Source organism: Pecten maximus, chromosome 10 (genome assembly GCF_902652985.1).
Source record: "Pecten maximus chromosome 10, xPecMax1.1, whole genome shotgun sequence".
In the NCBI taxonomy this organism is placed as follows: Eukaryota; Metazoa; Mollusca; class Bivalvia; order Pectinida; family Pectinidae; genus Pecten; species Pecten maximus.
The window spans coordinates 28674058-28728336 of NC_047024.1; the positions used below are offsets into that span (position 1 = coordinate 28674058).

At 36.5% G+C, this 54279-nt stretch overlaps 2 protein-coding genes across 7 annotated transcripts; one reads left to right on the top strand and one right to left on the bottom strand.

Annotated features, from left to right (window-relative positions):
• Window positions 1-3498: 3498 nt before the first annotated feature.
• On the top strand, window positions 3499-13376 carry LOC117335861 (major egg antigen-like). Of its 5 annotated transcripts, none has more exons than XM_033896111.1 (2): window positions 3499-3730; window positions 11533-13376. In XM_033896111.1, the coding sequence occupies exon 2, from the start codon at window positions 11562-11564 to the stop codon at window positions 12681-12683; it is 1122 nt and encodes a 373-aa protein (XP_033752002.1). In that variant the 5' UTR covers window positions 3499-3730; window positions 11533-11561; the 3' UTR covers window positions 12684-13376. The 5 variants fall into 5 exon arrangements, with proteins under 5 accessions (XP_033752002.1, XP_033751999.1, XP_033752003.1 ...); XM_033896108.1 differs by lacking the exon at window positions 3499-3730 and adding an exon at window positions 4691-4984; XM_033896112.1 differs by lacking the exon at window positions 3499-3730 and adding an exon at window positions 5005-5124.
• Window positions 13377-25280: 11904 nt separating this feature from the next.
• Window positions 25281-51794, bottom strand: LOC117336411 (phosphatidylserine synthase 2-like). Of its 2 annotated transcripts, none has more exons than XM_033896921.1 (13): window positions 51661-51794; window positions 43716-43932; window positions 41515-41616; window positions 39813-39895; window positions 33593-33660; window positions 32061-32192; window positions 31569-31619; window positions 31087-31200; window positions 29965-30083; window positions 29212-29326; window positions 27651-27796; window positions 26734-27092; window positions 25281-26698 (listed from the first exon to the last, which is right to left on the bottom strand). In XM_033896921.1, exons 2-12 carry the CDS (start codon window positions 43841-43843, stop codon window positions 26771-26773), a joined length of 1380 nt encoding a protein of 459 aa, XP_033752812.1. In that variant the 5' UTR covers window positions 43844-43932; window positions 51661-51794; the 3' UTR covers window positions 25281-26698; window positions 26734-26770. The 2 variants fall into 2 exon arrangements, with proteins under 2 accessions (XP_033752812.1, XP_033752811.1); XM_033896920.1 differs by lacking the exon at window positions 51661-51794 and adding an exon at window positions 50816-50953.
• Window positions 51795-54279: the final 2485 nt, after the last annotated feature.

The window sequence follows — 54279 nt, forward strand, 5'->3', positions numbered from 1 at the left end:
GGGCCAACAAGGGTGATTAATTTACAGTCTGTATTGATACATTCAGTCTGTGTTTACAACTACGTGTTTTTGCAATAATACGTCTTTTTATACCCCTCCCCCCCCCCCCGTTTTTTCGCTTAAATATGCGAAAAATGACGTTATTTCATGTTTATTTGCGTAAAAACGTTATTTTTCTTTAATTACGAGAATACATGTTTTTTTCCTTCTCATAGTGACACTAATCACTTTTCGTATCGTGCCAGTGGAGACGGCTGATTTGTTTGTATTCATATTCTCTGTACTGTACTGTTTACGAGAATAAACAATTGTCATTGACATTGATCGTTCGCCGAGTAGAGGATCCCGATCCCAGCATAAAATCAGTCACCTCCTACTGCACAGTGGAAGGTTATTGGTCTATATTGACATGCAGTAGGATGCAGTTCCAATGGAGACGAAACAATTAAGTATACATGTGCTGGAGGAATCTAATATTTAAAACTATGCTGTGTGCAACGTTGAGTTAGTAGATCTGCAGATGGGAATTCACAATTCATCAAATATTAAGATACACCTTAATGCAGTAGATTTGAGCAATGGATCTATATTACACTGTTCTAGAATTTTAATGTAAGTGGATGGATGTGGGATATCCCACGCGACTACAATAATCAACAGTGATCAGGACGTGTCCATTTGTAATATTTTAGTACAGAAATGCTTGTACTTTTTAATATTTCAATTTCTACTCAAGTTGGACTCAATGAAACTACCAAACTTAATCTGTTTCATTTGCTCATGAATTTGATCAGATTAACACTGATCAGTGCGTATGAATACATGGTTAAAATCCTTCCGCGGAACGATTTCACTTTTTCTACATTGTTGTTATAAACATGGAATAATTATTAAAATTATCAAATTTATAATGTATTCTTGTATTTTATGAAAGACCAGATATGCTAAATACTTCTATTTTGACAAAATAATGCTGTTTTTAATCCTAAAATTGCGGACTATTTTACTCGACTGACTAGACATGCACAATCCGGAACTCCTCGGGCTTTTCCGCATTTGGACTTGCACAAGCTTCGAGACATTAATATCTAGACCGACTTTTTTATTCGAAAAAAAAAAAAAAAACAATTGAAATATAAGGATTGAATCTTGATTTGGTCGATTTCATGGGTTCATGAATTGAGTTGCTCTTGAGACAAATTCAACATGAACTGTTTCGCAGTTCATTAAATTTGTCTCAAGAGCAACTCAATTCATGACCCCATGAAATCGACCAAATCAAGATTCAATCCTTAAATGAATTGACTATTTAATCCTAAAGTACTATTTCATACCAGTATACTGGAATCGTGTTGCTTTTCGTGATAAAGTAGAATATATATATATATAAATATATATATACTTAAGTCTTAAATTTCTGACATTACGAATATAGCTTCTTTATCGCCAGACCCACCTTTCGGAATGTCTTTACTTTATCATTATGCCTTCCGTCGACATACCTTGAGAACGAATGATATTCTTTGACACGTCGACGATAAGAAGGAAGAAGGGATTCATGGAGTCTTTCTCATTTTCTATCGAATTGGCACTTTCTACGCTGTAGGTTTTAAGCATTTTAGACTCGCCTCACACGTCAAACACAAAATATTAGAGGATGTTCTAGAAAAAGATAGAAACGTACCTATATACAGTTTGTCAATTCCCGATAGTATTATGGTAAAACGTCTCTTAATATTTCAATTTTGAACCGTACATGTAACACTAATGCAGCATTCTGCATTTCGCCCCAGCTATGGGATATATGCCGTACACATTGTAGAACATCTGCTGTGTATATTGTACAGTGTGTATGATATCTATTGTGTACATTGTACAGTGTATATGATATCTAGTGTGTACATTGTACAGTGTATATGATATCGAGTGTGTACATTGTACAGTGTATATGATATCTAGTGTGTACATTGTACAGTGTATATGATATCTAGTGTGTACATTGTACAGTGTATATGATATCTAGTGTGTACATTGTACAGTGTATATGATATCTAGTGTGTACATTGTACAGTGTATATGATATCTAGTGCGTACATTGTACAGTGTATATTATATCTAGTGTGTACATTGTACAGTGTATATGATATCTAGTGTGTACATTGTATAGTGTATATGATATCTAGTGTGTACATTATACATTGTATAATATATATAGTGTGTACATTGTACAGTGTATATGATATCTAGTGTGTACATTGTACAGTGTATATGATATCTAGTGTGTATATTGTACAGTGTTTATGATTTCTAGTATGTACATTGTACAGTGTATAGGATATCTAGTGTGTACATTGTACAGTGTATATGATATCTAGTGTGTACATTGTACAGTGTATATGATATCTAGTGTGTACATTATACATTGTATAATATATCTAGTGTGTACATTGTACAGTGTATATGATATCTAGTGTGTACATTGTACAGTGTATATGATATCTAGTGTGTATATTGTACAGTGTTTATGATATCTAGTATGTACATTGTACAGTGTATATGATATCTAGTGTGTATATTGTACAGTGTCTATGATATCTAGTGTGTACATTGTACAGTGTATATGATATCTAGTGTGTACATTGTACAGTGTATATGATATCTAGTGTGTATATTGTACAGTGTTTATGATATCTAGTGCGTACATTGTACAGTGTATATGATATCTAGTGTGTACATTGTACAGTGTATATGATATCTAGTGTGTTTATTGTACAGTGTATATGATATATATTGTGTACATTGCACGGTGTTTATGATATCTAGTATGTACATTGTACAGTATATATGATATCTAGTGTGTACACTGTACAGTGTATATGATATCAAGTGTGTACACTGTACAGTGTATATGATATCTAGTGTGTACATTGTACAGTGTATATGATATCTAGTGTGTACATTGTACAGTGTATATGATATCTAGTGCGTACATTGTACAGTGTATATGATATCTAGTGTGTACATTGTACAGTGTATATGATATCTAGTGTGTACATTGTACAGTGTATATATCTAGTGCGTATATTGTACAGTGTATATGATATCTAGTGTGTACATTGTACATTGTCTATGATATCTAGTGTGTATATTGTACAGTGTATATGATATCATTCCGGTGTGCATACTCTATGAATGATATTTCATTTCAGAATTGATAAAATAATTAAATTGGATGAACTTTTAATGTTTTTTTTTTCAGTGAAGAGGAGACCTTAACTATACTGCCCATTCAACTATACACGTTTGTCCACTGAGGTGCTTTATATATATCTACAATGACAGGCCTAGGACCATTTACCCCCTAGGCTGACCGGATTACCACTGACAACCAGGGATGAGGCCAGAGCACGCGCGGTATGCCACTATCCCCTACACGTCTGAAATATGATCGTTACTTTATCTTCCTGCTCAACAAATTTATCAGAAACGTTTCACAACATTTGCCGCTGGCTAGATCGGCACCAACAGTGGGCCGGAGTCTGTGTACAAGTGAGCGCGTGCGCTACGGCTCCTATGTACATGAATACCTATCTGATGATATAACGCTCTTGGGGTTTCCAGAATATTCTGCATTTCGAGCAAGGTGCACATATATAATTTGTGAAATTAGTCTGAGAGTATAGGACGGACTCGCCTCCGGACGATCCTACTCGGAGAAACCTACTACAACGTAAGTATAGCCTGATCGATCGGTTGGATATATATGTGTTATATGCCTGAGACTGACAGACGTGGAAGTAGGCCGAGACGGACCTGTCACAAGGTTGTGCAGTAGCAGCTGTAGCGGGGTCGGAATTTTGGTAAACAAAGTTATGGTTTTGTCGGACCGTGATAGACGTGTTTAATAATCACGGGGTGACCGGTCGGCAACTTCACCGGATACAAGACCATTAAATGTCCAGGTGTGGTGATGAGAGAGGGTCGGGATTTTATAGGTACACCGGTGTCTGATTTAGGGGTTGTATATATTGATATTATCGCAGTATTGGAAGCCCAGAATGTATTAAACTTTTGGTCTCTAGGATCACATGGATATATGTTTAGTCGTATAAGATAAAATGGCCAGAAATACCAATATAAAAAGATATGCTTTATAGTATAAGTCTTGACATGGTCTAGCCCGAGTTTCCTCTGGCCCTGAAACTCGGGCTAGACATGGCCCTCTGCTAGGATAGCCCGGTTCCAGTTGGAGATAATATAAGCTTTAGTGTAAGAATTTAGCTGGACTATTCCGTAAACCATACAGTCGTTACGTTGGTGTACGTGTTGGGTTTTGGTGAAATTTGAAGAATGGGTATAGTACGGAATTCATGCTGTAGTGGAAGTTTTGTTTGACCCCGTGCGTGGGAGGTGGAGGAGGGAATGAAGGGGTTGCGGAGGCTGAACGTTGATGTGAACATGTTATGATAAGGTACATGTACCTGGTAGAGAAAGTTCTCTTTACCGAGTAAGAAAACAAGAAACAAACATTTATGCGTACACACACTTCTGCCCTTGATATTGCCCGCGTTTCCCCTGACCCCGGCACCAGGCGTTAGACCGTACAAACATGTAGTAGTTGCTGTAACAACAGGCGGGTGCACATGTGTGTTGTTATAATATATTGATCAGCTGTACATTAGCATGATATCGATCTCCGTGCTGGACGATTGTTCAGGCTACAGACGGATGTTTTACAACACAGGGCCTTGTGTGTGAGAAACTGTGCAGATACAGACTTGATTTTTAAAAAACACACAATAGACTGTGACTATTATTTATATACGGGATTGGTGTTGGAACAAGAGGTTATTGTAAAACAAACATATACATGGTGGTATCATAGTGCTGATTCATATCGGCACTTATTTCTCAATGTCGGCACGCAATTCGCCTGGGGAGAAGGAGTTCAGAATGAAAAGTCACATCAAACCAAGATATACAGGTAAGCTGCTGATTCGTGTGTACGTATGGATGTAGGTAGTTGGTTGTACGGGTCACGTCCGTGTATATTTGATACAGTACATATAACGGGATGAGTCTTACTTGAGTGGACATACAGGTGATGATTGGCCCACCTTTCAGGTAGGATTAGAAGATACATTTATTTACATGTCTAGATTCAACTGAACAACGTCTTTCGTGAGTAGCTTGGGGCATTTTATACGGGCGCACACTGCATGGCTATACGTAAGTTACATGTAGATTCAATTTCCTAACAGTTAATATACATGCATAATGTACACTATGTATCAATTGTTATGTGTATAATAATATTATATTGAATACAATCCCCACACGTAATTATGCATTCATACGTACCGCGGAGAATGAGTTGTAAAGGCCACGGCCAGGACGGGATGTACACAGTCACCGTAATTATGAAAATTGGGTCTCAGATGAGAAATTGGTTCTGTATGTCGTGGGGAAGAGATGCGGAGTATGACGAGCAGATATTTGTTGGGGGAGGGTGTGTATGACGAGTAGATATTTGTTGAGTGAGGGTATGTATGACGAGTAGATATTTGTTGAGTGAGGGTATGTATGACGAGTAGATATTTGTTGGATGTCTTCCCACTCAGCCAACATATCCTATTTTAACATTGGGGGTAGGAACAATAGAGAACAATAGGCACTAATTACAGGTAAGTTATAGCCTGTTTTGGAGAAGTAATTGATTATCAGGTTACCTGTGTTACCTGTATTACCTGTGCTACATGCTGTCAACAGTTTGTAGATAATGTATACTAAATATATATATCACAAATACTTTTATATAATTAAAAAATATTAAAATAGAATAACTCAAATTTTCATAAATTAGTGAAAATAATTCATTTTTCTATATTTTTCACTGTTATAAATTTCACACTTTATCATAATTATTATGTTTTATAAATAAAACAGAAAATACATTTGTTCAATTTTAACCTTTACACTGAAAGGGCACATTATCAATAAGTTTAAGTCAACGTTACCTGTTTCATTGTGATATATAACAGGTATATATACATGTAATCAGAGACTTGTATATATCTGATATACAAGTCTCTGCAATAATGTACTTAAGAGAAAACGATTAAAAACAAAACACTTTAACCGACATTATAATAGTTCAAGTAAAAAAAATCATGTATGATCATGAAGCACAAATCAGTATAATCCTAGAAATCACGGATAACGTTCACAATATCACCAAAGTCAATGTTTAATCATATCGGCGGTTCTCATATATGCAGTCTTCACATACGAAATCATTCACGTAATAAATAGTTCAATCTTATTTAATTGTCACTTCCTTTAACACGAGTATATGGTAATCATAACCCTTGAAAGTTCAAGCTACTTTATGAAATTGAATGTTAAATTACACTTGTACATGTATATAATGTTTAGTATACACAAGTTCAATTTCTCAAAGTATATCATAATCACTTAGGTCCCTTTATGAAACTGAATGTTAATGTTCAGGAAACACAAGTTTACGATACACGGGTATATAATTGTCATTATCCTGGATTTAATACTCCAAGTGGACAAGATGTGAAGCTGCATCAGTATATGCAGTCACATCCATTGTGTTGTTTCATAGTCTCATCTTGAGAGTCTGGAGTCTCCATTCCAGTTGGGGATATTTCCTCTTCTTTGCGCATGGTTTACCTCCAGCTTAATACTCTACCATTCTCCAAGAAGTCAACCCTAATCTGGGCATTTGCCATTGCAATCTATAATCTATTTTCAGTAACGTCAAGTACAGCAAGTGTTCAGAGAAAAATAACTAATGGAATTAGTAAAATGATTGGACCAAGGTGTATACTGTTTATTCTAATTTTGAGGGAATGATAATTGATTGCTTTTTATTGTTTATATACACATACTCTGATAAACAGTTTTGACTACATATCATGGAAGTTTGTGCCGTTAACTCTTTATGTGATTACAGTATAACAAAATGCACCTTTATTTTTTTTTTGAAACAATAACTCAATTAGTAAGACATTAGTTGCTTATTATAACATAGTAATCATATCTTATAGAAAGGGGGAAAACAAGAAAAAATAATTGAAGGTACACTTTATATCATTGGTACCTGTATATGGTGCATTTTTAATTATGAAAGATTTTTTCCATTATTTCATTTTTAAAGTGTTGTGTAATATCATTATCAATATAAATAATAAATTATCACTATAATGTATTCTGTTATTAATACGTATATATGAATGTATATTTTACTTTTAAATGTATTCTTAAACATTTTCTTCACTTTTATTGTTAGTCACCCTTGAGTCCCATGTATACGTATACTGAAACAGACTATACCTACATTTTCCACAGGTAAACTCAGGTAATGTTTATATAGCAAAAACAACATGTTGGCTGAGTGGGAATGAACCATTTGTTGGGGGAGGGTGTGTATGACGAGTAGATATTTGTTGGGGGAGGGTGTGTATGCGTGTGTGTTTGGTGGCAGTGAGGTTGAGACGGGGAGGGGGGCATTGGTGATGGATTACGTGAATGAAAGCAAGCTATATATAGGAGCCTGGCAATGGTCGAGAATTCTGGAACGTGGAAGCAGCTGTTGAAAGTATCCATTGATGAATTAGATTGAAACGGCGAGGTCTGAACAGGGACTCGTCACAATGGGTATTAAGATATCAGTATATTTATATACAATTAAGCCAAGTCCCTGTAATTTTACCACTCTGTATCAGAGTCTCTGTCTGTTTATAATGTAGCCCGAGTTTCCTCTGGCTCTGACACCATGTCCAGAGGAAACTCGGGCTATATATATGTGTAATGTAGAGTATGGGTTTAGGGTGTTCAGTGTTCCTTATACAGACAGCTCTATAAGTATTTATTTAATACTTTAATTTTTTTTGTAACTATATAATGATTCAATGGTAAAGAATGCTAACCAGTTAACATACAAGTACACAATGCCCGGAGTATATTTAGTAATTGTAATGTATACTTCATGTAAACATTTTCTTGCCTGTTCTACGGCTGTTTTTTATTAACCATAAAGGATAGTGTAGATTTTTGTTGATGCAATCTTCTCCTTGAGATAGTTTGGTATTTAAATGTATACAGACGGAACTCGTAGAGTAAGATTAGTACGCGAGCTCTAAGTAAATAGGGTTTTATCATTATGTCTATATTCAAAACATACCTTGAACACTAGCATATCGTGTTGAATTATTTGTTTAAGGCTAGTCAACTTATTATGATAACGAATTCATATGTTGTTTCCATCACAGGCGTGTGTATCTGTTAAATTTTTATAGAAAAACATGTTTCTGGTAAGTATTTAAAATATATATATAAGCCTCTACTCTAGCCCGAGTTTCCTCTGGCCCTGACACCCAAGAGGAAACCCGGACTACCTCTACTACTACTTTATCAACAATATCGTAGAGGTAGGGGCTAATATCTGTTTCTATAAATACTAACTAGATGCAGACGCCTATGCTCCAACACATAAAACAAAAATCGTCACCAAAACAATGATTTGTGTATTTCGGCGGGAATATTTAGGGTATGTGTTAGAGAAGGTTGTTGAGTTTATCCTTTCACGTCGTTTAACGTGAAGTTGACAATGCGTGCTCAGATGTCGCGTTATGTTGGGTTGGTGTTTGCACGAGAGCTTATATTACCGCCCACCCCCTAGGTAGTTTCACTCTTTAAATTCGCTCGAGTGACGACGGGCATGGCCGGTGGCAGGGGGCCCTTGATCACCATGAGATTTATATATAATGAAATTTATGCGTAAAAACATTGCACTTGCCCGAGTTTCCTCTGGCCTTGGCACCAGACTTGAACACTATATATATATATATATATATTATATGTAAATGTACCTGTCAGAATGTCCAAATCTAGTATCAGGGCCAGAGGAAAATCGGGTTAGCATTTCACATGAATTCACTTACTGTATTATATTACAGTCTAGGTATTTTCCATTTTGATTTACCAGAGTTATTCCCCTTCGTTTCCTCCTGTCGGTTGATCGATTAGCTTGACAGCCGATGGGGCCCGAGAATGACTGTATTTGGACCTAACTTTTTAATGGGTGTAGATTATAAACTGCTTGTCACCGAAATAAAGAAATGGCACTTACAAAATGTATGATATAGAAATAGGCATTTTGTATATTTTTGATATTTGCAACAGCTAATGAAGCAAGAGGCCCGGGGCCTTAACGGTCACGCTAGTTCTAAGTGTACACCGATAAATGATGTTTTGCTATTTAACCAGCATTAAACACGTCTCAGCCCTGTGACCTTGAAAGTAGGTCATTCATTTGAACAAACTTGATAGTTCTTCATGCATCCAAGCATGCTACTGGCCCTACTCCATGACCTGGGGTGTGCTGCTGGGTGTCTTCGGCAGTATGCTTCAGTGAGGTAGCACTCTAAATCGGCAAAAGATCCGGCCTATCATAAGGAGACTTAACACAAACATACCGCAGCTTCCCAAAACACACATACGCACTCACCACACGCATGCATGTCGCACGCACGGGAGGCCGTCCTTAAATGACCTTAGCTGTTAATAGGACGTTAAACAAAATAAACCAAACCAAACCATGACCCTGTGCCTCTTGGTTATTGAGAAAAAGTCGTTTAAAGATCTGAGGACATTTGATACATTTGGCTTTGAAAGTAGCCTAGGTCAATGTCATTCATTTGAAAAAACAACAAAAACAAAAACAAAAACAAAAAAACAAAAAAAAAACTTGCAAGGCCTTCATCTCAGCATGCTACTGTCCAAATACCATGGTCCTATGCCTCTTGGTCATTGAGAAGAAGTCATTTAAAGGGTTTAAGACATTTGACCCCTGTGACCTTGAACGAAGGTCAAGATAATTGATTCCAGAATGATTCTGGTCCAATATCATAACCCTGTGCCTCTAGGTTTTTGAGAATAAGTCGAAAATGTAAATTGTTTTCGACGGACGACGGACGACACACGACGCCGGACAACAAGACGATTGCAATAGCACGGTGGGGAAACTACGTCACAGGTGACCTAAACAATAACAAAGTCATAAAATTTAGATTTCTTACGAGGCCGAAACGTAACTTTTGGTATATTATAAAAAATATACAACAGCATATTCTTGTTTTCGACTTATCATAATTAAAATCTTATAACTTCTATGTATGATATGATACATGTATCTTGATACGGAGTTCTATCTTATAACTTTATTTTGGATATGTCCAAATATACATAGACAGTAGCGATTTTGGGGTCCCTGTAAGATTGAGTACGTGGGTGACCACAGTCTGTGTTCACATGTACAACAGGTTAATTTGAAGAATGAGACGACAAATGGTTTTGAAATGTCAAGTGTATCTGGACCCTGTACGTGCATTCGTGACGCCACATAACACGATATAAGTGACACACACTGAAATGCTGTCCTCAAACACCACAGTACTACCCCAGCCAGTAATTGAATTCCAATTACACTTTTACATGAATTTTCGTATTTGGTCACATCGAACGAGATTGTGAGTTACGATATATCTAGTTTCAATAGATGTGCATTCTCTGTATTCTCCATCGACGTTTGTTATGAATTGTGGTTGTATTCCATGGACAATCTTATTTCCTTTTGTATTTTTAATCGCTTTACTCACTTTTGCAATACAAATTTGCTCAACTAAGAGTCTCGCTTGATATTCAATTCGGTGTGCGATCACGTGATACCGTTTGATAAAGAACGATAGTCTTAAATTGGGTAACGCCGATGAGCAAAACTAAATACCAGTCTTGAATCTTGATCAACCATGTAAATCACATATATATGTATAGTTCATGTTTATTGTGACCTTAACGTACTACAGTTATGCACAATAACCAGACGTCTATGACATTCAATCAAACACCTTAATTACTTCACAGACAATTTCATTCGGACATATGAGGGTAGTTTTAGTCAGAGACCTATATACTAAATTAATATAGGTCTCTGTTTTAGTATATCGAACGTGTTTTGCGAAGTAATCGGAGATAATATGCTGACTTTCGACTCGTCTACGGCAGGTTATACTGTCAGTAGTGTTCTCTAGACAGAATAACAAAATTTTCACCATGACTAGTCTTGTTTACAAAATCTCATTTGGAGCCTCCTTTTGGATCTCTTTATATCACGTGATTTCGCGCCTTGATGACGTATTAGGTAACTAGTTGAATGACGGAGTTGACTTGTTATGTTGAATCTACCAGTATGTCATGATGTAACCATAACTCATTAAAGAAATAACGAAGAAGTGTCATTAATTAGCTAATTCTGTGATTCTAATCCGTGTACTGTGTTATGGTCACTCGCCGACTCCTATGCCCAGGTAATTTGATAGGGTAACTCCTGTTCTTGTCGTTATATTGACTCACTGACACATCAGGGTGACTCCTAGTCGTGTAAATGTAGTGAGCTTATATAATCACAATGCACTCATGTTGAATTGTGTTGTATATTTCCAGATCTACTGGCTGACTTCAGACGTAAGGGAATGGCTCACAGGATTCCGATACATCAGGACGACCTGAGTTTCGAGGAGAGACAGAGTAAGATTTGGGAAGATATGGAGAAAGACATGGAGCGTCGCCGGAAGGAATGGGAGACCGAGATCGACAGCATGCGGACAGACTTCTTCCACATGAAGCCGGACGATAATAAACTGGAATCGATGACTGACCGGCTCGGGATAGCGGACAGTCGGGGTTCGTCGGACGCACGGACAACCATAGACAAAGATCAGAACGGCCAGCCAGTGTATCGAGCCATGTTTAACGTAAAGGATTACAAACCTGATGAAGTGAATGTAAAAATGGACGCTGATAAATTAATCGTGACCGCCAAACACGAGGAAAAGAATGAGGGGAAATCAGTGTGTCGAGAGTTCAGTCGGGAAGTTAATATTCCCCGGGAAGTGGATCCAATGTCCCTTGGGTGTACCATTTCGTCCGATGGTATCCTCACGGTGGAGGCGCCCCTCCCTACCCCACAATACCCACCCATCACAGACAACCGAGGTGCTGCTCAAAGGATCATTCCAACAGCATCACCTTCTGTAGCCGCAGCTGCACCGCCTCCTCCACCTGCAGCGCCCTCTGGCGGTCCCAATCCAACAACACATACGTCCACCTTCAAGACATTCATGTCACCCAAGGGAAATGTACAGTCGTTTAACCCCAGCACGCCTCCCATGGGGTCAGTAAATCCAGCTCACTCCATGCCGTTCTCTCCACAAACATTCTCAACAAGTAACGTGACCTCGTCCTCATCCAAGATTGATACGCGAAGCGGTTCCGGTTCACCCGCCAATACTGAAGGAGAACGCAAATACAGAGTGGAAATTGACATTGAAGATTTTAGTCCAGAAGAACTAACAATTAAAACAGTTGATCAGAAATTGATGATAAGCGCTCGCAGAGAAGAAAGGATCGGAACGAGGACGTCGACGAAGGAACTAAACCGGGAAATTAGTCTACCAGACACTGTCGAACCGACAGCCGTGAAGGCATTCTTCTCAGATAGTGGAAAACTACTCATAGAAGCGCCTTACCTAAAAGCGTTGGCGGTGGGACATTACACACAGGGACGTGAGGGGTCGCCAATGACGGGACGATAGGGCGCACTGTGCTTGAGCGCACCTATGGGACCGTGCGGAGTTTCGCGGGTGATGAGACGATAACGTTAGCTACGATGCAACTAAACGCTGCTCTTAACATGCAACGGTCAAGGTCACAGATAATGAGAAAGTATGGCGCTCTGCGGTACTATTTTCATCCTGCGCTCCGTCATTGTTCTCTAAGTTATTAGTTCCGTTTCGTGTTTTACATGTACACTGTATATGCATTTATTAGGTTAAATATGTGCAGCAGCTTTATTTATGTCCATTATGAATTGAGGCAATTGTAATATTCCGCTGGTGACGTAATCGTACTAGCAGTCAATATGACGTAACACTATTCATGAAGGATGAAAACAGATGATTATCTTTGAAAATTTTACCATACATGGACATTTTATGGAAAATACTCCGATATGAAGGTCACAGCGGAGGATGTGACGACATTTACGAGAAACGTCACTGCTCGCTAGAACGCCAAATCTCTCTTTTTTGGGCCATGCATAATGTTCTGACTGCGTAGATGCCATATGCATGTGGTAACCTTCAAACTTGAGATTATTTCAATTTTTACTTTTAAATGTGCAAAAAATTAAAAACCTGTATTTAAATGTTAATTATACAATATTTGTACAATGTTTGAATTTCTTGCCTTGAGAAAATATATGTATTAAATTATACACCGCTATTAAAGATCTGCTTGTGTATCATTAGCCAACCATGTTCTGATGGTCGTCTCCACAAATCGCCCTTCCTCTGTGGTTCGTCCTTAAGCGATCTCTGTTTTCTCTAATTTCTTGAGAAGTATGTGAAAGATATGTCATAAACTTCATATGTAGATTCCCCTAAGATCCCAGTTGAGCACGTTTACTTTTAAAACAAATCGAAAGCTAAGGATTTTCACAGTCACCATCGGAACAGCTCGCCTCCGTCTGTGAAGTTTCGAAGAAAATGTAGAGGGGTTCCGATTGTCACAGTTTGTTATAGCTATCCTTGAGACTTTCCGAGTGGATATCTTTTCTTGTTTCTGTTCAGTTTTAAAATCGATCAAGACAATACAATGAACAACAAGTGGCCATCTTGGATTTTGGCATTAAAATATTATTCTCGCTAACTAGCACTCAACAATTGTTATGCGTGATCTTCTCTCTAACCCTAACTATGCTTGTTAGCTTTGAAATGGGCCAGCCATCTTGGATTTTGACAGCTAACTATATTTCTTAGAAGGATCATTCACAAACTTTATATATATAGGTTTTCCTCGAACCTGAAACTGTTCGGAAAAAATGGCCGACGGGAGGTCATCTTTGAATTTTGACTGTTGAAGTTAGTTTTCGCTATTTGTCTGGTTTGTTGAGTCTTTACCTCTAGAGTATAGTATTGTGAGTGCCACATTTCAGTAAAAGAGGAGAAAGAAACCAAGAACATCATACAATGGCGACCGCCAAAATCCCTCTCTTATCAATACACTGCCTATTTAAAGGGCCATTTCAAAATGAAGATGCATAGAAAAAGTGTAAAGGCTGTCGGCGACGTAGCATTTTATGTCTTGCACAACAAGATCTCGAAATGCCGCATAGTAACAAATCGAGATTGCCCTACATGTTTAGATTCTCGGGTAACCTCGTTTTCGCAAAGATTGGAGCAATGTACCATTTACCGAGACTTTTGCATTTTGAAAGTGGAAGAGATATGTCACATTATTGACCACAGGGACCTGGAATCTGTTCCAGTCTATGTGAATGGTGTATAAAGCACATTTCTAGATGCCCCCCCAACCCCCCATTATTTTTATTTCTGCGGGGGGATGTGGTAGACTAGATTAAAATTGCGTAAAATGCCATCCTTCGATGCTCATTATCACATAGAGGGGTAATATTTTTTCCGAATTAGCTCCCAAAACGTCTGGAAGTGTGCTAATACACCAGAGTATAGAAACATATGTCCCTGTGTTGTTGACAACGTGCTGTATTTACAGGAAAAAAACAATGAAATGGGGCAATATTGTCAACAACAAAGTGGTTGACTCATTTAGGAGCAATACTGGATTGAAAACAAAAACCTTAACGATATCTCTAACTATGATGAACAGACAAGTGTCCTCTGGCCACAGCATCATACTTTATACAGGCTGACAGATAGTTGTCTGGTGTGACGTTTACCTGTCAACATGTCTAAAGTATGTCTAACCAGAGGCAACAGACGTATGCCTGTGACACTGAATATTGTTTTCAGAGAAAAAAAAACGCCTTTTTGTTGGTCAGATGTGGTTTTGATATCAGCCTGCAAGCATTTGGCTTTCATGATGTTATTGTCATCAGAAACCAATTGAAGGTCACGTGGATGATTATTTTTTTAACTTCACTCTTAATCCAACACTTTTCTCAAAACTACTTGCCATGCGCGTGTCTAATGTCTTCTTTTAAATTTCAAATTGGTCGAAACCAAATAACCAAATACTGACAGATTTTCATCAAATGGTTTATACCCAACCGTAGACTGGGTAAACTGGAGGTAGTTGTGGACACAGGGCCTCGGTTTCGGGGATTCTGGGTAACGGTGACTGGACATCACTAACAACCACAACATATATACAATCTGAAATGTTATAGAATTGGGGTAATCGACGCATAAAACATTTTTTATAACGATTTTATGAGGTTTCAGAATATATAGTGTTGTGGTTGTTAACTGATGTCATATGTTACTTTGTTTTACTCAAAATCCCGAAACCGAGCCCCTGTGGTTGCGGGATGGGGGAGAGGAATATGGATGCAATCAAAACATTTCCAAACCACAGGCGCTTGCATAGAAAATGTGATTTTCATTTGTTTTATATGACAGTGCTATGTGTAATCTGTTAAGTATTACACAGTACACATACCACTGATATCATTTTTTTTAATTCTCATTTTCTATGCAAGCGCCTGTGGTCCAAAGCGAACATACAACGTTCCTATTCTTGTTCTGTAGTGTCATTCTTAATGAATGAACACTTATATACATGTATATCATTGAACATTTGATTGGAACATTTTAGGCCAATTTATTAGCGAGATGTGGATACACATACAAACATTGTTATCGTGTACTTTAATTATATTTGCTTTTGAGTCTGATGTAGAGGGTCAGAAAATGAACCTGTACCAGAAATGAACTTAATCCAAAAATATGTTTCAAGGTGCACAGATAGCGTCGTTTATACTCAATATTGCACATCTAGGGTGTCCCGACACTTTATCACTTGGCCTCCATTTCTGGGTCGCTAGTTCGAAACCCACATGGGGCAGTTGCCTGGTACTGACCGTTGGCTTGTGGTTTTTCTTGGAGCACTCCGGCTTCCCTCCACCTCCAAAACCTGGCATGCTCTGGCTGTTAGTAGGACGTTGAACACAATAAACCAAATTAAAGCATGTTAGTGGCCTGGTACATATATGTTATATTTTATACACTTAAACCCCATGGTGGTTTTATAAAAAAAATAAAATAAAAAAAAAAATAAAATAAAAAAACAGTTATGCCCAGCGTTGCCTAATCGATATTGGATTTTATTCGGGTCTAGCAATCTAATATCAAAACTGGCTGTCCGCCGAGATTAATATGTCATAAATCCTCGCGTGGTTCTCGTCAGCGTACCATAAATGAATAATATCGAACAAACCACTTCACATCCATGACATCCAGTTTTAACGATAACTATATATATACACGCCTATATATCAGTATTAAGAGAACCGCAGTTAATGAAGTAATTTATCAACATCTACATTTCTATCTTTAAAACAAATACAACGTACGACTGACAAACTAACGCGGTTGGGGCAATTCATTATCTTGGCTCTGAGGGCACGTGGTGATTTGTCTACACGAGGAACTTATTTATTTTGTCAATATTATCTTTTAAATCGCAACAATATTAGCTGTATTGATTTGATCCACATTTACACCAATCTAAAATCTAGATGGCCATTCTCAGTGTAACGTAGTGTGTAACGTAGTGAGAATGACCATCTATATTTCCATTAGATTGCATTTAAGCATGACACTGAAACATCACACATAACGTTAACCCAACTGATTACCATTAGCCCGAGTTTCCTCTGGTCCCGACACCCATGTCTGGTGTCAGGGCCACCAGAGGAAACTCGGGCTAATAACCATTTGACTAATTGTGAACATATCATACATTGTATTTAAACATTGGCTACTACTTGATATTATAACGGTTGAAATTCGGAGGTCAGATATGTTTTGTATGGGTAGACAGAGGAAGTGAAGTGTGTTTGGAAGACATGTAAATGTATATTTGAAGACATGTATTGTAGGTCTCAGGACAAGCAGACAGTTTTTGGGGTCTGTCTTCTCCATTTTAACTAAATCATTCATTTAGTAATCAATCATTTCCCCAAAATTTTAACACATAACAAAATACATTTTTATTAAATATGTAAAAGCTTTATTGAACATGAATCAAAGACCTGTGAGGACAATTAACAAGTCAATGAAACTGAAAAAAGATCCAACATGCTTATATTTAACCCTTAACAATTAACAGTTCTCTGGAAATACACAGACTACCTCATACAAATATTACAATAAAAGAAAAACGCCAAAACTGACGGGAACTTAATTCTTCACAAACATTTCCTCATAGAGGGTATACTATGCATAACGCTAACCGATTGTCTCCTCAACAAACCAACACAATGCATTGGATATCAGGACACAATGGTAAAGTCCATAGACATAATCTGGTATAAAAATCTGATATACAGGTTATACTACATCGAACAATATCTAAAGACAGTTGTTAACGTTAGAAAATTCGAGTTCTTTAGACCAGATTTGAAACATAAAAATGCAAGAGTTATCTCCCTTAGCAATGTTGCAATGCGTTCTAGAATTGGTGGTATTTAAATCACAGGGTTAGTTGCACTTTTAATAGTGTCTTATCAAGTTAATATCTGGAGCATTTATTTATCGGGATTGGCTTGGTATATTTCATACAAAACCTTAATTCCGGGTGTTAACTCCTATTAATTTATCCGGGTGTTAACTCCTATTAATTTATTCTAACGTAAAATATAATCAAGCAATGGGTTTTACAGGTAGGGAAAATAAAAAAAAAGATAATAAAAAAAATTGTTCCACTGTTAACAATACATTTTAACTTGATAGTAATTTTGTATTCTTATACTGTAAGTAAAATACTTCAGAAACCTGGCTACATGGACCAGGGACATAACATTATACAGTATATGTTATGTCTCTGCATGTATGTAAATTCAAGTACAAATGTATATCACAATGGTAAATTCAATACAATATGTTTAGAAATCATATGTTGATATTCATGGGTTCTATACAAACAAATTAAAATTACAATTATTTGTATAGGTCTAATGAATACACCATACTCTCAAATTATCTGAAAAATAAGTCTGTGAATTTTGATGTGACAATCATAGATTTAATTTTAATACAGAGTACTACTTCTGTATTACAGTCATCAAACATGTACACCTAACAACTGTTCTGATAGACTTGGTGGGGTACTCTGTACATCATATTCGTCATGTTGATGTATTTTAGCGTTATTATGTTATCTTATTTTAACGCTGAAAGTATTTTGCTAAATTACAATTGTGCTAATTGCAGTTTTTTATATTTATTTCCATGCCAGGTATTGTGGGTGCTCCAATTCATTATAATGTGCTACCGGTAATTAAGATTTGTTTAAAATCAGCTATGCACTAAATATTTTAATGTAAGACTAACTCAATTGTGATAAACCATTAATCAGTATCACTGTACTATACATGTAAATAAAGGTTACACAATGAGTGGTTGTTGGATATGGAATTTATTTCACACTCACTTATTTTTTAAAAGTTACAAAAGACACGAGCTTTAGGGAGTGTCTTTTGCAACTTTTGAAAAATAACTTACGAGTGTGAAATAAATTCCATATCCAACAATCACGAGTCATGTCACTAAATGTTTCTACCTCAATAATATCAGCTTGAATCAAAGGGAAACGTGGCCAAGTAGAATTTCGCGTATGCAAATAAAGCGTAATGGTGACGTCCGGGACCCGGTGATGTGACGTCATTCGATTATTCATGACGTCAATAACAATTGCAGCTTGGGTCAAAGTTCGAATTCTTGACCAATCAAAAGACCGGAAAGTCATATACCACTAGTGGTATATAACATATATTTATCCAACAGTTGGCACATTTATACAATGGCTTGAGAGTGGAATAACACAGGTATTGTGGTAGAAATGTCATTACACATATTCAAAAATTTTAACCACCTGTACAGTTTAAAAGATTATCAGAAATAATAATTTGATTATTATTCAACTAATAAACATTATAAATAACACATTTATTAAAAAATGTAAAGTTAAATTAAAACTGAATGAATTTCTCCACATTAGAAACACATTTGGATTAAATATTTGTGCCTTGTATAATGTGTACATGCAAAGGACACTTTGTTGTATACATGTGAAGCACTTAAAATAATCTAATAAGTCCATAAACAAATCACATTAAAAGTTTCTTTGGTTAAAATAACAACACAATATACATGTAAATTTAAGTAAATAACAGGGGAACATGTTGTAATTACTCTTTGATTGTGTAGGCGCAACATTTACCATAATTAAGCTTAAAGTGTTTCACAAATAAGCTCTCATTATCTGAGAAAAAATGTGATTAATTTTTACACTGGTGTAGGGGGCTTACTTGGTGATAATACAGTATTTAACTTTTACACTAGTGTAGGGGGCTTACTTGGTGATAATACAGTAGTTAACTTTTACACTGGTGTAGGGGGCTTACTTGGTGATAATACAGTAGTTTACTTTACACTGGTGTAGGGGGCTTATTTGGTGATAATACAGTAGTTAACTTTTACACTGATGTAGGGGGCTTTAACTTTTTGATAATACAGTAGTTAACTTTTACACTGGTGTAGGGGGCTTACTTTTTGATAATACAGTATTTAACTTTTACACTGGTGTAGGGGGCTTACTTTGTGATAATACAGTATTTAACTTTTACACTGGTGTAGGGGGCTTACTTTGTGATAATACAGTAGTTTACTTTTACACTAGAGGAGGGGCTTACTAAATAGTGATAATACAGTAGTTTACTTTTACACTGGTGTAGGGGGCTTACTTTGTGATAATACAGTATTTAACTTTTACACTGGTGTAGGGGGCTTACTTTGTGATAATACAGTATTTAACTTTTACACTGGTGTAGGGGGCTTACTTGGTGATAATACAGTAGTTAACTTTTACACTGGTGTAGGGGGCTTACTTTGTGATAATACAGTATTTAACTTTTACACTGGTGTAGGGGGCTTACTTGGTGATAATACAGTAGTTAACTTTTACACTGGTGTAGGGGGCTTACTTTGTGATAATACAGTATTTAACTTTTACACTGGTGTAGGGGGCTTACTTTGTTATAATACAGTAGTTTACTTTTACACTAGAGGAGGGGCTTACTAAATAGTGATAATACAGTAGTTTACTTTTACACTGGTGTAGGGGGCTTACTTTGTGATAATACAGTATTTAACTTTTACACTGGTGTAGGGGGCTTACTTTGTGATAATACAGTAGTTTACTTTTACACTGGTGTAGGGGGCTTACTTGGTGATAATACAGTATTTAACTTTTACACTGGTGTAGGGGGCTTACTTTGTGATAATACAGTAGTTAACTTTTACACTGGTGTAGGGGGCTTACTTTGTGATAATACAGTATTTAACTTTTACACTGGTGTAGGGGGCTTACTTGGTGATAATACAGTAGTTAACTTTTACACTGGTGTAGGGGGCTTACTTTGTGATAATACAGTATTTAACTTTTACACTGGTGTAGGGGGCTTACTTTGTTATAATACAGTAGTTTACTTTTACACTAGAGGAGGGGCTTACTAAATAGTGATAAAACAGTAGTTTACTTTTACACTGGTGTAGGGGGCTTACTTTGTGATAATACAGTATTTAACTTTTACACTGGTGTAGGGGGCTTACTTTGTGATAATACAGTAGTTTACTTTTACACTGGTGTAGGGGGCTTACTTGGTGATAATACAGTAGTTTACTTTACACTGGTGTAGGGGGCTTACTTTGTGATAATACAGTAGTTTACTTTAACACTAGGGGAGGGGGCTTATTTAATGATAAATATGGTACTAAACTTTACACTAGGGGAGGGGGCTTATTTAATGATAAATATGGTACTAAACTTTACACTAGGGGAGGGGGCTTATTTCAGCATATTGTTTAAGATAAAAAGTTGTCCCGTCACTAAAAAGAAGGAAAAAAGTTTGACTTGAAAAATAATGTATTTTGACATATTAATGTATAGATACTGTCCTGTTTTCTGTTAACAAAATAAATGACATTATTTTGGACATACTAGATGTTTACTGTTTTCTGTTGACACAATAAAGTAATATTTTCTGTTGAGAAATTAAATAGCCTCCAATGTTTGCCGACATAATAGTATCCTAACATCTGTTGACATACAGTATAAAAAATAATGTTTTTGTTCACATAATAAATAACATTTTCTGTGTAAAATGCTTTCCTGTTTTCTGTTGACATATACAGATTTTTTTCTGTTGGTATATTATTAATTGACATATTTTTGTTGACAAATTAGATACCTCCTGTTTTCATATTACATGCCAACTTTTCTCTTGACATGCACATTGTATTAGGTATCTCCAATTTTCTGTTGATATATTAAAAAGACATATTTTCTGTTGACATATTTTTGCTGACATTATATTAAAAGACAATTTTTTTCTGACACATTAAAAGATATATTTTCTGTTGATAAATTAAAAGATATATTTTCTGTTGATAAATTAAAAAATATGTTTTTCTGTTGATAAATTAAAAGATATATTTTCTGTTGATAAATTAAAATACATATTTTCCAATGCCATATTAGATATATCCTGCTCTAATGACATAATAAATCTATGTTTTCTATTGACATCCAGTATATTACTGACATTTAAAATGTAATGATCACTGCTGAATTCATTGGTATTCAAATTGGTGTAGTAAACTGGTCTTTATGGCACATATTTAAACAATTCAAATGCTAATATTTTCAAACAATAAAGTTTTATATCTGATACACGGAATGTAAAATAAATAATGGAATTCTACCTCTAATTCAGCAATCAATCTCTACTGGTCACATAATATGCTAAATATCATAAATGATGTGCAGGTACATGTTTGTAAACACAATGACTGCTGAACAATACAGAGGCACTGAAGCAACTTCCTGGTTAGAAAGCATTTTAATCATGCTAGAAAACAATGCATGCGACATGTGCACATTAAACGCATTTTTATAACTATAAAACTAAAATATTTATGATTCAAAAAAGAAAATCAATAAAATTCACTAGCAGACTTATTTTTAATTCAAAACATTACTGAAGGGATTGATGGTAATGGGTTGATGGTGGGTTGATCGTAATATAAAACATACAATATGGTTAGGAAGTGAATTAAAAGCTTTGTACCAGCATTAAGTGGACATCTAGATTTTCGTATTATTTATTTTTTTGGTTTTGTATTGTTTAATGTCCTATCAACAGCTGTGATCATTTATGGATAACCTCCCATGTGAGCGAGATATATGTGTGAGGTTTATGTTTGTGTTTTGTTGGCGGTGGTATGTTTGAATTTGTGTTTGTCACCTTGTGATAGAGTGGAATTGAAGCTGACTTATAGTGCTACCTCACTGAACCATACTGACGAAGACATCCAGCAGGACACTGACGAAGACATCCAGCAGGACACTGACGAAGACATCCAGCAGGACACTGACGAAGACATCCAGCAGGACACTTTCCTTGTCATGTGTACTTCTGAATGAAAAATAGTGTGTATGATTTTATGTACTAATTCAACTTTCTTGGGGGCTCTCATTCGGTTACTTTTTCATATGTAACCTCTTTCGATTTGAACTTGTAATTCAGGGAATTTCTTGCCCCCAATTCATTATATTATGTTTTGTGTATCTATTTTTTATGTAGATGATAAGCTTGGGATCGCTCAAGCTCGGTGGTCGCCCCATCTGAAACAGTCTTAGCAGAGTCGCCTGCTATTATAGCTACCAGCTGCCTACTCGGTGGCTCGAGATCACTTAAGCTAGGGATCTCTCCTTTCTTTATTCAGTCATAGCTATCTAAGCTTGTGATCGCTCAAGCTTGGGGGTTGCATGCCCCTCTAGTATCATTAGTATTTTAATTGTTTAAGTGTATCTGTTTTAGCTTAGTAGCGGGTCAATTTAATTATGTAATATTGTTAGTTGTGTTGATGTAATTTAGTTATAAGAATGAGCAGCCCCTAAGAATGCCAAAAATTTAATAATTAATGTGAACCTGAACAAGTTATTGGATCCAATCAATACATTTTTGAACTTCATACTGTTTGTTGTGTTGTGTATAAAGAAGAATTTAAACTGACCTTCACCACAACTGTAATGATGTTTATATTTGTTTTAAAGCCATTGATAGATAGGGTCCAACTCCATCCCAGGACATGCTCTGATCACGTAATATATACAGAGATTTTAACTTCATGGCAGTCTTAGATGAGCATTAGACTAAGAACATGATGCATGTATACAATATCATTGTTTTGAATTTCTGGTGGATTTTAAATAATAAACAAAATATATAAAACCTACATTAAAAATAAACAGATAATGATTTAATTACATTTGTACAAACAACATGCACATTCTCTGCTGAAGTTATACAAATACATGTACAAAATGTACATACATTATTTATCTGCAAATAAGCCCATGTTCACAAATAAGCCCCCTTTTTATTTTTGCAGAATCATCAGCTAAAAGTTATTCACAAATAAGTTTTCCCCCCATTTTTAACAGGAGAGAGAGCATATTTCATGATAAATACAGTATCATAATTTATATAACTTGTCAGATTTTAGTTTCTTTAGCAGGTTTTTAATCCTCTTTTATTTATACCAATGAAACACTTCAGTTATCCCGTAGAAAATTCACTTAAAGGACAAAAAAATGTCACATAAAGATTTTTTTTTGTATGTGTACTTACAGCAGATAATATATATGTGTGATACATGTACATGTATATCTTTATATATATTATAGCTACAAGTATATTGCAATATGTACTAGATATGTAAATATATATACATAGGTATAGGTCATGGAGGGTTTCATTCCATCACAATAGAACATATGCCTGAATAAACTAGATGTGTGACATCTATGTCATGTTGTAGAAAACATAGCAAAAAAAGGCACATTTTGGTTACAGAACATTCCAATAACAGAACAGTTCAATAAATATAATGATAATTTGGTCCCTTAATATACTAAGTAAATATAAAATATAGCAAAAGGCATGTGGTGTTAACATTTTAATAGATACAATTATTAATAGAATCTTTCACCCCTTAGGAAATCTAGCTCTCATCCTTTGGGAGTGAGACGGTTAATCTTAACCAAAGGCAGAAGATTCTAAAGTTGTCAAACGAGAGGCTTAATATTGTCAAGTATTTAGCAGCTTAAGAATCTTAATTACCACTCTGGTTTAGATCCCCCAACTCACTTCCAAAGGGATGTATGATTATTTTTCTCTCACCTTGTTTAGCATATTTTGTATCTGATACTGAAGCTACATCAATGCAAGAAAGTCTTGATATGACGTCATTGTATTTGGTGCCATAATGTCATACAATTGTTGAGAATGTTGTAGCTTGTCTCAACCCTAAGGTAAGGATATCCTTATCCACAGTAAGAGAAAAATGGTCCCTTCGGTTCTTACTGTGATATTACTAGTAAAAATGCTGAACATATGAAATAACAAATACTGCCTCAACATCTTATTTCATAAGCTAAACAATTTCTGACCTGGATACATTTTTAGTAAAAAGACAGATCAGGTTGTTTTACTGGTATTTTCAACAAGGGCCCAATGAGCCTGAATCGCTCACCTGCAATGCAGTGATCTTTTCATATATGGATCCTGCAGTTATTTGAAAGCATGCTATAGGGCCAATATAATGTCTCGGCACTTTGGCTATTCAGAAGTCATTTAAAGATTTAAGCATACTTGGCTGACGTGACCTTGAATGTGAGTCAGGGTCATTCATTTGAACAAACTTGGTAGCCCTTTAATCCCAGCATGCTACAGACCCAATATCAACTCCCTGGGACTCTTGGTTATTGAGAAAAGTTGTTTAAAGATTTCAGCCTATTTGATCCCTGTGACCTTGAATGAAGGCCAAGGTCATTCATTTGAACCAACTTGGTAGTCCTTCATCCCAGCATACTACAGACCAAATATCAATTCCATGGGACTCTCGGTTATTGAGAAGAAGTTGTTTAAAGATTTCAGCCTATTCGATCCCTGTTACCTTAAATGAAGGTCAAGGTCATTCATTTGAACAAACTTGGTAGCCCTTCATCCCGGCATGCTACAGACCCAATATCAACTCCCTGGGACTCTTGGTTATTGAGAAGGAGTGGTTTAATTTTTTTTTAGCATATTTGACCACTGTGATCTTGAATGAAGGCCAATGTCATTCATTTGAACTAACTTGGTAGCCCTTCACCCTAAGCATGCTACAGACCAAATATCAACTTCCTGGGACTCTATAATGTTTGATAATATTATTTTCAACTTGGGAAATTAGAATTAACCCTGAAGTAAATCTCATGGTGTACAGACTTACTGTATGTTCAAAGAGGATAATAAATTGACAGACTAGTTTCTATTTCCCCAACAACAGGAATCTAAACAGTTGGTAGCAGCAGTGTGCATATCAATGAAGTCTTTGTTTACAGTAATTTAATATTGACTGAAACAGTAATTACAAGATATTCTTGATTGATTAACTGAGTGAGTGATAACGGAATACGTCGGTCATACCAATAAAAGATGACATCACGTATATTGAAAACTTGACACTGGTGGAAAACCTTGTAATGACAAAAGTAAATCCTTGTAGGAAGTTAAAAAAAGCAAAAGCTAAAAATATGTATATAATTAGTCATAACAATACATCAGCACGCTTTGTAGACAACTGGGAGTAAAAATAAAGAAGGCACAATATTTAACCTGTTACATAAAGTAAACAGGATTTTGATATAAAACACTATATAGACATATAGACAATGCATACATGTAGTAATCATTGAAATATAAACATTGACACTTTGGGTATTCATAAGGTAAGGATTATCTGATTGTCTGTTGTAATGCTACTTTCTCACAGAAGTAAATGAATGAGTTTATATATCTGAGTTACAGTGAGTGATTTTAGTGCGTATTAAATATATCTGTTAATGTTCAATATGACTTGCTTTTTGAACATGAAAAAAATTAGATTAAAAGTTTTATCATCGGTGAAAACTCTATGTAGCTATAATTGAGCAAATCAGAGGCTTAACAAGCTAAGTTGAGCAAGTCAGAGGCTTATCAAAAAGAAATGTTGTCAAGGGAGCTCGTTCACTACATATTCATCTAGTGTCAAATCAAATGTCTATCACCACACATCAGCACCCAATCAGTTGTGAGTTTGTCAACAACCAATCAGATTTAACCTCTTTCACCACTCAATCAGGTTCTGTCTCTGTCAACAACCAATCAGATGTGAGCTCTGTCAACATCAAACCAAATCAGATGTGAGCTCTGTCAACAACCAATCAGATGCGAGTTTTGTCAACAATCAGTAAGATGTGATCTCTGTTAACAACCAATCAGATGTTAGCTTTGTCAATAACCAATGAAGTGGGAGTTTTGCCAACAACCAATCGGGCGTAACCTATTCCAGCATCCAATCAAGTTTGCCCACAACTAGCCAATTAGATGTAAGCTCTGTCAACTATCATTTGTGTCCTCTGTCAACACCAAATCAGGTGTGTCCTCTGATAACATGGCATCCGCACAATATGGTTTGACCTCTGAAGTGTGTCTTTCAATATGTAATATTTGACCTCTGAAGTGTGTCTTTCAATATGTAATATACAAATATCAGGAGGTTTGAAAACGCTGCCTAACATCTAGACCATTCTTTTGTTTGTTTGATAATTTAGAGTAACTATTTTCATGGCAGTTGATGGAACCTTCGGATGAGTGTTTTGATAAAGGCACATCACTTTTGACGTCACGGTAAATATAGAATTTCCACACGGTCAGAAGAACCAGGCCCAGCAGACCGAATATCCAGAGGAGAGTGACATGGGTTGGCAGGGGTTTACTGATGGTCTGCCAGTCAAACTTTACACTAATAAGTGCTTCAGTGATGATAATGGCTGCTATAAGCCAGGACTGGCGCCCAAACTTCTTACAGGCCCTGCAACAAGCAGAAAAGCATTCCAATATGCAGAAATTCATTATTACATTTAATTGAATTTATCAGTAGTCTGCAAAACAGTTGAAAATAACACATCAACTATAGTTGTTTGTAACTGACTTTGCTTCAGGAAAAGTTCTCTAAGCTCAACCGCTAGATCTAGCATTGGACTAGTGTTATAGTCTCTGAATTAGCAAAATGGGGATTTCATCTCAATTTAAGATACATATGTTAGTGCCTACATAACGACTATATATATATATATATACTTGATAATTTTAATGATGCTTTTACGGACAATTTTGTTCTTAATTCAGACAAAATCTAAGGATGAAGTGGGGACATTTATCAGTGGCGAACTAAGTCTTTTATTAAAGACTTGGTTAAAGGTAAACATAATTTGGCTTTAAGGAGCATGCCAGATATCCTTGGCAGTGACCCTTAGGTCTGGATAGTTACAATTTGTCTTTTGTCTAGAAATGGAAAGGTTGATTTATGATTTTACTGTCAGAATTTATATTCAACTGACACACAACCCTCCTTTGAACTCATACTTACGGGTCATCTAGGTACTGAAATGTCTCCCGCAGTGCAGCTGCACCCATAAACAAAAAGAGGGCAAGGCGTGTAAGATTTAGGTAATGTTCTGGTGGAATCCACAGCACAAACTTCAGGTAGAAGGTGTTTAGTTCAGCCAGTAGGAACTGCAAAGGAGCAACCAAATATATGTGCAGAAAATAATAATGCAAAACAAAAATTATAATTTCTCTGGTTTCATAGATTTGTTTTAAGATGTTTGACAGCCAAATGTGCTGAACCATTTTATTAGATCTTGATATTTGGTCATACCTGTAAACTACCAAGGAAGGAGTGTTGTAAAATTGCCAATATCTCTATGCAAATGGCCTTGACCTTTATGAAGATCTCATGGTCAAACATGTTAAATGCTTCATAAAAAAGTGAGGAATGATAAACTTGAAGCCAGGATCTGAAGTATACGTTGATTAGAAGTGCAATTTGAAAGAAAACTTTTTGGGCAAAATATCTGTATTTCACTTTTAGTACTGATGCCCAGGGTCAAAGGTCAACATGACATTAAAGTAAAACTTGAAGGATAGACATTGGACAAGACTTCAAAGGTCAACATGACATTAAAGGAAAGCTTGAAGGATGGACAATGGGTCCAGACAAAACATCAAAGGTCAACATGACATTAAAGGAACGCTTCAAGGATGGACATTGGGTCCAGACAAAACATCAAAGGTCAACATGACATTAAAGGAACGCTTCAAGGATGGACATTGGGTCCAGACAAAACATCAAAGGTCAACATGACATTAAAGGAAAGCTTGAAGGATAGACATTGGATCCAGACAAAACATCAAAGGTCAACATGACATTAAAGGAAAGCTTGAAGGATAGACATTGGATCCAGACAATTTGAAGGTGATCTAAGTGTGTTACTATGCATTTATGGCCCTGGATGCAGGGTAATATGAAGGTTTGTTTACCCGAAGGTATCATATTTCCCAAGGGCTTGCCCGAGGGAATTATGAGAGCTGAGGGTAAACAAACCTTCATATTACCCTGCATCCAGGGCCATAAATTGTTTATTATTGTTTATTATACCGAAAAATAATCAGTAATGATGATACTCAAAAATAAACTGAAGATATGAAATATCATTTTTATCACAAACCCCTGTGATCCTGGTCGCTCAATTGATACAATTCCAAGTCAAGGTGTTATTGACAGTTTCTTTTAGAAACTCCTGGAAACAGTTGGTATGTACATTTGTTGATATTTTCGTGTTTTGAGCATTCTTGTTTTGCAGAATTTTATCTATTTCTGCTTCTTCGACTGCACGAAAACATTTGCGTTTCTGTTCGTCTGCCATTTGTAAATAACTGGAAAGGAGACAACCCCTCGCAACAGAATGTGGGTGTCGCCATGGGGGAACGCGGTCCTGTATGATATTTATCTCCCTGGCTCACGCACCTCAGGGAGATATGATGTTTTGTCCCCCTTCCACGTGATGTGTTTCGGCTAATCACAGGCACTGTTATAAACATGGGGTATAATATTATTAGAAATGTCATGTCCCTGGATATATACTTACAATGGCAATGACTCCTAACATGGCAAACCAGCGTTTGAGGCTGGATAGGGGCTTCCAGTCGAAGTCTGTCCAGCTGTATGGCGTGAACTGGAGTGCAACTCTCTTTATCTTCCCACTAACAAAACAAATATAACATTTGTAAAAGCAAAAGAAGGTAAATGTTCAAGTATAAGTAATTACCTGTAATTTTATGTATGATTATTTATCAGTGAGTATAACAAGTAATTACCTGTACTGTATGTATGATTATGCATCAGCATATATATATATATCTATAGTAATTTAAGTATTACCAGCATGTATGAATGAATAGATACATTTAGTAATTACTTAATTACATTTAAATGTAACTACATTTTTTACATGTATAAGTATTACCTGATTGTATGCATATGTAATTACCTGTAATTACTTGAGTGTATGTATATTTAATTATATACATTGTTTATGCATATTTTATTACCTGTACATTGTATGCATAAGCATTTATATGTACAGTACTGTATAAGTAATTACCTGTATATTGTTTGTATATTAAAGTACAATGTATTTACATGTAGAGTACTGTATAAGTAATTACCTGTACGCGTATCTAATTACATGTACAGTACGGTATAAGTAATTACCTGTACCCATATTTAATTACATGTACAGTACTGTGTAAGTAATTACCTGTACACATATTTTAATACCTGTACAATGCATGTATAAGTACTACTGTATTTACATGTTGAGTGCTGTATAAGTAATTACCTATACGTGGGTATGTTCCACATGCCTCTCCAATGGTAAGGTTTCATAGACAGGTAGTTGAGCGTCTTCATACCAAGGTAGATTCCCAGACCATTACACACCAGGGCATCCATAATCCACTACAATAGAAAACCACTTATGTTTATGACCCATGTCATTTGTATTATCATCAAATTCCCTGTTTCCTATATCATACAGTAATTCAAAATTACATTTCCTGGTTAATATATAATCCTTCCTGCTATAAATTTCATATCAATATGGTTACATCTAAAATTCATATATTTCTGGAATCAACTGTATCATGTACAAATAAATTTAGTACATGAACCAAGGTTTTATTTAAAAGTGGAGTTAAATAAGCTTCCCACTTCCCCAAACTAATCTCCTTATAACTATAAACATATGCGTGATATATCACGGCATACATATATCATTACAGAATTCAAAATTAACACCCTTTCTTTCTTTAACAAACCTGCAGCTGGTAGCCATTCACTCATGCCAGCATGCTACTTATTATATAGCATGACCTTGGGCTTATAAAGGTCAAAGAAAAGGTAGGTCAAGGTTACCCATTTGAATGAACCTTGTAGCCCATGTTTGTGATTAAATATCATGACCTTGTTCCTGTTAGTTATTTAGAAGTTTTAAAAGGAAAGATTTTTGGTATTTAGGACCAATAACAGATGGATGACAGGACACTTATGGATGCTGCACAATAACATAAATCAGCATAATTGTCCTAATGACAGGTGAGCTAGTCATGATGATAATTTTTTTCGTGCAGATACTTATACATATTCCTTTTGAAATAACTCCAATTATCATTTACCAAGTACCTTGTTTATTGGTAATAATCCAACACTCAACTATTTCAGTAACGGAATACATTGGTTGGTAATCCCAATCAACCCAGTGTGAAACATAATCAATGATTATCAGTCTAAAAACTTTATCCACAGCCATGCAGTACCTTAATTTTTTTTTACATTGTGGTATTAGCCCAAGTTTTTCTGGCCCTGATATCATGCCATGGTGTCAGTGTCAGAGGAAACTCGGACTACATTGTGATATATCTATAATATGGCATATCGGGCCATTTGATGTACATATACTCACATGGTCCCACCAGCACTCGCTAAAGTTGGGAAGCTGATGTTCCAGGGTATACTCGAGTAACTCGAACATGATACTCAGTACTGTACACAGCCACCAGTCTCTCAGGATTAATGTCTGTATGATAATCAAGACAAGACACACTCAACAATTTTATTGAAATATTATAACCCCCCCCCCCCCCCCCCCCCCCCCCCCCCCCCAGAACCACGCCCTTTAAATTTAGGCTATAGCAGTGAGTAGGCATCTGAATTAGGCTGTGGTACATATCTTCTATAATTTACAATTCTAGTTTAATTGGCATGTGTATAGAGTCTTATTTAAATGAAATGCCTACAGGAGGTAGTCAAAAATGTTGACAAATGAACACAAAGGGCAATTTTCGTTGTGGGCATTGCATCGATTCCTCTAACTGAATGTTTTTCATGTTTCAAGTACCATTTTGAAGCTATTAATAATTTAATGAAACTAATACATCTTTTTACCTTTGCCCACCATCCAAAGAAATGTGTAGGAACAAATCCATCTAATTTATCCTGAAAGCAAAACAGAGAATTTATGTTTCACATAAAGACCAGAAATTAAAACTCAAGGCTGTAATAATTAGATTTGAAGGTGGTGAATTTGAGAGTGGGTAGGATGTACATGACATTTCGCTGATTGTCAGTATTGCATTTAACCCTAAATCTGGGCTCATTGCAGGATAATTATGTAATTCACCCAAATTAGATATTTATATTTCAGAACCATTCCAAGTTATGATTCATTTTGTAATAGCAGGGGTCTAATAACACAAAGGATGAGTAAGGGTCTTTTTTTTTATTGCAGAGAGTGAAAACTGAAGTGAACACAGAATACAGAAGTCAGTTGTATAGGAGTTATAACTAACAGTGATCAAGGTCGTATGTGTTATAAATCCTTTTCACCTACAGGTCACAGATGAGATCAAGGTCATATGTGCTATAAAAATAACTCACCCACAAGTTGTGAAATGGGTCGGAATGATCAGGATCATAAATGTAACAATTTCCTCCATATGCTTTCTCGGGCATCTTCCTCCCGAGTCTGTCATCAAAGTGTGTAAGCAGCTGGCGGGCATCATTAGTGGACTTAGCAGTGATAAAGAAAGGCTTTAATTAGTAAATGGTTGATGAGCCTTGATACCAGGATCCCCTACATTATACGAACAGTATAAATCAATACTGCATATTTCAATGCATGATGTTAACATTTGCTCTGTATTACTACAAAACAAACCCTCAGTGTCAATAATGATATATACCAGACACAACATTTTTTTCCTGTGATTATATTTAGTCAACATTTACAATGATTTCCTCACATAAATAGCGAAATGGGGCAATAAAAAAAGATATAACAAAACACAGGCCTAATATACCATAAGAAAGGTTCTATAAATATATAATTACAGGTTTTAAACTAACAATATGAGAGAAATGTATTTAGTGTTCTTGGTCAAGGTCTGTCTGTTCTTTAAACATTTCAGTAGTATAAAAAATATACAGAAGTCTGAACCAAAGAAACATACCCCAGAGGTAGCTATAAACTCAAAACAGCAGCTGACCTCAAAATGTGTTGATATCACCAGCTATTGATGACCTTAGTTAAGTTTATGACCTCACCAGCTTTTGACCTTAGTTAAGTTTATGACCTCACCAGCTTTTGACCTTAATTAAGTTTATGACCTCATTATGATCTGAGCTATTGACCTTAATTAAGTTTATGACTTCATCAGCTATTGACCTTAGTTAAGTTTAAGACCTCATCATGATCAGCTATTGACCTTAGTTAAGATATTGCCCTCAAGATCTGATGACCATGGTTAAAGAGCTGGCCCGCAGCAAACAGGTAATATGAATGTTAGCTGTTGAACGCCAGAAAACAGCTGACCTCAGGAAAACAGTTGACCTAAATAGCTGTTGACCTCAGAAAAACAGCTGTCCCCAAAACCAGCAGACCTAAATAGCTGGTGACCTCAGAAAAACAGCTGACCTAGCTCAGAACCAGCTGACCTAAATAGCTGGTGACCTCAGAAAAACAGCTGTCCCTAGAACCAGCTGACCTAAATAGCTGGTGACCTCAGAAAAACAGCTGTCCCTAGAACCAGCTGACCTAAATAGCTGGTGACCTCAGAAAAACAGCTGTCCCTAGAACAAGCTGACCTAAATAGCTGGTGACCTCAGAAAAACAGCTGTCCCTAGAACCAGCTGACCTAAATAGCTGGTGACCTCAGAAAAACAGCTGTCCCCAGAACAAGCTGACCTAAATAGCTGTTGACAACAGGAAAACAGCTGACCTCAGTTAGGCTGCTAATTAAGGCCTCAGGAAAGCAGCTTAAGTACCTAAGAGGCAGTTCAGTCTTAAAGAGCTGGTTTTACATTATCATCAGTGCCACTGCTTTCAAGACAGCAGCTGACTGCAACCAATACAGAGAACACAATGTGGGGATGACATTAAAACTGGCTCACTTAGGTTTATAGCTACTTACCTGGAAAAGTAGGTAGACAAGGAAAAGTTCATATACAATGCTCACACAAAGCACCAATCTCCAGAATGCTGTCAATGGATAGTAAAGACACAGATAAAATGCATCATATGTTTCGTCAATGTGCAAAACCATTTTTTCAGGAGTTAAAAATATAACATAAGTGTATTTTTTTAAGACATGAATAAGATTAGGGCACAGAATATTATTATTCTCTCTAATATTGTGAGCTTAAATCACAGGAATCATTGTCAATGGATATCTATATATATTTTCCAAATTTTAATTGTCATTTTACTATAACTTTTGCTTTTCATTTTAGGGGAAATTATTTCATTTTTCAGATTTTAGGATAATGTTATGCACTTCTGAACAGGAAACTAAGTATATAGTAACTAAATATAACTATAATCATACAATACTGTATAATTAAGATATACGTAGAGTACTGTAATATTGAAATTTAACTTTACTGTAAATGCATGTGTCAAGGCAATTACACCTGTCCTCTCTCACCACATAACTATATTATAACCTTGTTAGTTCAGGTTGTAAGTTAATTACCCAAAACCAGTCCACTGTTTGTATGTGTTGTCAAAAGTAAACACCATTGCCCATTCACTCAAAGAATTGTTAGCTTACAAATTTATCAACACTTTTTATAAATGGAATTTTTCAGAATGAAAATTTCGGAAAAATTTCTAGATATTTTGTCTTCAGATGAAAAAGTTAATTTTGATTTTTAATTTCAATATTTGTAAAGAAGAAAAAAAATTACAAAAAAAAAACAATTTGTTTTTGGGTATCTTAAGCTAATATTTTTTTGAATAAATGGATCCAGAATTCTTAACCCTACTGAATTATATACAATCATTAGCACACAACAATTTACATGTTATACAATTTGTTTTTTATATCTTAGACGTTACAGACATAAAGGTACAGTTTATTGATAATGTCAGCCCTATAACGTCAGTAGTGAAATTCCAAATCTTTCTTTGTCAAAGGTATATACATGTACTGTCGGTATTTCTATACTGTCGGTATTTCTAGAACAATTTCAAGAAACTGTATTTCACATACACTGTACATGTACAGCATAAATAACTTCGTAAAATATGGAGACAATTAAATCATTAATGCAAATAATATTTTTAAATTTCATTTTAATATATTCCTCAATCCTATGAAGGAGTTTCAATAAGGATGAGAGGGGTACGTACATATTATGTATGCTTTCAATTTATATGTTTGTGGAATTTATGATAATTACTTTTTTAAAAATCAGTTCCGATTCAAAATACAAATGTAGTCCAAAGTATATACATTTACTGTTCAGAGTACGTATATATATCCTCAAGTAAGTCAATTGCAAACAAAAAATTACCCCCCCCCCCCCCCCCCCACACTTCTTCTTTTTTACAAAATCCTCTCTTGTAAAATAGTAATTAAGCTAAAAGTTGCTCTTAAGCCTTCACTGAACTTTAATGCTATGTTTTTATGCAATAGGGAAGGCTTGGGCTTATTTGAAAATAAATACGGTGATGTAATGCATACATGCTATTATGGTATACATACAAACATGACAAAAATTCAAATAATTTCAAAATTCAACACAATGTAGGGTGTAATTTTACAACCAATCCTAAATGGATTTCCATGCTATACAAAATATACGTTCATGTATATACCAAAGAAAATGACTGTATACCCAGATCGATGTTCAGGAGTTGTAATCATTTTAAAAATTTCATTATTCAGTATGATGTCCTCAGAGGTTTACAGTTGAGGTAATACATCAATTGACTATTATAAGAAAAGTATGTACATAAAAATAACAAAAGTATTAACCAATGATGCTATGATGCTTATGGAGTGACATTGAGTCCAAAATGGTTGACGATGGTCTTCATGCAATCATGTGTACGTGACACAAGGGGACAAGACAGACAGACATGCCCCACCCCTCACCCAGCCTCCTCCTACCCCATGAAATGGCCGAAAATTTGAGAACAATATAAATGCTGAAAATAATTGGTGCAGTGTACATTTAATATCAGACTTTTACCAATTGTTAGAAATGGTGAAATAAAACATGTCAAGGTCCAATTCCAAGGTTTGTTAATGTAACACAATTTTTAATAATGATTAGAAGATTAAAGAACAAAACAGAATAATTTTGATGCAAAATATTAATTCCACAACAACTAGTCTATGGTTATAATGTCAAAACATTTACAAATCATTTTGACATTTAAATGTTATCCATGACACAACACCTAAACCCCATGTAAGAATACACATGTCATTTCAACAGGAAGTGAGTGGAACACATCATTACTAGTGGAACGAGTTACAGATATATTATTAAAAACTTACGGCAAAAACTTTAAAGTTTTCACAGGAGCGATGGCGATGCTGAAGGTACAAGCTCACGGTTATGAGCTTGTACCTTCAGCATCGCCAGTGAGCTAAAATGGAAACCAATGATTTCCAAAAGAATGATTGAGGTCTAAATAGGAAATCTGTGGTACATTATAAAACATTACAGAACACTTACACTGTGGACAATAAATAACCAGGTACAATCAATATTGACTAAATTAAAGCTTAATTAATATACATGTATCTAATCAAGAGACAATTATTTCAAATATAATAAAGTGGTTTCCTCTAGTAATCGTTAAAGACATATATTTTGTTCAAAATCTGAAAAGCTGCGAGATGGATATTAAGTGAAATTTTAAATACATGTACTGGTGTGTAACATCTACTGGGACAAAGCAAATCTACAACCTAATGTGTTTGATTCCTGATCAAAGAACGCCATAAGGCAATTAATGCTTCTAATCAAAATGCCACAGTATTTTTATTTCTTCTCTGGAATACTGTAAAAATGTTATTTATAGATAGCTGAAAATTTTGTGCCTTAAATGAAAGTTAATGTGAAAAAAAAAGGAATAAATACTTGATCTGGAATTATAGAACAGCTACAATTTTTTATAGCTTTTTTCCAATATATCTACTTTTCATGATAGGCATATTATTTATATAAATACCCGGTATACATGATTATTGAGAAAACAAGCATAATTTTACTTACATGTAGTACAGGGTTACTTTGCTAAAGTAATAAATGCCCCTAAGGCAGTACTAAAAATAGTAACAGAGACCTTAATCTAGGCCCACAAACCTTAAGGACTGAACCAAGTCCCTGAGGAAAGTGTGTTTCTTAGGTTTGTAGCTGTTTTCCTGAATAAATAACATATGAAATGGGTACTTTCTATATACGAGAATAAAGAGTAGGGTCTTGAGGTTTGGAAAATCAAAACTATACACTCCTACTGAAAATAGAACTAGAACTGTCACCAGGATGGCTGACCAATACCCCCGCAATCTGCATGAGTCAATGGTGAATTGGAACTCTTAATAAAATTAGAGGCTAACTAAGATAACCCAGTAATATAGTGACCAGTTGCCATAGCAACCATAATTTTAAGGAAAAGAAAGTGAGATGCACATCTGCATATGGTCCTCTATATTTGTGTGAGGTTTCATTGAAATCGGCCCTTCGGTTTATGAGGAGGTGTCTGGACAAACTTAAAGTTATGGTTCTTATCGGAAAACCTGTTTATAGCGACCAGTTGCCATATCAACCATAATTTTGAGAAAAAGAAAGTGGCATGCACATCTACACATGGTCCTCTATATTTGTGTGAAGTTTCAATGAAATCGGCCCTTTGGTTTAGGAGGAGTTGTCCGGACAAACTTAAAGTTATGGTTCTTATCGGGAAACCAATTTATAGTGACCAGTTGCCATAGCAACCATAATTTTGAGAAAAAGAAAGTGGCATGCACATCTATACATGGTCCTCTATATTTGTGTGAAGTTTCATTGAAATCGGCCCTTCGGTTTGGGAGGAGTTGTCTGGACAAAATTAAAGTTATAGTTCTTATCGGGAAACCTGTTTATAGTGACCAGTTGCCATAGCAACCATAATTTTGAGAAAAAGAAAGTGACATGCCCATCTACACATGATCATTAATATGTGTGAAGTTTCATTGGAATCGGCCCATTGGTTTAGGAGGAGTTGTCTGGACAAAATGTGTCTACAGACAGACAGACGGACGGACGGACGGACGGACGGACAACCTGATTCCAGTATACCCCACCCCCTAACTTCGTTGCAGGGTATAATGGCATAGGATTCGAGGTGTAAAAAGGCGGGAATTCCCCAGGTGGGGGTTCCCCAGTGTATTGTAAATGTCAGGGTTACTGTCTTTCGAGTACCCATATGCTCTTATATGCCAACAAACTTATACAATAACAACATTTATCCGACAGAAAAAACTTCAAACTTCAATTTGATATATTTCACATCATCTGAACTTCAAACGAGCGAATGAAGGGATGGGGTCGCTAGTAATAACATATAGTAAATTATTTAGTTGTGAAAGTCCTTTAACACTCCAACATGTCCGAGATATTATGGTCTGCTATCACTATGTGAAGTTTGATCGAAATCCCTCAAGGAATGAATCTGCTATAGAGTGCTGACAAACTTAATTTGGTGTTACGTACATTTAACATACGGGTGTACAAGATGGACGGAAAGTAATAAGTCCCCGGTTTCTAAGGTGATAAGACATTATGATCACGAGACACAGGGCACAACTGCCTCCTTTGTCACTTTAGTTTATTATCACTATAATAATGAGATTGTATTTGATGAAATATGGGCTATAACAAGAACAAACTGTATACAGTACATAACACAACATGATTTTAAATGTCAACGTGGTGAATCTGTGTCCTCAAAAAGGTCAAATTGATAAACTTACATCTAGTCATTCTACATCATGAACAGAATCTAATGCATTATATATCTTTATAACTGGAAGTGATTTTTTTTTAAACCAAACTTTCAAAAATGTTCAAGAACTTTCCTGTCTGAGCACTGAGCAGGGCAATACCAGCTAGTTAAGGCTATAATAATGATTGGCAGGAATTATAAACCTGATCATTGGTCAGAAATGTTGCATGGCTACAATTGTGTGTACATTTATAATTGAGCAATATTGTTGTTGTAAGTGCATCAAGTTTTAATGCAAAATGTTTTACTCAACAAATCAAGCAAGCTAGTTCATCATTTCATCTTAAGTTTCAAGTTTTGTATTTCTGTTATTTGAATCAATATACAAATGTATTTCTAAAAAATCCTCTCATTATATCAGGAACACATTTAATTTTCTTACATGTAAGACTTGAATTTAGAAATGTAGCATTACTTAGGAATCTTAACATTTCTTCTGAAAATTGGGGAAATAGCATATCAGTGTTTTGGTGACTCGATAATAGTTTTCAATTTGTCATCTGTCTCATCAAAAAGAGGTCTAATGGACCTGTATCGCTCACCTGCTTCTATCCACTTAATTCACATAAACGAGAGTATAGGCTTGATTCATTCATTAAGATCAATTCTGTAGCCCTTCCATCCAACAAACTGCTCGCCCTATATCAGGTCTCTGGGTCTCTTTGTTATTGAGAAGTCATCTTTTAAATATTTTAACATATTTGATCCCTGTGACCTTGAATGTAAGTCAGGCTTTATATCAGGTCTTCGGGCCTCTCGGTTATTAAAAAAATGTTGACGCTGGATGACCAGACGACGGACGTAGCACCATGGAATTAACTCCTTTGCCCTTCATTTTCAGGGTACCTTGATATTAAGTTTAGTGTCTTTGATTGCTGTCATTTCTGTTGGTATAGTGACATATTTCAGATTGGAAAAATCTAAGTCGAATTTTGGAAATAACATAGTAAATTCAACTGGGGTAAATATAGGGGCAATTTTTCCATTCAAGATAACAGAGCCTTAATATACCAGACTTTATATACACACACCTGGCAAAATCCCCAATATTTCTCAAATGCCTTGAAATGGTTTCACAGAAACTAATCCTGGTATAAAAGTTTTTAATGTACTCTACTAGATTATATGACTAAAAAACTCTCTTCATAGAACAGTTAGCTTTTCATAAAGTTTTCAAAAGATAGCTAGGCTCGAATTATAAAAGCATATACATATACATGTAGTTATATCAATAAGCTAAAATAAAAGAATTGAAATGGAAAAATCTACATTGTATAATATGCCTGTATGATGCATGTTACATAAAAACGTATGTGAAATTGTAGTTCATATTATTAAACAGTACATACCTGGGTGGGGTCTCCTGAATGGGCCATCAGGTGTTTGAGTTACTCCAAACAACAAGAAAGCTAGCACCATGGCAACTACTCCTCTGTAGCAACAAACAAATGTGACAAAATCAGCTATGCAATGGAAAAAAGTTATGATAATTATAATACTTCATAAATAATAGCATCGGTGAATGACAAATTTTATCTTGCATCTGCAGAGCTGGAACCATGAGAGGGGATTGGTCCCTAGTTCTAAATCATTACAGTGTAGGTGTTGGTTGATGTGTTAAAGTGGATAATTATAATTAGAGGTTAAATACAGGGGGTACAAGATCAACATCCTATAAAAGCACAATCTAATTACAAGAGATGCCAGAGGGATCTTGGCGCCCACCATAGAACGATCTTTATAGGTTCCATATCAGATTGATCTTCTCTCTATTTTTCCCTTCCTTTTACTAATCTGTGTTAATTGAGAAATATCCCTGTAGTACTTTTCAAACAAGGGGAACCTATATATGAAATTTGAGAAAGATCCCTTCAGTACTTTCTGAGAAATAGCGATAACAATCTTCAATTGTCAAAATCCAAGATGGCTGCCTGTAAGGCCAGGTTGTTTTCCGATTGGTCTCAAAATGCAATATGCATAACTAGCCACCAAGGGAAACCTACATATGAAATTTGAGAAAGATCCCTTCAGTACTTTCTGAGAAATAGCGATAACAAACTTCAATTGTCAAAATCCAAGATGGCTGCCTGTCGGCCATGTTGTTTTCCGATTGGTCTCAAAATGCAATATGCATAACTAGCCACCAAGGGAAACCTACATATGAAATTTGAGAAAGATCCCTTAAGTACTTTCTGAGAAATAGCGATAACAAACTTCAATTGTTAAAATCCAAGATGGCTGCCAGGTGACGGCCATGTTGTTTTCCGATTGGTCTCAAAATGCAATAGGCATAACTAGGCACCAAGGGGAACCTACATATGAAATTTGAGAAAGATCTCTACAGCACTTTCTGAGGATTAGCGATAACAAGAATTGTTACGGACGGACAGACAACGGACCACGGACGCAGGGCGATTTGAATAGCCCAACATCTGATGATGGTGGACTAAAAATCTAGATGGGCATTCTCACTACAGTACATGAACATCTAACAACATCCCATAAGGGGTCACGTCTGGGTGACCTTTTGGATTAGCCAATCAAATGACTACTTCCAGATTCTTGGAAGTCCGAATTAGCATGACTAGAGTGCATAGCTTGCATAATCAGTCAATTTGTTTCAAGTCATTTTGTCCCACAAAGCATATAAAGCTATATGCACAAGCTGTACCGAAATGGTTTGCTTCAGATGCATGCTGTTGCTTTGAGGACATCGAAAAAACACATCTCAAAGGTCATCAAAATGTGACCCCTTATGGGATGTTGTTAGATGTTCATGTAACGTAGTGAGAATGACCATCTATACTACAATTAGATTGATAAAAGCAACACTTCTTCTTTGATGTATTAAAGGTGGAATTAAATTAAGTTAATTGTGCCATTATAAAAAAGTGATACAAGACACTGGACATAGGGTAATTAGAACGAGTAGACTTTCACACACCTGTAACATTTAGAAACCTATCAAAATCAAACCCCGTGTAAATGACCAGATTACAGTAGTAAGATGTATTATATTCCGTGTAAAATCGTCGGTGTTTCTAAGCTCACCTTTTACTGTTGTATTCCGAGTCATTCACCTGTTCCTCAAACAGTGCAATGTACAGCAGACAGCAGGCGAACAGGACCAGTACTGTGAGAGTGTGGGCTCGCCTGGAGAAAATGTCTAAACTTATCACCAGACAGTCACAACACACACACACAATTTAATGGAATAATGGTGGCTGTAAATACTACATTGTCACCAGACAGTCACAACACACACACACACAATGTAATGGAATAATGGTGGCTGTAATGTCTACATTGTCACCAGACAGTCACAACACACACACACAATGTAATGGAATAATGGTGGCTGTAAATACTACATTGTCACCAGACAGTCACAACACACACACACACACAATGTAATGGAATAATGGTGGCTGTAATGTCTACATTGTCACCAGACAGTCACAACACACACACACAATGTAATGGAATAATGGTGGCTGTAAATACTACATTGTCACCAGACAGTCACAACACACTCACAATGTAATATGGAATAATGGTGGCTGTAAATGTCTACATTATCACCAGACAGTCACAACACACACACAATGTAATGGAATAATGGTGGCTGTAAATACTACATTGTCACCAGACAGTCACAACACACACACAATGTAATGGAATAATGGTGGCTGTAAATAATACACACACACAATGTAATGGAATAATGGTGGCTGTAAATGTCTACATCGTCACCAGACAATCACAACACACACACACAATGTAATGGAATAACGGTGGCTGTAAATACTACATTAATCTTGAGCTTGTACGATTAAGATACATTTGTATTGCCGAGTTTTTTCCACTTGGATGGGCTGTTTTAATTGCTTCAATTTTGGGAAGTTATTTGTGAATTGGAAAGGGAATAATCGGGTGTAAACTGCAATTTTGGGGAATGTATATAGTGCACGGCTTTAATACCAAACAATTTTCAGTTAGGAATGGTGCACATTATCTGTCCAAAAAAGTCAGCAGAAAGTTTAGCTCTGTTTGCCTACATTAAGCTATGGTTTGATTAAAGATTCATAATTTCCTAAAATCTTGAGAACAACCTCAAAATATCACAAATTAAGTACATTCTATGCAGCAGAAATTCTACTTTATTATTAATATAGGTCAAGTCAGAGATCTATAATGAGGTCAGAAATATGTTGAAGAGACTTTTATTGTCATACTTGAGGTCAAGGTCAAATTAAGGTCACAGTATTCATATTTTGGTGTGCAACATAGCAACATTTTATGATGCACTTAATCATATATCACATCTACTGTCTTAAATGAAACATTTCTTAATGAAACCACAGGGGCTTGACACATTCCTATGACCCAGAACAAAAAACAATATAACCTCAGAACCTGTCACCCAGATCCCTTATCTTTGGACCCTGAAGTAAATTTTACACTCTGGGTCAAAGTAACATATCAATCAAGCTTCTGTGAATAAAACACTGTGATATGTGGATGAGGATATGCACTGGAAAGAAAACCTTTATTTCTTAATATCTTTAGAGATAGTTCAAATAGAAATTCTGTTTTCATTGTGACATGTGTTAAGCTTAAGCTAGTGTGCTGGTGTTTTCTTCATCAATTAGGGATTGAAACCTAAGAAAATTACTTTCTTATTATAGGAAGATCGAAACTTGACTGATACATAATGTATTATTATACCAACTAAACCTTAAGAAAAGGGATATCCTCATTGCCATATTTTCCCTGGTTTATGTCCAGGGGCTCCGGGCTAATGCATTGAAAAAGGGCACAAGTTGGGGGAGGGCTACACGTTTAAGAGGGAAAATTTTCACCCATCATCTTGGATTATAATATGGAAAAGGATAGCTCAATCTACATTATGATGGTATATATAGTATCTTTGCCATCATTGCATATCACCATTGAGCTACTTCAAAATGCAATTCCAAAACAATATGCAATTTCCTCAATGATATTCACCATTTTTAATAAAATGTATGACTTTGAAAATAAATATATGAGTGAGTTAATAAGATACTTTTTGAAACTTCTTTGAGGGCAGAAATTTTACACCATTGTATTTTTTACAGGCACTTACATGTACATGTATATCTTAATATAAAGTAAACTGATATAGGTCTGGAAACATTTAGATCAATTATGTACAAATTAAAAGTTAATGTACCCTAGATTTAAATGATTATCCATGGAGTCAGACTTACCAGAAAAATGACATTGTTCCATCATCAAAGATATCTTTCTTTCTGTTTTTATCTGTTTCCCAGTCATGAGCTGTTGCCGTGTGTAGTTTTAGCACATCAGTCTTGACCTCATTCTGAGCAGATGCCATGACTATGACGTTTTGGAATCGAGTGACCCTCCAACTTTCAACTGTCTTATTTTATCAGAGCTTATTCACAGTCATCTCCAGACTAGTACCTGTAAAGTGAGGAAAATTAATAAATGAATTACAAATATTGTAACAAAATGTAGTCGTTTTGCTGGGTTTATCATCATGCATGTCCAAACCAATGGAGGTTTCCTTGTAGTAGCTGGTGGCTATATCTCAATGAAGTGCTGATCATTAATGTTATAATCAAGATCAAAAGAATTAAGTAAAATGTCTTGACCTAGGACGATAACAAGATTAGCACTGAGATAAGTGTAATATTCCTGAGAAAAGCAAACTGCCCATTGGTAGTAGGAATAGAACCACACGCTCATCGGAGTTTGCAAATTGCTCACATCCTTTACCAAATCAGCTGTCGTAGCCCCAAACATGCTTTACCAATTCAGCTAACGTGGTCCCATACATATGCTTTACCAAATCAGCTAACGTGGTCCCAAAAGAGTGTTTCTGACTTTTGTAAACAAGCAGTGTTACATTAAAAAACCACTCTGCCAAACCAGTAATTTCAATGTGTGTAATACATATATACACTGTAGTCATTGGTATCAGTGACAATTACCCAAATCGATGACCGAGTATAGAAGCACATTTGTATGCTTCCTTGTATTTCCACAGAGAGGTATAGGGTGTATATCGAATCGTCCGACCATGGTCTAATTACTTCCTTACATGACAAACTAATACCTTCAAAGGATTCTAAAATGACACATAATTAAGATATTAGCACCTTTCGATACAAATAAAAAGTCAATTAATATATTAGAGCTAAAATTTAATACCGGGGACATATAACACTATCAGGAAATAAGGAATCGATTATCATGACAATTGACACGAGTGATGCAATACACCACCAACTTGGTCTAGACTTAGGTCTGTCATTTGATAATGCATTGGAAATCTTTTTTTTCTGGAGATAGCATTTTATGAGCGAGGCATATCCTATTAAACTGTTTTAAACATATGTCGACCTGAAAGACTGACTGGATTTTAAAGATTATCAACTATAAAAGATTTTTGTAGTTATAGTCAGGTCATGTCCCTCACAAACATGGCAATTTCCATTTTATATTGTGGACTGTATTCATTTGTCTAGACTATAGGGATATATCTCTATAAATCTACGTACCTGAGTCCATTACAGTTCTGGTGTTATACATTGTAGCATGCAATCACACATCAATTAAGACGACAGAAATCATGAAGAAACCTTGTGTACAAAAAAATCCACAAAATGTGTTTTAGGACTGTAAAATCACTCAGACCATTTCCTGGCTAACATGTGTGTATAAAATCTGATGCTAACACAACACATTTAGTTATAATCACTGATACACTGGTAACCTGAAGCTATAAAGATATTATATTACTGACACGCTAGAAAGGGCACGCGTTATGTGTCCATCTCTTAAACGGAGTCTCTTACATTGATACTGAATTAATAATTATATCTGGTACATGTATATAGTCCATGTATCACACTAAACGTACAATTTTTGATATTATGAAACTTACACAGATGAAATAGAGTGAGGTTAGTTCATGAGGTACATGTACACACAAACTTCAAATTCACAAGGCCAGTATATTAACTTTGAATGCATGACCAACCAAATTCAATTAAACCTTTATCTTGGGAACTTTTTAAACTTTAATTAAGTCATGATATATACACGTATAAATTTGTTTTTCTGCAAAGGCCTTTATAAGATTGATGTTTTTTTTAATAGTACTGAGTTCTTAGGAACTTCTAAATTATTATTTTAGAAAGTATGGCCTAAATTTCTGGAAGGGCTTTGTATAGTGTATTTTGGTAGTATTTAGGCATAATTATGCTCCCTACGAGTTCTATTTCTAATAACCTAGCTTGACCTTGACCTTGACAACTTTATAAATCCTATTGTGCATCTACATTTCACATATATGTATTCATACAAAATTTCAGAAAGCTTGTTTCTTTGTAAGAGCCTCAGATGATGTATTTTTACAGTATAAACTTTTAGTGACCTTCACCTTGATAGTAGGAGTAGGAACCTTTTTCATCCTCTTTTACGCATCCACACATCACAGTGTAACACCATGTAAAGTTTAAGAAAGTTTGGCTATCTGGCTGCATTTCGATATGTTCCCCGAAAAGGAAAGTGGTGACTGACAGATGGACAGACAATACAGGAAAAGCAACACTCTGGGAAAACCAGCCACAAACATCAGGAGACAAACCAAGGGTGGAAAGACAGGCCGCCAAGGAAAACATGGCGACGTAACGTGGACGTAGAGGCCAGGAAGATGGGTCAACATGGGGAAACTGGAGATACTGGCCAAGGACAAAGACAGCTGGAGGGACCTTGTCAGAGGCCTATGTCCCAGTAGATGTCCCAGTTGGGGCGATGGCCAATGATGATGATGATACGCCAGGCGCCAGGTGGGGCCCATATTATTTTACCTGAGTAAGTTCCGATATTCGACCTGCATGCACATGTACAATTATACTTTGTATTACACATGACTGACTACATTTTATTTAAAGATCCCAAATGCAGTTTGTCAGTGGTATCAATGACATTTTGTATGCGATGGTATGCATACTTGTCCCATTACGCTAATACTCTGACTGTAAATATACAGTTATAGTATATAGAATTGTAGATTATTATAACTGTATTGACTTTATAGATATTGAAATATAACACAAATAATGTCTTAAGGGTTTTTATCAGGGTATTGTCTATATCAATACATCCTCTGGACTCAATCAAATGGGAGTGGACGGGGGTGTAAGAATGGAGTTTGTAAGTATTTGGTTTGGTTTATTTTGTTTAACGTCCTATTAACAGCTAAGGTCATTTAAGGACGACCTCCCGTGCATGTGGCGAGTGCGTATGTGTGTTTTGGGAGGCTGCAGTATGTTCGTGTTAAGTCTCCTTGTGATAGGTCGGATTGTAAGTAAGGATTGGGGTGTAAGGATGGAGTGTGTGAGTAAGGATGGGGTGTAATGATGGAGAGTAAGGATGGTGGTGTAAGGATGGGATGTAAGGATGGGGTGTAATGATGGGGATGTAAGGATGGTGGTGTAAGGATGGTGGTGTAAGGATGGGGGTGTAATGATGGGGATGTAAGGATGGGGTGTAAGGATGGTGGTGTAAGGATGGTGGTGTAAGGATGGGGGTATAAGCAGGGCTTTTTCTCACTGGTTTGGGATGGGGCCTTAATTTTGTCTCATTTTGGGAAGAAAATTGGTGAATTGGGAAAGAGTTTTTCAGGAGTAAACTGCAAATTTTGGGAATTTGGCTTTAAAATGAAATAATTCAAATTGGGAATGGGGCCCATTAACGGCCCCAAAAAGCCCTCTGGAAAAGCCCTGATAAGGATGGGGATGTAAGGATGGGGTGTGTGATTAAGGATGGTGGTGTAAGGATTGGGATGTGTGAGTAAGGATGAAGATGTAAGGATGTGTGAGTAAGGATGGGAGTGTAAGGTTGGGGTCTAAGGTTGGGATGTAAAATTGGGGGTATGAATGATGGTGTAATGATGGGGTGTAATGATGGAGTGTAATGATGAGTTGTAAGGATGGGGCAGTAAGGATTAAGGTGGTAGGATGGGGGTGTAAGGATGGGGGTGTTAGGATAGGGGTGTAAGGATAGGGGTGTAAGGATGGGGATGTAAGGATGGGGGTGTTAGGATAGGGGTGTAAGGATGGGGTGTAAGGATGGGGTGTAAGGATGGGGGTGTAAGGATGGGGGTGTTAGGATAGGGGTGTAAGGATAGGGGTGTAAGGATGGGGTGTAAGGATGGGGGTGTAAGGATGGTGTAAGGATGGGGTGTAAGGATTGAGGTGTTAGTATAGGGGTGTAAGGATGGGGTGTAAGGTTGGGGTGTTAGAATGGGAGTGTAAGGTTGGAGGGTAATGATGGGGGTGTAAGGATGGGAGTGTATTAAGGATGGGAGTGTAATGTTGGGTGTAAGGTTGGGGTGTAAGGATGGGGGTGTAATGTTGGGGTGTAAGGATGGGGGTGTAAGGATGGGGTGTAAGGATGGGGTGTAAGGATGGGGTGTATGATGGGTGTGGGTGTGTATGTGGGTGAAGGATGGGGTGTATGGTGGTGTGGTGGGGTGTAAGGATGGGGTGTAAGGTTGGGGGTGTAAGGATGGGGTGTAAGGATGGGGTGTAATGTTGGGGTGTAAGGGGATGGGGTTTGTTGTGGGGTGTTAAGGATGGGGTGTGTAAGGTTGGGGTGTAAGGATGGGGTTGTGTAAGGTGTATGTGGGTGTTTTGTAAGGTGTGGGGTGTGTAGGATGGGTGTAATGTTGGGGATGTAAGGTTGGGGTGTAAGGATGGGGTGTAAGGTTAGAGGGTAATGATGGGGTGTAATGTTGGGGATGTAAGGATGGGAGTGTATTAAGGATGGGGAGTGTAATGTTGGGGATGTAAGGATGGGAGTGTAATGTTGGGGATGTAAGGTTGGGGTGTAAGGATGGGGTGTAAGGATGGGGGTATAAGGATGGGGTGTAAGGATGGGATGTAAGGATGGGGTGTAAGGATGGGAGTGTAAGGATGGGATGTAAGGATGGGGTGTAAGGATGGGAGTGTAAGGATGGGAGTGTTATGTTGGGGATGTAAGGATGGGGATGTAAGGCTGGGGGGTAATGATGGTGTAATGATGGGGGTGTAAGGATGGGGTGTAAGGATGGGGTGTAAGGATGGGGGTGTAAGGATGGGGGTAAGGATGGGAGTGTTAGATTGCGGGGTAAGGATGGTGTAAGAATGGGGATGTAAGGATGGGGTGTAAGGATGGTGTAAGGATGGGTGTAAGGATGGTTGTAAGGATAGGGTGTAAGGATGGGGGTGTAAGGATGGGGGGTAAGAATGGGGGTGTAAGGATGGGGTGTAAGGATGGTGTAAGGATGGGTGTAAGGATGGGGTGTAAGGATGGGTGTAAGGATGGGTGTAAGGATCGGGTGTAAGGATGGAGTGTAAGGTTGGGGGGTAATGATGGGAGTGTAAAGATAGAGGTATAAGTATAAGGGGTAGGGATGAGGAGTAATTGTTACAGGGCAATGTAAAATCATTTTTAGGTATAATCATACTGACATTTATACATCAAACACCAGATATTCAATGCTTGTTTTTTAATAACTGAATCAGCCATGGTCAGCAGTGCACAGAAAACATTTAAATCAGTTTTGATTCCATCCATAACAAGTGCAATCAATGATTCCGAAAGCTCACCGGCAGCAGCAATCACACTATGCATTCATTTTTTATGTATGTATATATAAGCATGTCATTTTGAAACTGTACATCACATAATATCGCTCCTAGACCTCTAATGGATGTATAAACCAAATTAGAAGGGTGTGAGTGCATAATTTTGGACTTACCCTAAAAACTTTAAAGTGAATTTTGGTGCCAAAAACGTTAAGTTCACAAAATGGTAAAATGCAAATAAAATCACAAATTTCTTCTGCATGATTTTGCCATAACATCACTCCTAGACCTCTAATGAATGTATAAACCAAATTAAAAGGGTGTGAGGTGTATATTTTTGGACTTAGAAGCTTTCCAAAAACTGATAATTTTTTTTGTAAGTTTTGGGGTGGGATGCCGACGCCGAAGCCGGAGTGACAGCATTAGCTCACAGTTACTCGTAACCGGTGAGCTAATAAATTATTGAAGTATTATACATGTAACATATGTTGCAATTATCATGACAGGATGCTCATTTCAACACGGAGGCTAACTAATGGTGTACACAACCAATTAAGGCTGGTTTGTATTATCTTGATTATGTAAGCCAACCATCACATTGTTTCAAATGTCTGTTACCATCATAAGATAAGACAACTGGTCTGTAAGTTAAATGTCCCTAATATAGATTGATATATTCCACATCTGTAACATTATCTATTTAGGGGAAGCAATTAAGACTAACAAGACTAATTGTTTATGACAGACCATGCTACAAAGAGTAAGGAAGGGCCATAACTCTGTTTAACACAGTAGCAGGGTCGAAAACCACATGTACACATGCAGTACACATGTATGTGCATAGCATAAGTCTGGAATTTAAAAAGAAAAAAAAAACAACATTAGAAATTCACTCCTGTTTATCACTGTGAATTATAAGATGATATAGACTGACAGTATTAGAACAGAGATAAATGTCCTTCAATTTTAACAATGCTACATTTTTTAATGTATTACATAAAGTATACTCCATGTACATGGATACACACTGCAATTGTTTAGTCTGGACATAACATTTTTGACAAATCAAATTAAAAAGAAAATCTAGTCACCAATAATTAATTATAAAGTTCAAATTAGCATTGGTATCACGTAAAACGTAATAACTACAGTGAAATATATATACATATAGTGTACTGAACAGACAGTTTACAAATGTCAATATATTTTTCTGAAAAACACACAAAATTTGTATGACCCAGACAAATAGCTCATGATCATGAGAGATCGTGACTCCAAAGTCCATGGCAGTAAGTAACTATGTACTCCTACATGTAAATTAAAGTTAACGTAAAGCTCACGCAATAGATCTAGATCTACTTGAGTATTGCGTGACTTACATGTACATTTTGTGTACATGTTTGATATGTAAACGGTCTAAGTGTAAAATTTGAATGCTTATTATTTATATCAGATGTTTGTTTACGATTTATATCATATATATATATAGTGACTAGAGCTGAACTCACTTAGTTTGGTCGATAAAAGTCCATGAATATATCGATATCGAAAGTACGTGAGAAATCACAGGTAAAATATATATATGTGTGTGATCAGTCGTTGGTAATGACGATATTCACCTTAAATCGCGCATTAAAACCAAGTGACAGTGGCTGGTTTCTGAAACACAAGCAGCATACATGACAATTTCTACCTTGTCAACCTACCTCGATAGCCGGGCCCCTGTCAACTTCAACCCATGTGTTGTGTCATGAGCTGTTTAGCTTTTCACGTGTCCCGGAAGTGATTCCAGGGGCCGACTGATCGTGTTATCCGTGTACGATCGCGCGAGTGTTCAGTGCGATTAATATGTATACATAGTCCAATGATTATCTCACTGATAATCAATAATAACATTAACACTGCAATAAATAACGAGCAAACACGACTTATACTCGTGCTATAAAACGGTAATGTGTGTGAGGCCTGATTCATACTTATCTAAACCAGCAAAACGGGATAGACAAGTGTACAAATCTACTTTCGGTAAATACAGTACTTATAGAATTCTAGCTACACGATAACGTATACCTAGTATGTACAAGTACGTCCTTATTCTATACAGTGTAGAATCTACAGTATTATAAATCCAAGTCCGTGGATTTTCATTATTATAGCTATTCAAATATTGATTTAAAACTACAATTGCCTTAAATTTGGTGATACAGTACTACATTGCTAAGCCCGTGTCTAAATAAGGGAGTTTGGCGGTTTATCAAAAATATAAATTATGTGGCAGGGTAATTTATGTATATGTTTGATAAGTAATTAAAGTTAGTATTTTATTGCTTATGAAGTTTTAGTAATTAATAAAAGTTCATTAATTAACATCCTCATCAATATCACCAACACCTCACATTCATCTTGTCACTTAGGCAATCATATTGTGTGTATGCTTAATTTTATTGACATAGGAAAAGTGTGAGTGTGAGGTGGAAGAGTACATACAAAAATGTATGTTACCTGTATTGGGTCTTTTGGGCTAAACTATATACTGTATACGTATACTTACCAATACAGAGGGCTTATAAAGGTCTATTCCTCAGGGTCCCCTTTTTCGGACCAATTTCAACATCGCTGACGACACCACAGACCTGTAGATATCACACTGCATAGGTCCGTATATTAATTTACATCCAAATGTAAGATTGTCTTTTATTGTGAAAATGGACATCGCGGCTGTCACCGGCTAATTATGATAGCTGGCCTTGGCAAATATTTACGTACATGTAGTACGGGGCCATAATGGTGGGTAAAATATCGATCGGTAAATTACCTAGAACACGTGGCCTTTGTGACCCCGGTCCTCTATTTGTTTAGTCTATATATATGTGTCTGAGTTTTATTGGATGTTTAACTATTTTAGAGTCAATATATGTCACGGAATTAAAACTTGGAATTTCTATCCAGCGTTCACGAAAATCCAATTCAGGTTCCTACCTTTAAATTTCTTTAATTTATGTTTGATATATATATTTGCTCTCTATTTAACCGGGGCTGAGAAACGGACCGGTCTGTGCTGTCGTGGCCAAGGGGACCTGAGAATTTGTTACAGTCTACATGTATTTGGACCTTCCTCGGCACGTGTGTATAGCACATTTTCACACGTTTTTGAGGACTAGATTAAAATTCGTTAATATAATGAACACCGGGGGTGTCATTTTTACCGAAAGACCAATGTAATTTGGATCCAAAGGACAAGGACAAAGTGGATCTCGGACAATTACACTGGCTGTTATAAGATTAAAATAAGGAAGTCTATCAAAAAGCTAATTATAACATATGCCCTAGGTAGTGTCACGGAATAAAATTCGCTCGAGTGACGATGTGGCATGGTTGGTGTCATGTGCCTTTTGAACGGAATAGTCCGTGCATTCTCGGTAGGCATCATTCTTGTCCACCAGACTTATTGCCCTTCGTTTCATCAGTATTATATTGATGTTTGCATTTCCGTTAGCCAGCAATTATTATTATTAGAGGCGGAAGGAAACAAGAGCCGCGTCAGGGTACATGAACATGTATATTTTGCTTACTTGGAAATGCTGTTGAAGTCCAAATGTCAAACGGCAACCTCAGCCATATGGGCAGATACTGTAGTCACTCGACTGGATCCTTGCTGATGATGGGGGATACGTACTGTAGTCACTCGACTGGATCCTTGCTGATGATGGGGATACGTACTGTAGTCACTCGACTGGATCCTTGCTGATGATGGGGGATACGTACACTGTAGTCACTCGACTGGACCCTTGCTGATGATGGGGATACGTACTGTAGTCACTCGACTGGACCCTTGCTGATGATGGGGGATACATACTGTAGTCACTCGACTGGACCCTTGTTGATGATGGGGGATACGTACTGTAGTCACTCGACTGGATCCTTGCTGATGATGGGGGATACGTACACTGTAGTCACTCGACTGGATCCTTGCTGATGATGGGGGATACGTACTGTAGTCACTCGACTGGATCCTTGCTGATGATGGGGGATACGTACTGTAGTAACTCGACTGGATCCTTGCTGTCCTGTCAAGTGTTTTGGTTTCTTAATAAAATGAACCAAGTTTGACCCCTGGGGACAGAGGAGTAGGCTCCCAAAACGGCAACTTAGCTGAAATTTGACATTAAAACGCTACTCAATAAATTTGGTCTGAAACATCCTTAGGTGACCAATCATATCTTAAACAAATGAGGCTGGTTCGAAATCTAGGGACAGAGGGGTACGTGGGATTTCAAAAGGAAATTGACTGGTTTCAACCTTTAGACTGAAGGAGGGGCAATCATTTCTGGAATAAGTAAGGTCAGTTTGACCTTGGAAGAACAAAGGGGAGGGACCCGTATATAAAAGGGAATTTAACTTAAATTTGGCCTTAAATGTTTTTTGATGGCCATTCTGACAAATAGTTTCCCCACTGCTGACTCAAACTAAAATCTGATATGGAGCCAGCCGATAAAACAACAGAAATCTTCGGATTCGATCATAACATTTTAGCATCACGTGGAAAAGACTCCACTCGGATAAATATAGTGTCCTCTCCATAACTAACAACAGAAAGCATAAAACATCCTACTGCACGGACAGGAACTTCGCACGGACAGGAACTTCATACACACAAATACAAATGTAAGGTCAAGTACTTAGGTGTCGATATCTAATAAAACTTTAATGGAAACCCTACTCCAACAATGTTAGAGGTTTTACACGGCGAGATACTTTTGACTAGCGAAAAATCCGATAGAAAAAGAGCCGACCAGCGACCTCTTATGTTATAGGAGTAATGGAAACCCCAATGCCATGTAGACATAAACTTTATTAATTCTACAACATTTGCGAAACAAGTTGATGCAACTTTTATCAATCACGCTTGCTGGCCCGGATAGAAGCGCGCGACGGGTCTTACTGTGGGAGGTAACCGGGGGAAACCCACGTGATCGGGCAGGTGACACCATACCTTTTCACGTCCGTTCAATTTGCAATTTGGTTTTTAGCTCACCTGACCGAAGGGCAAGCTTAAGGGAGCCTATGCCGTGGTGCGGCGTCCGTCCGTCAGTCCGGACGAACGGCCAAGGTCAAGTTGTGGGATGCATGTCAATCCAAATTTCAAAATCTGTTTTTATTCCGTTTATTC

What these genes read in the sequence shown, in the direction of transcription:
- LOC117336411 (XM_033896921.1), bottom strand. Translation starts at nt 43,843, where the DNA reads ATGGCATCTGCTCAGAATGAGGTCAAGACTGATGTGCTAAAACTACAC. An exon ending in GCGAGTGCTGGTGGGACCAT is followed by an intron (nt 30,084 to 31,086) that starts GTGAGTATATGT and finishes TTTCTATTGTAG; the next exon opens with TGGATTATGGATGCCCTGGT. An exon ending in TTTCAGTACCTAGATGACCC is followed by an intron (nt 27,093 to 27,650) that starts GTAAGTATGAGT and finishes TGCTTGTTGCAG; the next exon opens with GGCCTGTAAGAAGTTTGGGC.
- LOC117335861 (XM_033896108.1), top strand. Translation starts at nt 4,915, where the DNA reads ATGTCGGCACGCAATTCGCCTGGGGAGAAGGAGTTCAGAATGAAAAGT. An exon ending in CATCAAACCAAGATATACAG is followed by an intron (nt 4,985 to 11,532) that starts GTAAGCTGCTGA and finishes GTATATTTCCAG; the next exon opens with ATCTACTGGCTGACTTCAGA.